The sequence below is a fragment of the Symphalangus syndactylus genome, chromosome 1, assembly GCF_028878055.3.
Source record: "Symphalangus syndactylus isolate Jambi chromosome 1, NHGRI_mSymSyn1-v2.1_pri, whole genome shotgun sequence".
In the NCBI taxonomy this organism is placed as follows: domain Eukaryota; kingdom Metazoa; phylum Chordata; class Mammalia; order Primates; family Hylobatidae; genus Symphalangus; species Symphalangus syndactylus.
The window spans coordinates 92253497-92325005 of NC_072423.2; the positions used below are offsets into that span (position 1 = coordinate 92253497).

Genomic DNA, 71509 nt, shown 5'->3' on the forward strand with positions numbered 1-71509 from the left:
TGCAGCCAAGTTAGGGCTATAATACAAGCCTGTCCTACTTGCCAGCATGTCCCTGGAGCCACACCTGTAGAAGGTGTTTTGGGGTTTCTGTTTCTGCTACCGAAGGAGGCAGTACAGACGTTTCTGCAACTGGAGGAGTTGGTATAGGCCACTTTTTATCCTCCCTCTCCTGTTTTTTATTTTCAACTGGAGCTGTGGGTGAGACAACAGATTCTTTCAGATTTTTAGATTCAGCCTGCTGTCCCACAGAATAATGAGATAATGGCAGAAGTACAGTATGAACTAAACTCCAAGTGGAGAAAACAGAAGAATCAACTTTAAGACCTTTTTGATGAGCCCATTTTAATCCTTCTGCTCTGTCCCAATTTTCCACATCAAGAGTGCCTGCCTGTGGAAAGCATGGGTTATGCATAATAACCTCCTGCAGCAGCTTAGTTAGTGTCTGAGAACTAACCTGAGGACTAGTTTGTTTCAACAAAACTTTAAGCAACTGCACATCATGTTTTTCTTCAATAAACAAATTCTGCCCCATGTTACCCTGATTGCAAAAACTTCCTGTTCCCAGGACTTCTTTAAAGCACTGCTCCCAGTACCTCTTTAGGACACTGATCAGTACCTCTTTAGTGCACTGAGCTTATATCCACTGCCAGCAGACTCATCCCAGCGTCCCCGTTTGTCTTGTCAATTTCAGTTCCTCTGCTCCAGCAGACCTTCATTCACATCCTTGAGGTCCCTGTGTTCAGATACCACTTGTGGAGCACCCGATTCTGTCACTGTTCGGGGCGCCACTATGTAACCTGCTACAATCCTTGGTGGACTGAATAAAGCGGGGCAAACACAAGCATAAAGGACAGGAGACAAAAGAGTATATTTGGTAGAAGGGGTCAGGGGGCACCTTGCCTCTAGTGGACAAGGGCCCTGAGCTTTACACAGCCCTCCGTATTTATTAGGCAAAAGGGATAGTGAGAAGCGGGGTGGAAGAAGGGGTCAGCTGCTCAGTCCAGAGTGGGCTTGCAAGACTGCGTTCCTCGAACAACAGGCTCTAGATGTCACAGTAGATAACCTCGGCACCAGGGAGTGATTGCCTCCAGCAAACCTTCTGTTGGCAGGAGTAGTGGTGAGTTTGCTCACATCCTGCATTCATGATAAACAGTTTGCTGTTTGATCATACAGCCTCTAGCGGAATGCTGAGCTGGTCACATCCCACAGGCCTTCGGCTCCCTGCAGCTTCCAGTGGGCACTTTCCTTTCCTTTTTGGACTGTGAGCCTGGCCTCTAGGAATCATCACTTCAGCCCCTGATTGGTCCTGGGCCAAGGTCCCGGGCTAAGCTGAGTTACACATTCTCCAAGACAGCCACAAACTAAGCACATTCCTTCCTCTCTCCAGTCCATAAGAACCCTGGACCCCAGCCTCACAGGTGGCACGCCATTCAGGCTCCCCTCTCTGCTGGCAAAGAGCTTTCTTCTTTTGCTTATTAAACTTTTGCTCCAGCCGGGTGTGGTGGCTCACTCCTGTAATTCCAGCATTTTGGGAGGCCAAGGTGGGCGGATCACGAGGTCAGAAGTTTGAGACCAGCCTGACCAACATGATGAAACCCCATCCCTACTAGAAACACAAAAAAATTAGCCAAGCACTGTGGCACGCGCCTGTAATCCCAGCTACTCAGGAGGCTGAGGCAGGAGAATGGCTTGAACCTGGGAGACAGAGGTTACAGTGAGCCAAGATCACACCATTGATGGGACAGAGTGAGACTGTCTCAAAAACAGAAAAAAAAAAATGTGCATCCAGTCATGTGATCATGCCCTCCCTCCTTCCCCTCCAACCCACTTACCCTCTTTAAATTTAAGAGCCCTCAAAATCACCTTTGGAAAACAGTATGGACCACAGATTGTTCCTGTGGATTTTATGATCCTTTTCTCTGGCCATGTCCTTAACTTTGGCAAAAATAAACTTTTAAATTGAGTGAGACCTGTCTCAGATACTTTTTGGTTTACAGTCATGAATCAATAATAAACAGAAGGAAAAACCCGAATGACCTAAAAATGTATAAAATAATACTCAGGCCAGGTGCAGTGGCTCATGCCTGTAATCTGGGTACATAGGATGGTGCACCCAGAGAGGCCATAGAACCCTTGCACCCCTTCCTGCATGTCTTACCCCATGCATCTCTTTGTTTGTATCCTTTAAAATAGCCTTTGTAATAAACTGGTAAGTGTAAGTAAGTGTTTCCCTGAGTTCTGTGAGCTGCCCTAGCAAATTAACCAAACCCAATGAGGAGGTCCTGGGAACCCCAGTTTATACACAGCTAATCAGAAACACAAATAAAACAACCTGAAGCTGGCAATTCACATCAGAAGTTGGGGAGAATCTTGTGCAACTGAGCCCTCAACCTGTGGGATCTGACATTATCTCCAGTTAGTGTCAAAATTGAACAGAATGAGAGGACACACAGCTGATGTCTGCTGCAGAACTGATGAATTAGTAGTTGGTGGGGACAAATCTCCATACATCTCTTGATGAGCAGAGGTCACAGAAGACGTTTTGTTGATTATTGTTTAATGAGAGAATAGAAAAAGCACTTTTTTATTCCTACGGTCTCAGAGGAATATAGCTTAAAATGTGTTTACAGAGAAATATATAGTATTAGCTTATATTAGAAAAGGCCGGGCGCGGTGGCTCACGCTTGTAATCTCAGCACTTTGGGAGGCCGAGGCGGGTGGATCACGAGGTCAGGAGATCGAGACCACGGTGAAACCCCATCTCTACTAAAAATACAAAAAATTAGCCAGGCGTGGTGGTGGGCGCCTGTAGTCCCAGCTACTCGGAGAGGCTGAGGCAGGAGAATGGCGTGAACCCGGGAGGTGGAGCTTGCAGTGAGCCGAGATTGCACCACTGCACTCCAGCCTGGGCGACAGAGCGAGACTCCGTCTCAAAAAAAAAAAAAAAGAAAGAAAGAAAAGAAGACATGTCTCAAATCAATGATCTAAGCTTTTACCTCAAGGATCTAGGGGAGCCAGGTTTTCAGCAATTGGCCAGAAAAGAAAAAAAAAAAAGAAGGGGGAGGAAGCATATGAAAACCAAAACAAGCAAAGAAAGAAAATGTAATAAAGATAGAAGAAGTAATAAATAAAGTAAAAAAAGAAAAAATCAATCAATCTAAAGCTGGTTCTTTGAGAAGATCAATAAAATTGATAAACCTCTAGCCCAGGGGGTCAGCAGGGACCCAAGTAATAAATATGTTAGGCCTCGCCTGCCAGGAGGCCACACAATCTGCCACTGCAGCACAAAAGCAGCCATAGACAATACAAAAATAAATGAGAATAGCTGTATTCATGGGTCTTGTAAGACAGGCAGTGGGCCCAATTTGGACTGGTTTGGATCTGTGTCCCATGTTTGGGCCCCAAATTGGGGCTTAGCCCATGAAAGAATTCAAGGGTGAGCCTGTGGTGAGAGAAGGCAACTTTTTTCAACCAGTACTCCTCCTTGCAGAGCAGGACTAACCCATAGGCAGCAGGCTGAGTTGGCAACATATGGGCTGTTGGCAGCTGTACTTATACCCACTTTTAATTATATGCTAATTAAGAGATGGGTTATTCAGAACTTTCTGGAAAAGGGTGGAGAGTTTCCAGAACCATCTAAGGTAACTTCCAGGCCATTACCATGGCCTATTGCAATGCTATTTGTAAACTGTCATGGCACTGGTGGGAGTGTCTTATGCTAATGAGCAGTGAGGGCAAATAGAGATCACTTCCATCACCATCTGCTAGTTTCGGCTGGCTTCTTCACTGCATACTGTTCTGACCACATCCTGCTCCGATCAACATGATCAACAGGGCTGCAACCAGAAAGCAAGTCCTGCCAGCCTCCTACCTCGCTACCATAGTAGGTTAGTGGAGGGGGAACATTTCCTTGTCCCAAATTCTAGCCAGAGTCTTTCCCAACATCTAAATACTGAATGCTGCCGTGGCTTCAAATAAATTTGCAATGAAAAAATATATTTTTAAATGGCTTTTTATTTTGCTGCAGGAAAGGAAAACAAAATCTCAGGACCCAAACTCACTAAGCCAAAGGGAAAATTCAAGCTAGGAACTGGGTCACCCAAACTTGCCTCCCATTTTGTTCCTAAATAGATAGCTACAGAAATAAAAAGCTATATAACTCTCTCACAATTTGCTCACAAGGGAATTCTTTGTGAGCCCCAAGATCTTCACCCTAAAACAGTTCTGCTGAATGACACCCTGATGATGTAAATTGACAGCTTATCATCACAGGTATGGGACAAAGGACAGAACTATAAGTCATCCCTCCATTCACCTGAGACAAATGCATATTTGACTGCTTATATAAAAATGCAGATGCACTGAGCACGAAATGAATGCATAATTAACTATTCCTCTACCCTCTCCTTTCACGTGTAAAATGCAGATTCAGTGAATGCTGATCAAAGACTCAAAGGAATGCAACCACTTGCCTCTTTTATCTACCCTCCCTTGTTTTCCCTTTTCTCTTTCCCCTAATGCCCACACTTTTCCCTTTAAATAATGATGTCCCCAGACGCACTTTGGAAAAACCACAAATCACAGATGTTTCCTATGGTTTTCTGTTCCTTTTTTCATGGATGTGTCCTTAACCTTAGCTAAATAAATCTCTAAATTTTTGACTGAGAGCTGTCTCAAATACTTTTTGGGTTACAGCAGCTATTGCATCTAGATATACAATATAAATTAATGTAAAATACCATATGCTTGTAATTTCATAAATGCTGGAGGGATCATCCCAATCAGGGAAAGCTGCAAGAAGAAAGTGTTGGTGGTGAAGCACAACTTCCTAGATTTTTGCTGTCAGTGGGCTGGTTGGAATTTAAATTCTTTGAGTATTAAAAACAAATCAGTCTTCATAACTGATTATTTCTGCTATTATTGTTACCTATTGGAGCCTCTAGGGAAAAAAAAGAGGCAATAGAGAAAGACAGACAGTCTCCAGATGGAGATATGCTTCTGGAATTTTTCAAAGAAGGTTTTAGGTTGCTAATGTGCTCTTGTGGGATTAGATGTCTGATCCTTAGGAGAAGATCATCCATCCTGATGTGGGTCAGTTTGGACTCCAAGTCTGACAAAGCAGAACAGGCTTCAGAAAGCCTTGCTTGTCACTTGGAATACAGCCGTCACTCCTGCAGCATCTAAGCTTTGGTGCTGCTGAAGAAAGGCCATTGGCTGTTTTGGAATCCTGAATTCACAGACCCCAACTGCCTGGAACTGACTCTAAGCTAAAACCTGACACTATCTACCACAAGCTGTTTCAACCTCAGCACAAGCCGCGATGAACTGGAAGTGTAAGCAGACAGCAAGGGTTTCCAGGGATTATAGGAATTTAATCAACTGAGCAATCAGACTTTTACAGCCTACCATCCTGCAGCCTGTTTCTTCCTAAACCTTGTATGGAATGCAGTCATGTGACTGGTTAAAACCAGCTCCTAACAGATCCCAGCAACTTACAGATGAACCTGAGTGAACTTTCCTCATTACCATGCTAAATAAAGTCTCCACCCCAGAGGAGCTACAGCTTCATTACCATAACATGCAACCTATGTGTTGGCATGATGACTCACTGCATCTATGCAACTGGGACCCCTCCTCTGTATGTGCCGATGCACCCTCTCCCCTCTCCATCACCCATAAAACCCTCCTGTCACTTTCCCTAGGGAAGACTGCTTTGGAGAATCCTCCCACTGTCCTCCTTACTTGTGCCAAGTAATAAAACTCCTATTGATCCACACCTGTGTTCTCATGAAAAGTTGTTTGTTACTAAGCGAATGATCCCCGGTTTTTTTCGAGTAACAGAAGTGGGCATGTATGGTTTCTTCTGATAGCAACCAAATACATGTCATTTGTCCACATCAATCAATCCTGCAATTCTCCAACACTGACTGCGTGTTCTACAATCTGACTCAATTCTGACGCTAACTATCCAGAGTTAGGCTCAGCCTCCACAGGTAGAGGCTCCAGGCTCAGCAACAAATGGAGTTCCTTGGCTACTCACATTTCTACCTGGCTGACTACAAATGGTGGAGACCCCCTAAAGCCCCTTTAAATGTGATAATTCCCTAGAACAACTTCCAAAATTTAGAAAACTGCTTTACTTATGATTGTCAGTTTATTATAAAGGACACAACTCAGCAACAGCTACATGGAAGAAACTAATAAGAAACTAATATGCGGGGCAGTGATTGTGCATGGCTTCCTTTGTTAAAGAAAAAATTATCTAATGATACAAGCTTGATATCCACTGCACTGGGATTTTGCAGCAAGAGAGAGAGATGGGGCTCAAACTTGAACACAACACGGGCAAGTGGGAATTCATAGGCAAGGAGAAGCATACAGGTCAGTGGATGCAAAATTACAAAGAGGAAACCTCAGGGGCAAGAGAGATTCTGGTTAAACCACACTAACAGGATTCTTGCTGAAGACAGGCCGGGGTGATCAGACATCACCTGGAGGACAGTGAGAAGGATGAACCCGGTCAGATATTGAGGGTGGGAAGTTCCTGCTAAACTGAATTGGCAGGGTCCTTTGCTAAAATTAGATTTTACAAGGAAGTACAGATGTGCCTAGGAAGAGGTTTGGGAACCCGACTAAAATGTGGTCACGCAGAGAATCTTTGCCACCATGCCCTGTCCAGCCAGGCCAGTCTCCCACCACATCTGTGTTCACCCGCCACAAAGCTCTCCCAACCCCATCATATAGGGGTTTCTATGGAGGCTTCATAACGTAGACATCACTGATTAAATAATGGTGATCAGTCCCCATCCTGAAGTTATCCAGCTCTCGCTCCTCAACCAAGAGCCACCTCATTAGCATAAACTCAGGTTTGTTTGACACAGACTCCTTCTGAATAACATGACATCCTATCACTCAGGAAATTCCAAGGGTCTTAGGACCTCTGTGTCTGGAACTGGGGTCAAAGACCAAAAATATATATTTTTATCATGCCACATAAGGCATAAATAAACTTTTATTATGCTACAAGGCATAAATTTATTTAAAAATAAAAATTTTTATTATGCCACAAGGCAAAAACCCAGACTCCGGGATTGTTGAATGCAGACTCTTGTGGGGGCCCCCTTAAAGAGTTTTGTGATCCTAAATATTTCAAAATGGAGTCACTTATGACAAGTGACTCAGCCCACAGTGAAACTGCTGAACCCTCAAAATGATAAACATAGGTATAATGGACTGAGGTAGTGAGATAACATCTGCTGTGGCCAGACACCCCCAAGACGTGACGAGAAACTGAAACCAAAAGGTGGCTGAGATAATGACCGTGCACACTCCTGCAGAGGGCCACAAAAACAGCAAAGAAACTGACCATGGCAAGACACCTGCAGAAGCTCTGCCCAAGAAAGCTCTGAGGCCTCCTCATGATATCCACAGAGGTCCCTGGAAGCTCTGCCCAAAAACAGCAACATCATTCAACAGTGTTTTGAGGGAAACCCAGAGGCATGCTAACCTAAACAACAGAAATGGGGGTTTTTTGTTTTGTTTTGCTTTGAGACAGGGTCTCACTCCAGTTGCCCGGGCTAGACTGCAGTGGAGCAATCTCAGCTGACTGCAGCCTGACTTCCTGGGCTCAGGCAATCCTCCCATCTCCACCTCCCAAGTAGCTGAGAGTACAGGCACGTGCCACCATGCCCGGCTAATTTTTTTTTCTGTATTGTTAGTAGAGACGGGGTCTCGCCATATTGGCCAGGCTGGTCTTGAACTCCTGGGCTCAAGTGATCCATCTGTCTAGGCCTCTGGTTGGGTGTGAAAATATGGCCCAGTTCTGGCCAATGGAGAAGGGAACAGGTCATCTGGGGGACTGTGGGAAAGACTTTACTCCCTGAAAAAAAGACAAATGATGAGAATCATCTTTCCCTCCATCTTTTGGGCATAGCCAGGTAAAAATGGGCCACTCAAGGCTGCTACAGCCATGGGAGTTCTTACAGGGCAACAGTGCAGACCCAGGACCAGTGCAATGGAGACAGCCTGCTGAGTCCTTGGTGACCTTGGTGAGCCACTAGACCCAACCTGAGTCACCCTCTTCCTGCCTTTCTGTTACCGAGACAATGGGTGTCCAGGCTGTTGAAGCCCCTTTGAGTTTAGTTCTGCTTCTTGCACCCAAATGCATTTTAATGGGGCCATGAGCTCCTGGGCTCCACATGGTCTAAGGTACTCCTCACCTCCAGGGCATCCCCATGGAATGAAGCACCCCCTCTGGCCTTCCCCCAAGACTTCTGGCCCAATATTTTCTGGGAGTCATTACAAGACAATGTCCTATGGGGTGCACTGGGGATTGACATCTCCCTGCCTCCAAACGCCTCCCCTTCCTGGAGTAGGAAGAGCTGCCCAGGGTTATTTTTAGAAGAGACCTTTATTTTGGCCAGGTGCGGTGGCTCACACCTGTAATCCCAGCACTTTGGGAGACCGATGGGGAGGCAGATCACAAGGTCAAGAGATCAAGACCATCCTGGCCAACGTGGTGAAACCCCGTCTCTACTAAAAATGGAAAAATGAGCCAGGCATGATGGCAGGTGCCTGTAATCCCAGCTACCCGGGAGGCTGAGGCAGGAGAATCGCTTGAACCCGGGAGGCAGAGGTTGCAATGAGCTGAGATCGCACCATTGCACTCCAGTCTGGGCGACAAGAGTGAAACTCTGTCTCAAAAAAACAAAACAAAACAGGAAGAGACCTTTATTTCTCAAGCAAGGGCAGAAATTCAGGGCTCTCCTTTGACTCTGGCTGCTCCCAAGGTGGCTTTAAAGCACCAATGAGTCCATGGCTTGTGTAAGAAATGATTAGTCCTTCCATCTAGAGAAATAGCTCCTTTTTAAACAGTTGTCTCTCTTAAACAGTGTTTAGTATTTAAGTGAGGTTGAAACAGTGTCAAAAGGAAAGTGAAATTGAACTTCTCTCCTTCAGTATAAAAGCTGATCCACAAACAGCAGAGCACCAGACCTCCTCTTGGCTTCGAGATGGCTTCGGTAAGTTTCCCGTGACTTTGCATTACTGACTCTACCGCAGTTGGGCAGCTCCCCCTAAGAAAGGCCTCAGTCCGGGCTCCTGGCCTTGGGCACACAGCTCCAGAGCTCGTCTTTAGAAGGCTGTCATGGAAAAGTGTATTTGTCTTTTAAAAGTGCATCTGCCCTGCTGGACAGGGAGTCCTCTGGGCAGAGTCCACCTCCTCTGCGTACCTGGCACACTGCGAGGAGCCCGGGACTCCCGTGTAGTAGAGAGCTGTGGGGTGCCAGGTGTCAAGTCTACCTCAGCCGGAGGAGAAGCCAGAATGTGGGCAGGTGGGGGACTCTGGGTTGTGGGAAGCAAGCAAATCCCAACATCGTCTGCTTCTGCTGTGACTGGGGCTCAGTCCCTTCTCAACCCCAAACGATGCTTTCTCTCTCGTCGTTCCTCTGTGGCATCATCTGGCCTTATAGGGTGCATTCTAATCTCAGCAGCTTTCTGAATACTGAAATTTCTCCTCCTATCAGCCCAGATGTACCGATTGGCAGAAGCTCTAGGGAGAGTAGGCTGAGCTCAGTTGTGTGCGACTGAAAAGGAACAGCGGGGCCGGGCGCGGTGGCTCACGCCTGTAATCCCAGCACTTTGGGAGGCCGAGGCGGGTGGATCATGAGGTCAGGAGATCGAGATCACGGTGAAACCCCGTCTCTACTAAAAATACAAAAAAATTAGCTGGGCGCAGTGGCGGGCGCATGTAGTCCCAGCTACTTGGGAGGCTGAGGCAGGAGAATGGCGTGAACCCAGGAGGCAGAGCTTGCAGTGAGCCGAGATCACGCCACTGCACTCCAGCCTGGGTAACAGCAAGACTCCGTCTCAAAAAAAAAAAAAACAAAAAAGAGGAACATTGGGGCTCAGGCTATTACTAGAAACAAAACCATTCCAGGAAGGGGTCCTGCAAATTCTGGAGGGCGGCCCACTCCAACAGCACCACCCGATTCTGGGGAAGGACTTTGCTGCTGCCAAAACAAATCAGGGCTTTTAACAGGGAGCCCAGGCCAAAGTTCATATCTCACTGGCCACCAGCTAAGGCTGCCAGTACCTTGACTGTGGTTTTAGACGTTCAGCATTGCAGTTAAAAGCCCCTCCCTCTCCCCATATGGAGACCATCTCTGGGTCCTGCGGTGCCCTGACATAACAGAGGAGGAGCTGGGCGGGAGTCCTGGCCCTGTTCCTTTCCCCTCCCTCTTCCTTGTCTATTTCCTTTGCCCCATTCTATGCCAGGCCCTTCACTGGATCCTGGAGGTGCAGGGAGGGAGGAGCACACAGGATCCTGCCTGCCTGGAGCTCACAGCCCAGAGGGGCACAGGCAGGCACAGGGAATTGCAGCTCAACTTGACCCTTGCAGAGAGCAGGAGAGGCCCCCGGGGACCCAGGTCCTGGGAGTGGAGTGGCAGGTCAGCTGAGCCAGGCTGGTGCCATCAGGGCAGCTTCACAGATGAGGGGGTCTGAGGGAGGGGAAGAGGAAGAGAGGCTGCAGGGAAGTGATGGAGGCAGGGAGAACCAGATGTGCAGAGCAGCAGAGGCCAGAGCCAGGGCAGTAGTGAGGGGCTGGGATGTCACTCAGTGGGCCTGTGGGTGCAGAGCCCAGGGAGGAAGAGGAGGGTGAGGAATGGCCAGTCAGGAAGGGCCTGGGCTCTGCCCACAGGGTGTGTCCTGGGCCCTGAGATCAGAGGAAGGTCATGGCCAGATGTGCCCTTGGGAAGGCCACCATGGGTTCTGAGGGGTTGGATACGGAGCGGCAGGGACAGGAGGCAGGGGCTGGTCAGGGGGCTGTGGAGGTCACAGAGGCAGGCATGGGGCTGCCTGAACCAAGTCAGTGGATGGGATATTGACAAGCACACCAACCAGGAGAAGCTTCTGGAGTCCACATTGATTGGTTTTAGTGACTGAATATTGGCATGAGGAAGAAGGCAAAGGAGAGCAGACCCCAGGTCTATGATGGGACATCCTGGGATAAGGGAGGAGGAGGCTGTCACCCACTGAGGACAGGTACAGAGAGGGCGAAAATGGAAAAATCCTCCAATCATGAGGCTGCTATGCCCTCGGGCAGGACGTGGAGAAGTGGGAAGGAGGTGAGGAAGGGGAAGAAGGTGGCCAAGACAGGAACCAGGGTGAGGGGTGCGCAGGGAAGAACCAGCTCGGCCTCCTTCCAGCTGAGTGTTTCCAGGAAAGCCCTGCCACCTCTCTGATCCTCAGTTTCCCCATCTGTGCAATGGGATGATCATGCCTTCCCCTGGGGCTATGGAGATGGTGCAGTTATTGTAGGACAAGTTCCCACAGGGGCCTGTTCTGTGAGTGCAGAGCCCCCTCAGTGCTGGGAGCTGGGGGGCCCCAAAAGACCCCACTCAGGTCCCAGCAGGATGCTGTGAGCTCCTGTCTCCCAGGGCATCATCTCTAAGAGGTAGGCGTCCTGAGACTGGATGGGGCAGGGTCTGAGGAGGAGGTGGTTCTTGGGGCCATGGAGAGGCACAGGGCAGGAGGAGTGATGAGGAACTGAGGGTCAGCCTGCAGAGGGCGGAGAGCTCAAGACTCGCCTTCTCAGCCTTGCTCCTGGCCTCAGTAAAGGTGCTGGTTCATGCAGGCTCTTGAGTGGGCCTACTGAGGAGCACATGTACAATGCACCCATGCACACACATCTGCATCCTCAGCATACACACACACAGCACACACATGTCACACACGCACCCAGACGGTCCTTCTCTCTCCCATCCCACAAGATCATTCTCCAGGCTTCCAGCCCCCAGTGCCCCCACTGAGGAGAGCCTCTGAAAGTGACAGCAGGGCTGAGGATCTCATGGGGGCTAGAAGCTGATGAACATCAGCAAGGCGTCTCCAGGATGAGCTGCAGCTCCCCCAGCCAGGGTCTCTGCTCTTGCCTAGAAGGCCGTATACTCCATCTCTGGCTTTTCTGTTGCAGCCACACCAAGAGCCCAAACCTGGAGACCTGATTGAGATTTTCCACCTTGGCTATGAGCACTGGGCCCTGTATATAGGAGATGGCTACGTGATCCATCTGGCTCCTCCAAGTAAGAACTTATGAATATATAATTTTCAAGATATTTGTTAAAAGGATAATGAGAGGGCCGGGTGCGGTGGCTCATGCCTATAATCCCAGCACTTTGGGAGGCCGAGGCGGGCAGATCACCCGAGGTCAGGAGTTGAAGACCAGCCTGACCAACATGGAGAAACCCCGTCTCTACTAAAAATACAAAATTATCCAGGCGTGGTAGCACATGGCTGTAATCCCAGCTACTCAGGAGGCTGAGGCAGGAGAATCACTTGATCCCGGGAGGCAGAGGTTGCAGTGAGCCGAGATCGTGCCATTGCACTCTAGCCTGGGCAACAAAGCAAAACTTGACCTCAAAAAATAAAAAAAAAAATAAGATAATGAGAGCCACTGAAAGACAGTTAAGCAAGGGAAACTTGAGTTGGGAGACACATTCTTCTTAGAGGATGCTTGATGAGATTGTACACACATATGTCCCATGAAGTAGACACAGTGCATTCCATAGGTCCTGGCAGAACAGGAGAAGAAACCGTTGCCTCCCGCAGCGAAGCTGGGCTGCTTCAGCATTGGGAGCTCTCTAGCTCAAAGTCAGTTACCTTGGCATGCAGAATCTCATAGGACTTAAACCAGCCAGGTTTCTTAGGTCTTAAAGAAGAAAGTTTCTCAAAAGGAACAGTGTTTCTCCGTGCCAGATCCTTTGCCTCATATGTTTTTACAGAACGAGGTGTCTTGATATTATATACTCAAGATTCCTTACTGGGAGCAATTCTCACAGGTTTATACATTTTTTTAAAGTTCTCATACAAATGCACAGTGAGCAATACCAATTTTTTATTTACCTCATTAATAACAGAAGCAGAAATATGACATACCCAGTTAAAAGCAGAATGAAGGAAACGTATGTATGGATAGCCAATGAAAGGGGAAAAAACAAACGCAGAGGCCAGGCACAGTGGCGCACTCCTATAATCCCAGCACTTTGGGAGGCCAAGGCAGGCGGATCACTTGAGGTCAGGAGGTCAAGACCAGCCTGGCCAACATGGTGAAACCCCGTCTCTATTAAAAATACAAAAATTAGCTGGGGGTGGTGGCAGTCATCTGTAATCCCAGCTACTCAGGAGGCTGAGGCAGGAGAATTGCTTGAACCCGGGAGATGGAGGTTGCAGTGAGCCGAGATCCTGAGACAGTGCCACTGAACTCCAGCCTAGGAGACAGAGGAAGATATTGTCTCAAAAAACAACAACAAAAATGCAGAAATGAGACAACGAGACTGCCAAATTAGGCAGGTGCAGGCAAGTTCATATCCTCTAGGGCAATGCCACTACATAACTCTTGATGTTCTCTTTTCACCAAGCATTTACATTGTCACTGGATAAAAACCATTCCCATCACTATCAGAGCAAAACATTTGCATCTTATCAGTTTTCTCCAAGCCATCATCTCCCAGGCAGGGTTGTAAAAATGTCTGAATTGATGGAAAATAGTAAATCAAGCCCACTTAATCCAGATGACCCTCAGGGACCTTGTAAGACAAAGCATGGCAATGAAGACACATGGTCCTTTTTGTGCCTAACTTGCAGGGTGTAAAGAGGCTTTTTTTTTTTTTTTTTTTTTTAGACAGAGTCTTGCTCTGTCACTGGCATGGAGTACAGTGGCACAATCTCAGCTCACTGCAACCTCCACCTCCCAGGTTCAAGCGATTCCCCTGCCTCAGCCTACCGAATAGCTGGGACTACAGGCACAAGCCACCACACCCAGCTAATTATTTGTATTTTAGTAGAGATCGGGTTTCACCATGTTGGCCAAGATAGTCTCGATCTCCTGACCTTGTGATCCGCCTGCCTCGGCATCCCAAAGTGCTGGGATTATAGGCATGAGCCACCACGCTCAGCCGTAAAGAGGCTTTTTAAGACAATTTTTCTTTCTTTCCTTTTTTTTTTTTTTCTCTGAGACAGGGTCTTACTCTGTCATCCAGGCTGGTGTGCAGTGATGTGATTAAGGCTCGCTGCAGTCTTTTTTTTTTTGTATAAATATTCTGATTTAATAAATGGTATGAATATATATTTTGCATACTTTACAATAAAGAAAAATTTTGAAAGAAAATTGATCTAAAACTTTGTTTCCCTCCAATTTACATGGTAAAGTCAACTGCATACAGTTATTTCCATATATAAGTTTTACATTTGTATTTTCTACAATTAAATAAATCTAAATGTTAAATTTTAGCACATATATTCAATTATGTACACAATTACAATGTCAATTTATAAGTCAAGCTTACTTAAAAATCATAAATTACAAAAAACACATTATGAATAATTTTGTTCTAGAAGTATCATACCAACTCATATGATCTAGGTGAACCCAAAAGTAAAAAACAATGATTATAAATTATGGTAGTGTCTGTAAAACCCTGTTATAAAGGAGGTATTCTTTTAAATATGTACCTTATATATAAAAGCTCCTGACTCCTTTTAAGGACCAAAATTATTTTCAGTTTAACCATTTTCATTAAAATGCTTATTTAAAAAGTATCACCTTATAAAACTGAGTATATAAAATACAATGCAGCCCTTGATAACTAAGAATCTTTATAAATGCCAATTATTTAGTGACCTGTTTATCAAACTATTTCTATGGATGGGGTGATTTTTCTTCTTCCTCTAAATTAAGTGGCCCTAGACTAATATATTTGTATAGTTACTCTGTTTTCTTCCTTACTGTCATTTCACATCTCTATCAGTGAGTTCCTCAGGATTTGCCTTTATTTTACAACTATGAAAGTCTTCAATCCAATTCCCTGCTTCCACACATAGGACACAGAAAGCCTAAACTTTCCTTTTTTCTGGGCTCCAATACGAAGCAGCATTTACGTGTCTGGCTTGGTGGGAGGAAGGTTGTCAATTGGGATATCATGTGTGTTCACCTGCCTATCTTGCCCTATTTCTTTAGTTGCTATAAATGTCCTGCTTCTCAAATATCTGGATTTTTGGCTACCTATTTGGCTTCTGTCTTTGTGTTTATATCTGTCTGGTTTTAACAGGTCTCTCTGATTCCTGACCCACAGCTCCTCTCCTCTAATATTCAAGTGTGCTGCTTGCCTAACTCTTCATTCCTTCTCCCAGAATTTCACTTTACAATTGCACTAGGTTCTATCATCGTTGGCCACAGATTACCACAAAACATAATTTCTTAAATTCTGCAAATTTCTAATCTTGGTTTCCTAGAAGATCTAACACTAAGCTTGTGTTATCCTGATTACAGTGTATATAAAACAATGCTTGTGGAAAACTAACCTAGGAGAAAGCTTATAGGGGAAACCTGATAATGAATTTTATTAAATTAATAAGCCTTATAAAAATTTCAAATGTAGTACTATCTGTATTTAAACTTCAATACTTTTCTTAAGTAAAATTCTTTTTTTTTTTTTTTTTTTTTGAGACAGAGTCTCGCTCTGTCGCCCAGGCTGGAGTGCAGTGGCGCAATCTCGGCTCACTGCTAGCTCCGCCTCCCGGGTTCACACCATTCTCCTGCCTCAGCCTCTCTGAGTAGCTGGGACTACAGGCGCCCGCCACCACATCCGGCTAATTTTTTTGTATTTTTAGTAGAGACGGGGTTTCACCGTGGTCTCGATCTCCTGACCTCGTGATCCGCCCGCCTCGGCCTCCCAAAGTGCTGGGATTACAAGCGTGAGCCACCGCGCCCAGCCAAGTAAAATTCTTAACCATGGTAGAAGTTAACGTTTGTTGATGTTCACTCATCTATACCCTCCATATTCTCAGCAAAGTTGACCTGAATAAATAGGGTTATAACATTATCAGGCTTGTAAAATACTTTATCAAATCAATGCATCAGTTAAAGCAGGGGTCCCCAACCCTGGGCTGTGTGTGGCCTGTTAGGAATCGGGCCACACAATAGGTGAGCTGAGAGGCAGGTGAGTGAGCATTACTGCCTGAGCTCTGCCTCTTGTCAGATCAGTAGTAGCATTAGATTCTCATAGGAGTGCAAACCCCATTGGGAACTGCACATGCAAGGGATCAGGCTCACTGCAGTCTTGACCTCCCCGAGCTCAGGCCAGGTGATCCTCCCACATCAGCCTTCTGAATAGCTGAGACGACAGGCATGCACCACCACGCGCAGCTAATTTTTGTATTCTTTGTAGAGACAGATCTCGCCATGTTGTCCAGGCTGGTCTCGAACTCCTGAGCTCACGTGGTCCACCTGTTTAGGCCTCCCAAAGTGCTGGGATTACAGGCACGAGCCACTGTGCCCAGCCAACAGGATTTTCTTAAGAGGGTTCTAAGTGCAAACGTCAGCCTTGAGATTAGAAACGGGGCAAGAGAGGTAACACCTAATTATTGTGTGCATTAGGTACTATCCATTTTAATAAAAATAAGATAACACCTGGAGTGACTATATAATGGAATTGGGGCTCCACTGGTTGACAGCTCTTCTGTGTACCTCTCTATGTGCCTAGAACTATAGCCAGATTGTAGGACAGAAGACACTTTACAAAGGATTCCCTCAGGGTCAGCGCAGTGCAGTGGAAGGAGCCTTCCCTTTGGGGCTTAAGAGAAGCAGTTTCACATCCTGATTCTAGGACTTTTCATAGCACAGAAAAGTCTCATGATGTCTCTCTCAGCCCAATATTGGTTTTTAAATTGAGATAATATTTTCCTTGAAAGTTAAAAAGGAGATTAAATTAGGAAGTATGTGTAACAGCACAGCCTGGTAACTGAAACAGTGGGTACAAAACGAATTGGATCTTTTTCTGAAACACAAGTGTACAAAGCTGAACAGGTAATAAATAAGCTTTAACATCATTGTTTATAATGATGAAAATGTTTCCAGTACCTAAATGACTGATAACAGGGGATTGGCCACATAAGTGATGTACATGCATAGCATGGAATATGGTAGCAGCCACTGGCAATCATGACATTCACTGACTTGGACAAACATTCACACCTTATTTGGTTAAAAAAAGAGAGCAAAATCTATTAGTCCGGCGTGGTGGCCGGCGCCTGTAGTCCCAGCTACTCAGGAGGCTGAGGCAGGAGAATGGCGTGAACCTGGGAGACGGAGCTTGCAGTGAGCTGAGATCGCGCCACTGCACTCCAGCCTGGGCGACAGAGTGAGACTCCGTCAAAATTTAAAAAAGCAAAATCTGTGAATCCTCCAATCACATTTGTGAAAGGATAAACACCAGTAGTTCCCTAGTGGAGATTTCAAGCCCTTCTCTCCCTACTTTACCTTCCCCTGCCAGTGAGAGTGCCTCTGATTGCAGGTGAGTACCCCGGGGCTGGCTCCTCCAGCATCTTCTCAGTCCTGAGCAGCAGTGCAGTGGTAAAATAGGAGCTCCTAGAAGATGTGTTAGGAGGCTGTCGCTATCAGGTCAACAACAGCTTGGACCATAAGTATGAACCACAGCCCGTGGAGGTGATCATCAGTTCTGCGAAGAAGATGGTTGGTCAGAAGATGAAGTACAGTATTGTGAGCGGGAACTGTGAGCACTTTGTCACCCAGCTGAGATATGGCAAGGCCTACTCTAAACAGGTAAAGACTTCTCTGGATAATCCATCTCCCCCTTCTTGGGGCTGGACTCACTGGGCTGTGCAGCCAGGGGATCACTGTGAATGATGCAAACGCAGCCTCTTAGAGACCCGCTGGCTGAGAGTCAGGACCTCTGAGCTCCAATGCCAGATCTGCTTCTAATCCACAGAGGGTCTTTGGACAGGTCCCTTCCCCTCAAGCCCTCTCCATGTGCAGAGGACGGGATGGATGGAGGACCTCTGAGGATCCTTCCCCTCTAAAACCTATCCTGAAAATGGCTCCTGAAGTTCTGGGGGTCATCAGGAGAATCTGGGCCAACCCAGGACCATGACAGGTCCCGCAACCCCCCAAAGAGTACTCAGGCAAGGGACACTCAGGGTCCGTGGACCTGTGTAAGAGCTCAAGGACATTCATGTGTAAGATCTGGGCACAGCCTCCATCCCTTGCCCCTTCAGAGTCTTTCACATTTGTTGCCCCAAAACACAAAATAAGTGGCAGAACCAGGATTCAAACCCCAGTTGTCCCTTTGTAGAGTCTCTGCCTGTGATGCCTACTCTGCAGCAGCTCAGGGCCCCTGGCCTGCGTGACTGAATGGTTGGGGGCCCTTGATGAGAGGGGGATAGTGGCAGGAGTAGAGGCTTTGTGGAGGGAAATCGAGAGTTTGCCGTGGCATGTGATGTCTGAGGTGCCCCATTAGAGGCCCGGGTGGAGATAAGGCATGGAGTTGGAGTTTAGGCTGAAGTAGAGCTGGAGATGGAAGTTTCCAGGCTGCAGTTGGGAACAGTACACAGTGACCCCGGGGCACGCATATGGCCATGGCCTCCCTAAGTCTCCCCTCAGCTTCTGCCACAGCCCTCCCTGTGCAAAGGTGTAGCTCAGGGAGGACCCAGACTGCAAAATAGTCCCCAGTCTGGCCCCTGGAGCTTGGACCCTAGGAAGCGAGGCACAAACCTTCTTCCTTACCCCAAATCAGAATGAATGTCCTCACCTGGAAGCGCTCTCAAAAGGATCTCATGGGCCCATTCTCAGGACAAGCCCAGACAAGTCGAACACCAAGAAGTGGTCACAGCCCAGAAAATGGAGTCCCTGGGGATACGGCCAATGGCTTCTGTCGGAGAGGATTCTGAGCCAGCCAGCTGGGAGAGAAGAGAGGAGATGCCAGGCCATAGGGGAGGCGGGAGAGAGGGGGGAGGGAGAGGAGTTCCAGGCCCTTGGGAGGGAGAAAGTGCCAGCCTGGCTTGCTGTGAACGCTCAACAAAAGCTGCTTGCTCTGCAGGTGGAAAAGGCCAAGGTTGAAGTCGGTGTGGCCACGGTGTTTGGAATCCTGAGTATTGTTGGATACTCTTTTGTGGCTAGGAGACACCAAAACAAGTGACAGCCTGAAGCAGCCACAAAATCCTGTGTTAGAAGCAGCTGTGGGGGTCCCAGTGGAGATGGGCCGCCCCCATGCCTCCAGCAGCCTGACCCTCGTGCCCTGTCTCAGGCTCTCTCTAGATCCTTTCCTCTGTTTCCCTCTCTCGCTGGCAAAGTATGATCTAATTGAAACAAGACTGAAGAATCAATAAACAGCCATCTACCCCTTCAGAAAGGACTTCTACCATGTTTTTATAGACTTCTGAATCACAAAGGAGGAAAGTAACATTGAGTGAACACTCACTGGGTAGTTCCAGCAATTTCTAGCTGGGTGACTTTAGAGAAGGCTCTTGATTCTCAGAACCTCAGTTCTTCCATGTCAGGTGATGTCAGGAGAATCACCTAAGATAATGCATACACGACACCCAGCGCTAGGTCTGATACGTAACAGATGTTCAATGAATTGTTATCATCATTCTCCACAGACATAACATCGACATAATTGCATGTCATTAATTTTACTCTCAGGGAGGTGAAAAAAACTAAATTACCTTCCGGTATAGTCTCATGTGGTGCTTAAATCCCCTCACAACACCTACGCATCTACCAGCATCTTCCCAGTTACCTTCCTCAGTTGGCCCTTTTTTTAGAAAGTTTTTTATATTTTTGGCTCAAAGGTCTGAGTTCTCACCCACCTGCGACTACTAGATGGAGTAATATTCTTTCCAGGCCCAAATTGCCATGGCTCAAGCTGGTCCTGGGTGGAATGCTGAGGATTAGCTACCTCTAAATCTCCCTCCACTACTTCCAGCATGCCCTGGGTGTGGCTCCAGAAGTGCCCAGGTCCCCATGTTTCTGTGCTTCCTCACTCCAGCCTCTGCCACCAGTAACCCTACTCACTGGCCACTTCCATGGTGGTCACTGCAGCCACCACCACTCTGGCTTCAGGACTGAGGACATCACCCTCCCCTGGGTTGTACTTTTTCATGTGTGAGCAAGCTGGTTGGTCCCTTAGTTCCCCAACACAGCGGAGACCAGGCTGTAATGATTAACGAGACTCCGCTGGAAGCTCAGGGCTATTGGAAGGTTGAAGAACAAAGAGAATAACTTATCATTGCTATAACTAGAGGGGGCTCTGCTCAGATTCCTGGCTGAAATACCAGGCTCCATTTGGGGATTGCAGAAGCATCCATGCCTGCCTTGCTCCAGGGCTACCTGCACATCAGAGGGCCCAGCTGCTCTACCCAGAGTGCAGGCCTAAAAAGCAGAAGGCCCAGCAAGAGAAGAAGGCTTTCTCACTTCTTGTGACCTAAGGCTCACGTCCCCAGACTTCATTACCTGTCCAGGATCAGTTGTTCCAGGGTGCTGGGCAATGGGAGCATCCAGGCCCTTCCAAGGTGTGCTTTACCTCCATGACTAGGTCAGATCCCCATTAGGAGTCTCAGGTGTCCATGTGTCTGCACTTCATGTGATTCTCACAGTTGCAATGAACACTGATCCATGTGGTTATTTTACTAATGTGCCTTTCCCTGACAGTATTTTGGGGACAGTCCAAGTTTGGTACCATTGGGACTCTAGCATCAAGCACAATGCTTAACTTACTATAACCACTCGATAGATGACGGATTACAAGCATGCACCTGTAATCGCAGCTACTTGGGAGGCTGTGTCAGGAGGATTACTTGAGCCCAAGAGTTTGAGATCAGCTTGGGCAACATAGTGAGACCCCATCTCTCAAAAAGGAAAAAAAGATAGTAGTTTACTTAATTAATAAATGTATTAACTAATAGGTAGAAAAACAGGGCCGGGCACAGGGGCACACACCTGTAATCCCAGTACTTTGGGAGACCAAAGGAGGATCTCTTGAGCCCAGGAGTTTAAGACCAGCCTAGGCAACATAGTAAGACCCTGTCTCTACAAAAAAATAAAAATTAAAAATAAAAAAAGATTAGCCAGGTGTGGTGGTGCATGACAGAGCAGGAGCATCGCCATCTTGGACAAATATCAACATTCTATGTTCCTCTTGATTAAAAACTGCCTAAATCCAGCCCCAGAACATCAGGGCATTTCCCTATGCTGGGAAACCAATGCCCAGCATAACCAGAAACATTCCAACCCTAAGATAAAACCCTTTCCAACCGGAAACATGCCAACCCCAAGATAGCCTCCCCTCTGACAAGAGACATTCTAACCCTACAATTAACTTTCCATCACATAGAAACATTCCGAACCTACAATGTTCTTCCCACTTCCTAAACTCTTAAATATCCTTAGTCTGTTAGAACACTCCTGACCAAAAAATCAACCAGAAGCCCCTCTCAGGTTTATTCTCTAAATAAACCTGTCTTTGACTGTTGAGCCCCTTTTTGTGTTTCTTTCCTCTTTCTTTAATTCTTACAGCGTGTGCCTGTAGTCCCTGCTACTCAGGAGGCTGAGGCAGGAGGATCATTTGAGCCCAGGAGTTCAAGTCTGCAGTGAGCTATGATCAAAAAGAGTACAAGTAAAAAATAAAAATATAAAACATGACCACTCTTCTCAAAAAAATAAAAATAAAAAATAAAAAATATGACCACTCAAAAAAATGTTGTGGCCACCACAGTAAAGGTTAATGCACATCAGAATTATGTTGCTGTGAAGTTGAGAAATACACTGAACCAGTTCCAGACCTCTCTGGACTGACTTCCATGAACTAGATTTCACTAAATGTGGAATATATATATATATGTAATATATACACACACACATATAATACATATTTTATATATATTTTATATATATATGTAACAAAAGCATACTTCATTTTTTCATAAGTTCATTAAATGGTTGTACCACCTCTGGACAGTCCTTGGTCTCAGCAAATCTTTTTGCTAAGATTAAAAGTAGCTGAAGCCCAGGCGTGGTGGCTCACACCTGTAATATCAGCACTTTGGGAGGCCCAGGTGGGCGGATCACCTGAGGTCAGGAGTTTGAGACCACCCTGGCCAACATGGCAAAACCCCATCTCTACTAAAAATACAAAAATTAGCCAGACATGGTGGCGGGCGCCTGTAGTCCCAGCTACTCAGGAGGCTGAGATACAAGAATTACTTGCACCCGGTGATGGAGGTTGCAGTGAGCCAAGGTCACGCCACGGCACTCCAGCCTGGACAACAGAGAGAGACGTTGTCTCAAAAAATAAATAAATAAAAATAAATAAATAAAAGTGGCTGAAGAGAGCATGCACATATTCCTTCCACAGGCTCTTTTTCAGCTCAGGAAATTTTTAAGAAAACTGATTGGTGCTGGAGAAACAGGAATCCTGGGCTGTGTGCCGTAGGACTCGATTGTCCTTTGTCGTTTATGTCACTCTCGAAGACAGCATCCCTTTTCCCACCCAGGAGTGACGGGACAGCTGGCAGGGCACAGAGAAGCCCTAGTGCTGCCCTCCTGCCTCATGGACAGCGAAATGTTTTGCTTATGTTCATCCACCAGAAAGTGCTCTGAAGGTGGTTGGGAACTGAGACAAGCAGGGCAGAGGAGGAGCAGGAGCAGGGAAGCTCTCAGTGCCGCCTGCCCTATTGTCCTCTTTCCTGGGTGGCTTAAAGTCTCCTTTTGGGGTAAGAGAAAATAATTTAAGACATTAGTAGGGAGGGTCTTAGTTCCTGCAAAGATCTACTCAAACCATCAGGAGGTCCCATGGTGGGACTTGGCCCTTCCTGCAGAGCCCTGACCCTTGGCACTCAAGACACAGGAGAAGAAGGAAGCCATCATGAAAGTGCAATGTGGAGGGGCAAGGACCAGGGATAGGGCCCTGGGCTCTGGCTCCAGCTCATCAAAGAAAGGGATGTTAAACACAGCTTCTCCTGCCATCTCTGTTTTGGAAAACGTGCCCCAATTGACCACAACAGCTGTTCTGTGTTTACACACTCTGAAGTCAAAATCACTAGCCACATCCTCAGGCTACATGATCTCCATAGTTCCCGGGAGGTGGGCAGTTTTAATACTGTGTGGACGGAAACTAGACTCAGAGTCTAAGCCACTGACCCAAGGTCGCACAGCCACTAAGCGAAGGCTCTGGATTCCCTTCAAGTCAATTTGACCCAAAAGTCAGTTGTTTGGGCCAGGCCACTGGAATGTTCTCTGATGAGACCTGCATGGGCAGTCTCACTCGCTGCCTTGCTTGATATCCCAGGACAGCTCCTGTCTGCCCACTGCAGATTTCATAGGCTCAGGCCTTGGAGCAGCAGCACTCAGTGCAAGCTTGAAGCTGTGGACAGAAAGGTCAGGAGCTGCTCAGCCCCCCATTCTCTCACTTCCTGTGAAGAAATTGGTGTGACCAAAGATGGCGGATGCACCCCGGAAGCATCCTCCAGGGGGAGACCTGTGCTTCCCTGGGGAGGTGGAGGGAGGGAGGGAGTAAGTGCTCAGGGCAGCCACTTGTCAGGGTGACAGCTATGCTGAGAGCACCTGGAAAATCTACCTGGCTTGCAGACAGCCACCTTCTCACTAGGTCCTCACGTGGTGGAGAGAGCGTGAGCTCTGGTCTCTTCCTTTTCTTTTTTTTTTTCTGAGACGGGGTCTCATTCTGTCGCCCAGGCTGGAGTACAATGGCGTGATCTTGGCTCACTGCAACCTCTGCCTCCTGGGTTCAAGCAATTCTTGTGCCTCAGCCTCCCCAGTAGCTGAGATTACAGGCACCTGCCTCCATGCCTGGCCAATTTTTGTATTTTTAGTAGAGATGGAGTTTCACCACATTGGCCAGGCTGGTCTCCAACTACTGACCTCAGTTGATCCTCTCACCTTGGCCTCCCACAGTGCTGAGGTTACAGGCATGAGCCACTGTGCCCAGTCTAGTCTCTTCCTTTTCATATAAGAACACTAATTCCATCCTAGAGGCTGTACTCTCACAACCTAATTACCTCCCAGTGACCCCACTTCCGATACCATCCCACAGGTGAGTTAGAGTTCAACATATGAATTTGGGGTGTGAGAGAAACACAAGCATTCAGTCCATAGCAGAGCCCAATTGTGTCTTTAATGGAATTCATACTAAGCTGCATTTCCAAATACGTTTTCCTATGCTTTTAACTCCATTAAAATAAAGATTCATGAACACAAAACAGTAAAATCAGTAAACCAAACTCCACTCCTGCTGGCTAAATAATATTCCTCCGTAAGAATTGGTTGTTGTTGGGACAACTTCTTGGATTTATTGCCTTTCCCGCTTGCTTCTGGCCAGCACGATCCCCACAAGGCCTGCGGCAGCCAGCAGGCCTGCTGCCACACCTACTGTCGTGACTGCACCAGTGACCTGCAGCAGAAGAGAAAAGAGAGCACACTCAGCATCAGGGTGGGACTACGATACCTACACCAGGAAACTACAGCTCAGGAAAGACTCATCTGGCCCAGTCCTCTTCATTTGAATCACAGAGGGAACAAATATTGGCTGGGAGAGGGGATGCCAAGAGGTCAGGCCACCCAGGAAAGAGGAGTGGAGATGTCTGGTGGGCACAGAATGAATGGAAGAACGAAGCCATAGACGTGATATACAGAGTCAAAGGAGGAAAAGCAGATGCACCCTGTGGGTATTAAAAGCATAACAGGTCGGGCGCAGTGGCTCACACCTGCAATCCTCACACCTTGGGAGGCTGAGATGGGCCGATGGCTTGAGCCCAGGAGTTCAAGACCAGCCTAAGCAACATGGTGAGACCCCATCTCTACAAAAAAATACAAAAAAAAAAAAAAAATAGCTGAGTCCAGTTGGTGCACACCTGTAGTCCCAGCTACTCAGGAGGCTGAGGCAGGAGGATCACTTGAGCCCAGGAGGCAGAGGTTGCAGTGAACCAAGATTGCACCACTGCATTCCAGCTTGGGTGACAGAGTGGGTCCCTGTCTTAAAAAATAATAATAATAATTTAAGCAAAAAGCATAATAAACCCCCAGCAAGGACAGAGGGGCAGTGCCCCAGTGTTCTAGGTCAGGGCTGGCTGACTGGGGCCCTTGAGGCAGATATAAAGTTGGGAAATCACCCCTGGGAACTCTCACTACGCAGGCTTGAGGGCAGGGAGCTCGCCTAGATTGGTCTCAATGTCCCAGGTGCTGATCCCACTGCCAGGCACAGAGTCGGCACTCATAATTCATCTGCGGAACGAATGCTGGCCCGTGAGGAGCATTGAGGGTGTGCTTTAATGAGTAAGATTGTCTCACTTATGTGCTGGCAGGAAATGGTTCTGCGAAAGGAAGAGGATACTCTGAAAAAAACCACAGAGATGTGAGGCCGACCCCCGAGGGTTGGTGTGCTTGGCACAGCTTTTGGGAGCTAGCCGAGACAGCCTGCTGCGATCCTGTGGGTCCGCCCCTGCCTGGGCCACTGTCTCTGAGAGACTGGCACTGGAGCGACTGGGGGAAACAACACGGGGTTGGGGGTGGGGGTGAAGACTGTGAGAATGGCTGCTTTCTAGATATCAGCACTGTGCTGGGAACTCTTCAGGCCCAGTATTTTTTTAATCTGCCTGCCAACTCTAGGAGGTAGTGATTCTAATTGCTACTTTCCAGAGGAGAAGACTGAGGATGGACAGTGTAAAGAACTCACGCAAAGGCCGGGTGCAGTGGCTCACGCCTGTAATCCCAGCACTTTGGGAGGCTGTGGTGGGCAGATCATCTGAGGTCAGGAGTTCGAGACCGGCCTGGCCAACATGGTGAGACCCCGTCTCTACTAAAAAAACAAAAATTAGCCAGGCATGGTGGCGGGTGCCTATAATCCCAGCTACCTGGGAGGCTGAGGCAGGAGAATTGCTTGAACCCTGGAGGCAGAGGTTGCAGTGAGCCAAGATCACGCCACTGCACTCCAGCGTTGGTGACAGAGTGAGACTATGTCTCAAAAAAAAAAAAAAAAAGAAAAAGAAAAGAAAAAAAGAACTCACACAAAGCCACACAGCTGACAAGTGACAAGGCTCAGATCTGCCTGACTTCCCAACAGGGGCACTTAAGCCCTTCACAGACAGAGAAGCAAATATTTAAACCAGCGACCAAACAGCAGATTTCTGTGGAGTATCAGTGAATTTGAAGCATGTGAGTGACTGGGGAAAAGAAAGGGAAAAAAAGAACCATTTTATTCAAATACACTCAGAATCGTTTCCAAGTGTCAAAGATAAACAAAGCCAGACATAACTTAAAACAGCAAAAACAGATTTGATTCAGTCTCTACTGACAGCAGGGAAAGAGCTGAGCTCCATTCCAATTTGTGCAGAGGTGACTGACATTTTAAAGGGAGACGGGTGAGCGAGGGCTCAGTAGACTCAGGGAGGTGAAATATTACAAAGGGTTAGTCCCTGAATATGCGATGAGGCCAGCTGTGTCTGCTAGCTGGCAATTATCAAAGTTAGGATTCTTCCCTCCCACAGAGACTGGGGACAGAGGCTCTATCCTTCCTGATGATTATATTTCAAAGGACTGGCTCTCAGGTCCTTGAGGAAGACACTTCAGAGTGGTAAGAGATATACAGTCAGCCCTCCATATCCATGGATTCCACATCCATGGATCCAATCAATTGTGGATTGAAAACATTTGGAAAAAAAATTTTTTAAAGAACAATAAAAAATAATACACATTTTTAAAATACAGTATAACTACTTACATAGCATTTACATTGCATTGAGTATTGTGAGTAATTATGAGTAGCTCATGCCTGTAATCCTAGCAGTTTGGGAGGCCAAGGCAGGTGGATCACTTGAGCCCAGGAGTTTGAGACCCGTCTGGGCAATATGGTGAAACCCCATTGCTACAAAAAAGAAATACAAAAATTAGCTGGGTGTGGTGACGTGTGCCTGTAGTCCCATCTACTCAGGAAGCTGAGGTGGGAGGACCCCCTGAGCCCAGGAAGGTCGAGGCTGCAATGAGCTGAGATCACATTTCAGTGAAGCACCTCTGCACTTCAGCCTGGGTGACAGAGTGAGATGCCGTCTCTAAAATAAAATAAGTACATGGGAGGATGTGCACAGGTTGTATGCAAATATCACACCATTTTATCCAAGGGACTTGAGCATCCATGGATTTTGGTGTCCTCAGGGGCTCCTGGAATCAATCCCTCCCCCACCCATGGATACCAAGAGATGGCTGTATCTATGTTTCAAAGGGACAGAGGAAGGATTCCTAATTATAAGTCCTTTTTAATAAACAATCTAAGAAAGGGTCAGGGTCTTTGTCAGGTGTTGGTTAGAACAAATGGTAAATTCTCCTGGCAGCAGAGAGCTTTCTTAGGCAGGCATTTATCGGGGGGCTGGGGTCATCCTACGGACACAGCCTTATTTTGCTAGAAGCAGTGCTAGAGCTTGGTCATCTATTAGAGCAGGGGCTGGATGGCGTTGTTGTGTGCCAAGAGTCCTTCAGCTTTCACAAGTCCGCTTTCTTATAGAGCAAGAGCTAGAGACAGAGAGAGGAGGGTCTTTCCAGACAGACAGAGTCAGATGAGAAGGAAGGAGGGAGAGGAAGAAAGAAAAGCAAGTTATGGGAGACCTGCAGGAGATGAAGTTCAACAAGAGAGGCTCCAGGACAAGGGACAAACTAAATAAAAGAAAACTGCCTCCCCTGAGTCTTCCCCGTTGGCTTGAGTTCTGACCCCTCAGAAGCACAGCAGAGGGCCAACCACTTCCTAAAATTGAGGTCTTCCAGATTGATTTTGTGGCTTCTGCACAGCCTATAGAAGAGCTTTTAGATGCATGATAAGGCAGCTCACCCCCAACCCCCTTCCGACACCCCTCGCATCCAGAGATAGGTCTACCCTCCTCAGCTCAACAAAGGGGAGACCCTGTCAACAGGGTCTGAGTACCAGAGCATGTCCCACCATGCCCCAGTGCCCAGCGTGGCCTGGCAGGCTCTCAGTTAATAGTGTGGGCTCTCTCCTGGGGTACTTGTTTCCAGAAGGTGTGGATTTTCCTTGCCCATCTCCCCTTTTTATCACCTCTCCTTCTCCTATCATACAACAGAACAGCTGAATCCTCCCACACCCTGAATCTATGGTGCACAGCCTAAGGTGTAAACACTCCTAGTCACCAGTAAGGGAGGATTCAAGAATGCATTGCTCCTAAACAGAGAGGGCTTCAGAAAGGAATAGGCAACCACGTCGAGGCTCCTGCCTCATCTGTCTGCCGCTTTAGAATGAGAATTCTAAAGTGAGATGGTTGTCATGCAACTGTGCATTAACACACTCATTTGAATTGAAAAATTGTCAGTTTTTTTCTGAACGTCAAAATAAGCCTGATTAGGCGATTGGTTTGACAATAACACCTGGCTTGGCTATTTAAACTACACGGAAGACATTTTTCCCTAACTGAATGCGCTAAATGTGCAACTCCAAGATTGTGAAGAAAAGATGTACACAAATATGTCATATGCAATATACCAAAATCCGTCCTTTCCTTTACAAATTTTTTACATTTATGATTTTTTTAAAGTGTTTGATGTCATCTAAGAATGTATGAGGGGATATGTGGTTTTTTAAGTTATCTTGGACTGGGTGTGGTGGCTCACGCCTGTAATCCCAAGGGAGGCCGAGTCAAGCGGATTGCTTGAGCCCAGGAGTTCGAGACCAGCCTGGACAACATGGCAAAACCTCGTCTCTACAGAAAAATACAAAAATTAGCCAGGCATAGTGGCACATTCCTGTAGTCCCAGCCGCTCAGGAGACTGAGGTGGGAGGATTGCTTGAGCCCAGGAGGTCGACGATGCAGTGAGCCATGATCAAACTCCACGTGATGTACAGCAGTCTGGGTGACAGAGTGAGACTCTGTATCAAAAAAAAAAAAAGTTTATGAGACCCTGTATCCAAAAGTTGGCCAACTATGGCCCATGGGTCAAATCCAACCTGTGAACTATTTTTGTAAAAAATAAATAATACACTTATAGGAAGACAGTCTTGCCTGTTCATTTATATACTTTCTGTGGCTGCTTTTGTGCTGCAAAGCTACAGCAGCAGAGTAATAAGACAGAGACCACCTGGCCCACAAAATCTAAGATATTTACTATCTGGCCCTTTACAGAAAAAAATTGCCCAACATGACCTGGGCTTTTCCCCTTCCTGGCTCACGCTGTTCCCTCTGTCTACACTCCTTATTGCCCCCGTTCCCTGGTAATCTCCAGCTCATTTTCTTTCAGATTAATCAAAATAATTAAATCAGGCTGGGCTCGGGTGTTACCTCTTCTACAAAGCCTTCCTTGATCAGGGCCCTTGGAGAGAACACATGTAGGTTTAACTCCCCTGCTCTTCACCATGGCTGACATGGACTAGAGACTCAATAACTAGGAGTTTAATGAATTTGGACAAGTTACTTAAGCATGGTGAGCCTCAGTTTCCCCATCTGTAAAGTGGGAATCATAAAGCCTGCCTCTAGGGCTGTGGAGGGCTGTTTCAGGCTGTGACTCCCTTCTGTGGCCACCCCCCAACCCACTGCACTGGTCTACATTGCCGACTTGCCTATCTTCCCACCCTTGTCCCCACCCCAAATGTGACACCCTCAAGGACAAGGGTTTCATATCTGCTATTTTGTCTTGCCTATGTCTATTTCCATCCCACCCTGGCCCCAGCAGGGACCCAGCCTCTGGCAGCTGAGGGAGTGGCCTGGCTCCTGGGAAGGAAACGCAGGCTGAGGACGCACCTGGTCACTGCGGGAGACGCCATAGCGCAGATGGTTCACGAAGTGCTCGCAGTTGTCACTGGTCAGCGAATAAGGCAACTCCTGCCCCACCAACTCCTCTGCCCGCTTGACGATTTTGTTGGAAGGCAGTGGTGTGTATCTGCTATCGTGTTTGTTATTGACCCTGTAGTTGTCTCTTCCAGCCACCACAGACAGCAGTTCCTTCTTCACTATGGCTTTGTTGGTCAGGGCAGACAGGACACTGGCCGCACCAGCTCCAGCAATTTCACCTGTGCAAACAGTGAGTTCAGTCCTGGGCAGGGCCTGGGGGGCTCAGAGCTGGAAGCCAAGCAGCCTCACGGCCCCGAGTACCGTCAAGAAGGAGGAGCTGTGGAAGGACTTGTCCATCCTACCTGGCCTCAAACTTGAAAACAGGGAAGACTGGGTGACTTTGGAGAAGGTCCCTAGGCTCTGGTTTCCTCATTTCTAAAGTAAATAACCTGAGCTCTAAAGGACCACGTGAGTTCAGATATACCTGAAAGAGTCAACAGTCAAGGCAGAGTGGTACAGGGCAAAGAGAGGAGGCAGAAGAGCCCCAGGCCATAGTCCCAACTGCCTCTCACTAGCTTGTGGCTTAGAAAAAGTCACTCCAGGCCAGGTGCCTGTAATCTCAGCACTTCGGAAGGCCAAGGCAGGAGGAACACGTGAGGCCAGGAGTTGCAGACCAGCTTGCACAATATGCTAAAACTCCTGTCTCTAAAAATGAAAATTAAAAAATTAGCTGGGCATGGCAGCACATACCTGTAATTCTAGCTACTCCAGGGGCGAGGCTGGAGGATTGCTTTAGCGCAGAAATTACAGGCTGCAGTGAGCTGTGATTGTGCCGCTACGCTCCAGCCTGGGCAGCAGAGTGACACCTTGTCTCCAAAAAGGTAAAGAAAAGAAAATGTCACTCCATTGCCCTGAGCCAGTGCTGTGAGAGCTCCAGCAGGTGAGGGTGGCATTTTGAAGCAGTAGGAAAGGAAACAGCTGAACAAGACAGAAGCCTGTCCCGGGAATCCAGGGTCCCCAGGTCCTGGCCGTGGCTCTCTTGCCGTGTGTCTTCAGAAAAAGCCCTTCTCATCTTGGGACCCTGGTTTCATCATTTTCAAATTAGAGGAACTAGGCCAGGGGATGTCCATGCCCTCCAGCTTTAAATTCTCCAATTGGCCTCTAAAGGGGACCCCAGACTCCCGGGAAGCTGAAATGAAACAGTGGCCAAGTGACAGTACCCAGAACCCTCAGGGAGGGCCTGATGGACCCAGGAGTCTACAATGGACCCTGCTAGAAGCAGCCCAGCTTAGAGAAAGCCTGTTGTAATGTCAGTTTCTGAACAGCCAGTTTATCTAATGGCCAGCTTCTAAACTTACATGTGCATTCACACTTTCCTTTCCTGATTTTTATTTTCTTTTCCAAAGGACATTTAAACAAATGTCTTGGTCCCAGCTCACTCCAGCTACAGAAGCAGGAATGGGGACCAGAGAGACCCTCTGCCAAGGAGAAAAACAGAGGAGTCAGCATCCAGTCTTGCCTGGATGGACTGCAGATCCTAAAAAGAAGGGGAGCTGAGGAAACAAGATTAATACAGGTATAAAAATATGTCACCAATAATTTATTCTTTTTCATGAGAAAAATACACTGTCTCCTCCATCTCCACCCCTTTGTATCCCCTAACCTGATGTCTCCCCTTCTTGGCTTCTAAGATTCTGTTTTCTGCCCCATAGTTTTCCTATCTCTGCCCCTAGTCTTCCAACATCTCACCTCCTATTTCCACCCGTCAGTCTCCCCCATGCCCCTCTCTTTCCCCTCTTCCTCTCACTCTCCTATTCCTGCCCCTCAGTCTCTCAGTTCTGGGATGGGGTTCTTCCTTCTCCCCAATAGATAGCGCCCTTTCCTGTATTGCTGGTGAGGTACTTTGGACAACAATTCACCAGTTTCTTATTAAACTAAATATTCACTTACCGTATGACCCTACAATCCCACTCCTAGGTATATACCCAGAAGAAATAAAAATCTGTGTTCACACATACAAAAAAAAACCCTGCATGGGAATATTTATAGTGGCTCTAATGATTATTGTAAAGAACTGAAAATCACCCAAATGTCATTCAACTGGTGAATGAATAAATAAATGGCAGTAAATCCATACAATGGAATACTATTTAGCAATAAAAAGGAACAAAGTACTAACACATGCTACAACACACATCAACCTCAAATGCATTAAGTTAAAGTAACTGGACACAAAAGGCTACATTCTGTATGGTTTCAGTTATATGACATTATGGAAAAGGCAAAACTATAGGGACAGAGAAAAGACCATAGCTTGCCAGGAGCTGGAGGTGTGAGCATATATATGGGGGTTGACAACAAAGGGGCATGGGAGAATTTTAGGGGGATGAGGTGTAGTGTCCCCCAATTTTCCCCCACTTTGTTTGTCCTGACTGAGTAATACAGAATGCCTTGACACTCTGCGACCCAGCTAGCTGCGTGTTGCCCTCTGCAGGCTTGAACCCAAGCTGGAGCCTTTAACATTCATTCCCAGGCACTGATAAAGTTGTTGAGGTTGTTGCATGAAACACTGAAAGAGCAAATGTGTTGCTAAGCACATAGAAACTAGCCCCAGCTTTGAACCAAATTCTTTAAACCCTCGTGTAAACCACATAACCCAACCACCTTGTTCCAGACATTCCTGGGAAGAACATCTACTGTCTTGCTGTCCAATGAGAGGACACTTCAGCCCTCTGCATATAAGTTCCCCTAATAAATGCTTTGGACTGATCAGCCTGGCATTTAGTGCTTCTTTCTTTGGAATCCGAACTGGCCCCATCTCAGGATTTCTGGGGACAGTCCCCTGAAGAAACTCCCCTGACACCACTTTTGGGGCCACTCCAACCATGGGTTCAGCTAAACAGAGAATATTAGGGAATTATTCTATAACTAGATTATGGTGATTATGGTGATGGTTACATAGTCATGTGCATTTGTCAAAACTCATAGAATTGCATACTAAAAAGGATAAATTTTACTATTTGTAAATTATTCTTAAATAAGTCTAATTTTTTTAAAACTAAACACATGCACCCAGTTAAAGAGAAAATTTCCCAAAATGCTAGCTGTAACCATAAACAAAACTCAAGCTATCCTTATGTCAACATTGTGGACTTATGCTCTGCTTTCTTTAGCATCCCAGTAGACAGAGAAAGTCAGTATTTTTTTAATTTTACTTGGAGAAGTCAACAGTGTACTTGGATAGTATTACTGAGGCTCCCATATACTTTTCACAAGTTTTACATAAAAATTTAAAACCCCTGAAATTTCCCAGAAATGCAATATGTAGATGATTTGTTTCTGTGTTCCTCATCTAAAGAGGACTCAGAAATTTACTCAATATATCTCTTATAACAACTAGCTCATAAGGGGTATAAGATCTTTCAAGATAAGCTTCAACTTTCATAAGAGATGGTTCGTTATCTAGGTCATAATTTAGCTAAAAAAGGAATATTTCTGTGCCCAGAAAGAATAAATAATATCCAAAATTATCCTTGACTTGTAACAGAAAGACAACTTAGAGATTCCTCAGGCTTGCAGGATATTGCAAGTCCTGGAGCCCAAATTATTCTCTATTGGCCTCTCCACTCTCTTTTTTTTGTGTATGCCAGAAGGCTTGTGGAGAGTATTAACAGTAGGCTGTTCAGTAATAGTGACACACTGGGAACACCCCAATATGGTTTGGCGTGTCCCCACCCAAAATCTTATCTTGAATTGTAATCCCCATATGTTAAGGGCGGGACCAGGTAGAGGTAATAGGATCATGTGGGTGGTTTCCCTCATGCTGTTCTAATGATAGTAAGTGAATCTCATGAGATCTGATGGTTTGTTTTGTTTTGTTTTGTTTTGTTTTGTTTGAGACAGAGTCTCACTCTGTCACCCAGGCTGGAGTGCAGTGGTTCAATCTTGGCTTACTGCAACCTCTGCCTCCCAGGTTCAAGTGATTCTCATGACTCAGCCTCCCAAGTAGCTGGGACTACAGGCATGCACCACCACACCGAGCTAATTTTTGAATTTTTTTTTAGTAGAGATGGGGTTTTGCCATGTTGGCCAGGCTGGTCCTGAACTCCTGACCTCAAGTGATCCACCCACCTCAGTCTCCCAAAGTGCTGAGATTATAGGCATGAACCACTCTGCCCAGCCATCTTCACTCTATTAACTAACCAAAAATAGCACTGAGGAACTTCTTCCATGGAAAATAAAACATGAGAAGACCTTTACTGAACTTAAACAGGCTTTACAGAATCCTTTCACACTAGGACTCCCCAACTATTCTAAGCCCTCTACATGTTTGTCTGTGAATGGAACAATCAGGCTTTTCTCACCCAAAAACATAGAGGAAAAAGTAGACCTATAGCCTATTATAGCCTGTAATTGGACCTAGTAACCAGGGCATATCCAAGTTGTTTAAAGGCACATGTCAACATGACCTCACAGTTTCACCACTCAAATACAAATAAGTAAGCTTATGCAGCACTGCTACCTTAAAAGTATGTAAGTCTCTAGTCAATTACAACAGAAAACAATGTACTTCTTCATTTATATAACTATAAACTGAGCTATCATTGCTGTGAGCCAAGCTTCTTGTCATTTTCAAATGACAGTTCAAAGTCTCTGGATTCAAGAACTGTTCTTTTGTATATGCAACAAGCCTTTAAAATTTCTCTAGCTTGATTTGATTTCATTTATATACACATCTATACATAGACATATATGTGTATATATACATATATAAGTATCAGTATTTCTACAACTCTTGAAAAGAGTTGCATATATATCTACATATGTAGATGCTCTGAGTTTCACTTCCCCTGTGACTCAGCCCAAGTCTGTATGTGTACATATACATATCTTCCTATTAGTCATATTGATAATACGTGTTATGCACTGTATTCTCTCAAGAGTCTTAAATGTTTGTCAGCAGCCACTGACCCTTCATGACAATCTCTATAAGAATTATATCTGGGCTGGGCGCAGAGGTTCACACCTGTAATCCCAACACTTTGGGAGGCTGAGGTGGGTGGATCACTAGGTCAAGAGATGGAGACCATCCTGGCCAAAATGGTGAAACCCCGTCTCTACTAAAAATACAAAAAATTAGCTGGGAGTGGTGGCGGGCACCTGTAGTCCCAGCTACTCGGGAGGCTGAGGCAGGAGAATCACTTGACTCCAGGAGGCAGAGGTTGCAGTGAGCTGAGATTGCACCACTGCACTCTAGCCTGGTGACAGAGCAAGACTCTGTCTCAAAAAGAAAAAAAAAAAAGAGTTAAATCTGTATGTGTACATATACACACACAAACTTGGGCTGGGTCACAGGGAAAGTGAAACTCAGAACATCTATATATGTAGATATATATACATCTATACACATGTATATATATACATCTATATATGTAGATAGATATACATCTATGTGTGTATATATAGATGTGTATATATACATCTGCTGTACAACTATTTTAATGGCTGTATAGCATTCCATTATATACAGGTATATCTATTTTACTTGACCAACCCCCTGCTGTCTTGCACTTGAGTAGTTTCCAGTATTTTGGCATTTTCTTTGATGCCATGATGCTTCAGATGGAAAGGGGGGTTGCTTTAGTCCCTGGCCAGGCCTTGCACCAGTGCTTTCCTGTACCTTCCTTCATTTCATCCCTCCATGAGGTAAGATATAGGGATTCTCATCCCCATTCTGTAGAAGGTACAGCTGAACTTAGTGATGTGAAGCCGCATGCTCAAGGCACACAGTCTGTAAGCAGAGGAGCCACGATTCCAAACTGGTTCTGTTGAGTTGGGAGGCCTACGCGCTCCTTCCATTATACTATGTGCTCAGTTGTACGCTATCTGAAGGAAGCAACTGCTTCTTACTCTTGCTTGTACCTCCAGAACAACAAATACATAGGAGATCCCATGGAGGGATGCTCACCAAGTACAATGAGTTGGTTCAGACTGAACCCCACTCTATAATGGAATAAAAGTCAATAGTCTCTCCACCAATCTACTGCAAAAGAAGAATAGCAGTTGCTACATCTAGCAGGAAAAAGCACAATTCATTCAGCATTATGTATTGAGTGCCTACTCTGCTAGACCCTGAAGTGAGGACAAGCACGTAATTGTGCATCTCTTCACATTCTTGATCTCAACGCTTGTGCTTAAAAAGAGAACCCATCCTTACTTGTGGGAGCCAGATGGACCACATAGCCATCTCCCACGTAGATGGCCCAGTGTTCATAGCCAAAGCGAGAAATCTCAATCAGGTCTCCAAGTCTCAGTCTTGGTCCGGCCTGCAACAGAAAACCCAGAAACAGGCAGAGGTGAGCCATCTGCAGGAAACATTCTGGGGCCTGACCTGCAAGGAGCCCCAGCTCAGCCTGCAGATTCCCTGTGCTCATCACCTGCAGGAAACAGGAAGGAGGGAGCACTCCTCACATGTGTAGGAAGCACTTCCATTTCCTGGGGCTGCAGGACTGAAAAGGTGCTCTTCAGGGGACAAGGAGGAGATGAAGAGAGTATCTTTGAGGGAGATTTTCATGAATGTGCAGCACAGGAGTGTGATGGAGTGATGTGCCCAGGCTGAGTGTGAGTGCATTTTATGCACGGAATATGTTTTTGTCAACTAGTGACTGCATGATTCCGAGGGAAGCCTAAAATGCCTCTTTAAGGGCTGCCATGAGCCTGAGCCCAAGTGATTCCTACAAGTTCTAGAGCTCTGACTTGCAACGCCCAACGTGTCAGAGGCAGGCGGACACTTGACCCACATTACACACCACTCCTTTGGGTGAAAACTATCATTACCCCCACTTGACAATGAGCACATGGAGTCTCAGGAAGGTTAGGTAACTTGCCTAATAAGTAGAAGAGCAGGAATGAAGGGTAGGGCTGAATGTTTCCAACATTAATGCCTTTAACCATCCCAGAATGTCCTAGGCAAGCCCAGGGCAGCTGAAGTCTGAGCTCAGGCTAAAATTAAAGCAAGGGATGGCAGGGTGTGGTTGGAGTTGGTGGTAGGGCAGTGCCCCTCTGGAGGGTGCATGGGTGGGAGGAATGTTGCCCTGGCCACACCCAGAATGGGAGACAGCCCTTGCCACATAAGTGCTGTTTCCGGTATGCTGTGGTGCCACCCCTCCTCCCCCTATCTCAGCTGAGCCAGGCCACAAAGGAGTTGAACTGCTGCTGAGGGTGGTGAGAGTGCCAGCCAACTCAAAGTCTGGTGGGGAGCTATAGTTAAAAGTAAAGCCTTTCATTTGAAGTAACTTGGATGGAATTGGAGATCATTATTCTAAGTGAAGTAACTCAGGAATGGAAAACCAAACATCCCATGTTCTCACTCGTAAGTGGGAGCTAAGCTATGAGGATGCAAAGGCATAAGAATCATACAACGGACTCTGGGGACTCAGGGAAAAGGGTGGGAGTGGGTGAGGAATAAAAGACTACACACTGGGGCTGGGTATGGTGGCTCACACCTATAATCCCAGCACTTTGGGAGGCCGAGGTGGGTGGATCGCCTGAGGTCAGAAGTTCGAGACTAGCCTGGCCAACATGGGGAAACCCCATCTCTACTAAAAATACTAAAATTAGCTGGGTATAGTGGCAGGCGCCTGTAATCCCACCCACTTGGGGGGCCGAGGCATGAGAATTGCTTGAACCCGGGAGGCAGGTGTTGCAGTGAGCAGAGATTGTGCCACTGCACTCCAGCCTGGGCGATAGAGTGAGACTCCATCTCAAAAAAAAAAAAAAAAAGACTACACATTGGGTACCGAGTACACTGCTGAGATGATAGGTGCACCAAAATCTCAGAAATCACCACTAAAAACTCATTTATGTAACCAAATACCACATGTTCCCCCCACCCAGAACCTTGAAATTTAAAAAAAAAGTAAAGCCTTTGACTAGAGGGGTCAAGAGTCAACTTGACCAAATAAGGGACAATTTGAGCATCAAAACATAATAATAATAATAACTGTACACAAACTGAAACACATCAAATATGTTAAAACCCACGTGTTCATAAGGATATTTTTTAAAAACACTAGGCATCTTTGGAGGACGGAAAATAATTACCATATTATTCCAAAAGCTGGTAAATAAAGGAAAAGATTCAAGCATTTCCTAACTGAATTGTCCGCAGGGAATGCAATTTAAAACTACAACAAACCCCAAAGCTACAAACCTATACTTGTAAGGTAGCCATAATGTATGCAAAAACAGAAAAATACTTGGAAGAATACCCACCAGGCTATACAGAGGGGAAAGGCTGTACAGATGGGAAGGATGGTCAAAGGGGACATTAGTTTTTATGCTAACAGTTTTGGTTTTTGGCTTTTGGCTCTTTTTGAGACATGATCTCACTTTGTCACCCAGGCTGGTGTGCAGTGGCACTATCACAGCTCACTGCAGGAAGCCTCAACCTCCCCAGCTCAAGTGATCCTCCCACCTCAGCCTCCCGAGAAGCTAGGACTATAAGCACATACCATTATCCCTGGCTAATTTTAATGTTTTTTGTAGAGATGGGATCTCACTATATTGCCCAGGCTAGAGTTTTGGTTTTTCAAACAAAGTGAATGTGTTCACATATTCCTCATGGAATTAAATACATTCTTTCTTTTTTAAGTTGAAGCTTTAGAGTCAGACCCTCCTAAGTTCGAACTCCCTCTCTGACTTTTGGGTAGCCCCCTCTCTAATACTTACCAGAATATCATTCCTCCTATCTGTGAAGTTGGCAGTAATTATGCCTACTTCATAGGATTGCTTATTAACTACCTGGTGTGGATTAAACAAAAGTGTTTAGCATGGTGTCTGGACCACTGAGCACTTGGGAAATGTGGCTGCTATTGGGCCTGAAGGAAGAAGGAAACTAACAAGGAATTGGAGGCAAGAAGGGAAAGTAGAGGGACTGGCCCTGCCTGGAGGCGAGGGAGACAGAGCCCTTTCTGACAGCCCCCATTGCCACCCACACAGCTGGAGCCCTTTCCCTGGACCCTCCCTCGCCAGCTCATCCCACCCACTGAGGATGATGTGACAGAGGAGGTGGCCTGTGCGGTAAACCAAGTGCTGCTCTCCCTGAACCCACCATTCCTGCCTTCAGGAGGCTTAGCAGAGCCACTGGGAGTGTGGCCAGAGGAGGGCTTGGAAAAGCATAAACCCAAACTTTGGCGGCAGTGGAACCAGACCCCATGCAGCAGCTGAGGCTGGGGAGCCTCCAGGGTCATAACCCAGAGCCATGGTTCCTTCCCACAGTGTCTGAGAGAGCCAGACCCCCAGAACTCAGCATGTGCCCATGTGCCCTCCATGCCAGAGCTGTAGACCAAGGAAAACACACATAATCACCACTAACAGGGTGGTTGTTCCTCAAATCAAAGCTTTAAAATGCTTTCTGGGGACTTACCAAAGCCATCCTTCCTTCAAGATGATGTCTTGTGTGTTGCTGACTCTGTGTCCAGCCTTAAATTAGCTCTGAGTTTCACTTTCCCTGTGACCCAGCCCATATACAACTATTTCAGAATGTAGGCCAGGTGCGGTGGCTCACACCTGTAATCCCAGCACTTTGGCCGAGGCGGGAGGATCACAAGGTCAGGAGATCGAGACCATCCTGACTAACACGGTGAAACACCGTCTCTCCTAAAAAATAGAAAAAATTAGCCGGGCGTGGTGGTGGGTGCCTGTAGTCCCAGCTACTCGGGAGGCTGAGGCAGGAGAATGGCATGAACGTGGGAGGCGGACCTTGCAGTGAGTAGAGATCGTGCCACTGCACTCTAGCCTGGGCGACAGGGTGAGACTCAGTCAAAAAAATAAAACAAAAAACAAAAAACGAACAGAACATAGATCAAGGTTCATGTAAAATTTTCCCTGTCTTCAAACGGGCGGAGCACATATCAAGTAGGCAAGGCGGCATGAAAATCAGCCAGACAGAAGAGGAATCAGAGCTCGGGATATAGATTGAGAAGGACTTAGTGGCAGTGTGGTCAGGGGCACAGCTGACAATCACCAAGTTTCAGGTGGAACAAGCAAGATCCAGTGGTTGTGGGGGCAAGGGAGGATATAGAGATGGAGACCATGGGGGAAAATTTCAAAAAGGAAAGAGGAGCCCCAGAGAGACTGAGATTCACACCTCCAAATTGGGAATGATGGTTGCCAGGACAGGCAAACATTTCCACCAACCTCAAATGCCATGGCCCTAGACAAATTGTATTATTGGAGGCACATTCCTCTACCCTGGAAACAGAGTGAGCCTGCTTGGACAGCAGTATAGAAACCACTCTCCCCTTTCTGCTTCTCACCCACAGTTCAGAAACACTCATTCCACACCAAATGGAAACCAAAACCCAGTACTGGGTGTGTAGAGGTTGCTTCTTTGAGGCACCTGCATGCTTATCTCACCCAAGCTCCAAATAAGTATCTCTTCTGTCATCTACATATAGTTGTCCGGTCCTGAGCAAACTGGACAGGAAGAGGTGGGTGGGGCTGGGGGGAGCTGAGCATCCTCACTGTGAGGCTCCTCACTGTGAGGCATGGGGGCAAGGACCAATAACTTACTCTCTTCAGGCTATAAACAAACAAACAAAGCACTTTAGTGTGGGGATGCAGATGGACTGGAGCCAGAACTGGAAAACTCTTTGGGAGCCACAGCACCTCTGCATGACCAGCTACTCCCTCAGCTCACGTGGTCACGTGGTCTTGCTCCATGGAGACGGCCTCTCTCAGCACCTCCACTCCATTCTCCTCTGGGTTGCAGTGGGACAATCTTCAAAGTATTCCTTCTGGAGGGAGACAGTGGGGTTGGCTTGGCTAATTATCTCCTGCCCCATTGTCCAGAGCCCTCTGGGCCGGTCCCACCCGGGCTTGCTGATCATCTTTTTAGGGGCTGACCTCCAGTCCGGCAATCTCAGTTCGTCCTATGCCTGCCCTCCCCTTGCAACCACATCACACCCCTGTTTCCCTGGGCAGGAGGACTTCCACCTGCTGTCCGCTGAAGGGATCTCAGGTGGGTTGGCACAATGACCAACCAGACCATGCAGGGCGGAGCTGGGGAGGAACATCACTGTACTCATGCTGGGGCTTGTGGCTTTTCACTGAATCCAAGCTGTTCAGAGTGTCAGGAAATTATGTCCAGGAGCTATAGGAAAGGAGAGTCTGCAAATCAAGGGCCGGTGGACTGAGAATTCTCTGTCTCCCTACTGTTCATGCTGAGCAGGAAAGGTGACAAAGTTCTACTGACACACAACAGGGTAGGGCAGGCCACACCCAACCTGCTGGTGAGCTCTAGGCCTACAGCCTGGAATACTTACATTTTTGTTCGCATATACGCTCTCTATATTTGTTTAATTGTATAAAAGGCTATAAAAGGAAAGATAAGCCTCCATTCTCCCCACCTCCAGCCTCCAGCAACCCAGTTCCCTTTTCTAGAGGCAATGTTATCTTTCTATGTATATGCCAGGAATATCTTGGGCTACATATAATTTTAATGGGCTTTGGCCGGGCACAGTGGCTGATGCCTGTAATCCCAGCACTTTTGGAGGCCAAGGTGCGTGAATCACTTGAGGTCAGAAGTTCGAGATCAGCCTAGCCAACATGGCAAACCCCGTCTCTACTAAAAATACAAAAAATTAGCCGGGCTTGGTGGCACACACCTGTAGTCCCAGCTGCTCAGGAAGCTGAGGCACGAGAATCACTTGAACCTGGGAGGCAGAGGTTGCAGTGAGCCAAGATCATGCCACTGCCCTCCAGCCTGGGTTACAGAGAGAGACTATGTCTCAGAAATAAATAAATAAATAAATAAATAAATAAATAAATAAATAAATAAAGGATTTTATTAAATCTTATATCCATATAGAAGAATAATTGCAACGTAAGTATAAAACACTAGAAATAATAACAAGTACCAAAAAACCTAGTTGAAGAAATAGAAAATAACCAGTTTCTTAAATAAGCCCTGTGTCCCACAAAAACCTGTCCACAGATGTTCATAGCAGCCGTGGTGGTTAATTTGACGTGTCAATCTGACAGGGCCATGGGGTGCCCAGATGCTGTGTGATTTCTGGGCATGTCTGTGAGGTGCTTCCAGATGAGATCAGCATTTGAATTGGTGGAATGGGTAAAGCAGATGACCCTCCCTTATGTGAGTGGGGAGCATCAATCTGTTGAGGGCTTGAATAGAACAAAGCTAGAGGAATGAGGAATTCATCCCCTTTTTGTCTGCCTCACTGCTTGTGTTGAGACAGCTCACCTCATCTTCTGCCCTCATACTGGGATTTGCACTATCGGCTCCCTGGATTCCCAGGTCTTTTTACCCAGACGGAATGATACTACTGCCTTTCCTGAGTCTCCAGGGTCTCTAGCCTGCAAACAGCAGATGGTGGGACTTCTCAGCCTCCGTGATTGCTGCAGGAGCTAATTTTTTGTAAGAAATCTTGATGGGGCGGGGCATGGTGGCTCACGCCTGTAATCCCAGCACTTTGGGAGGCCGAGGCGGGCGGATCACGAGGTCAGGAGATTGAGACCATCCTGGCTAACTCGGTGAAACTCCATCTCTACTAAAAAATACAAAAAAAAAAAAAAAAAAAAATTAGCCGGGCGTGGTGGCGGGCACCTGTAGTTCCACCTACTCCGGAGGCTGAGGCAGGAGAATGGCGTGAACCCAGGAGGCGGGGCATGAAGTGAGCAAAGATGGCGCCACTGCACTCCAGCCTGGGCAGCACAGCGAGACTCCGTCTCAAAAAAAAAAAAAAAAAAAAAGAAATCTTGATAGATAGATAACCTCCCATTTGAACCCTGACTAATACTCAGCATTATTCATAACTGCCAAAAGGTGACACACCCAAATGTTCATCAACTGATGAATAAATAACAAAATGTTGTATATTTGTATGATGTAATATTATTCAGCCACAAAAAGGAAGTACTGATAGATGCTAAAATATAGAAGAAGCTTGAAAACATGATAAGTGAAAGAAGCTGGTCACAAAAGCCATATAGTATATGATTCCATTTATTTGAACTGTCAAGAATGGGAAAACACACAGAGACATAAAGTAAATTCATGATTGTAATGATTATTTAGGGATGGAAGGGCTAGGGGATTCAGGTTCAGTATTTCTTTTTAGGTGATGAGAAGGTTTTAAAGTTGATTGTGGTAATGGTTTCATAACTGTGAATATGCTAAAGGGCATTGAATTATATACTTTAGTAAGTGAACTATATGGTACTGAGGCAGGATAGATAGTCAAGGAGATGACCACGTCCTTGGGACATGGCAACCACACTGTCAACAGCACAATGAGCCCTGTAACCATGTTCATTGGGACACAGCAACCGCACCAACAACACAATAAACCTCAGCACTCACATTGTAATCAAGCTCATCCAAGCAGAACTACCTTCATTGGGGACTTTCCCCTGTAGAGAGCATGTGCATTTTCACTTTGCTTGTCCTCAGAATGACCCTTTGCTCATTATAATAGTAAAAAACACACCCCTGGGTAGAGATTTAAGACGGTAATGAGACACGAAATGTATGAACAAGCAGGTACAGCAACTGCTCATGTGCACCCAGAGGACCACCCAGAACATGCCTACTAGGAACACACCTCTTCCCACCCCCTATGAATAATCATGTAAGACTCTCATAAAGAGAGTTCCCTTCAGAGCCAGTCTTTGCTGACTCACTCTTGATTAGCCCACTCTGACTTATCTTTCAGGGTGTACCTTTCAGAGTGTATCTTTCAGAGTGTGTTTTATCTTTGCACTACTTTCAGCTGTTTCTTTTTACACTCACCTTTCAGAGTGTTCTTTCTCTTTTGCAATAAATTGCTTTCTGTTGTTCCTCTACAGTTGTGTCTCTTGTTAAAATTATTTTAACCCAGAAGACAAGAACAGAGGTGTCACAATCACCGTCAACAGTCTATAAATTATACCTCAATGAAGCTATTAGCAAAAAAATTAACCCTGTGTTCCTCTTCCTCCTAATGCAGTTGTAGCCACTCTCCTGAATTTTGTCTCTATTGTCCTATTGATTTTTAAATTTTTTTTAAACACATCCCTTAATAATATATAAATGTAATCCTTAACAATATACATTTAGTTTATAATTTTTAAAGTTTGTAAATGTAGAATCAAACATCAAGCATTCCATAACAATTTTTTTGGTTCAATATTAGGTTTCATACCCATGTTGATTGGCCATAGCTATTCATTCATTTGCATGGTATTCCCATGTGGCAAATGGGAATGTGCCACAGTTTACTTATCCTGACTCCTGTCAACAATCACTGGGGGTTGTATATAGTCCATTCTCACACTGCTATGAAGAAATACCCAAGACTGGGTGATTTATAAAGGAAAGAGGTTTAATTGACCCACAGTTCCGCATTGCCAGGGGGGCCTCAGGAAACTTACAATCATGGTGGAAGGCAAAGGAGAAGCAGGCACCTTCTTCACAGGGCAGAAGGATGGAGTGAGTGCAAGCAGAGGAAATGCCAGATTCTTATAAAACCACCAGATTGGCCGGGTGCGGTGGCTCATGCCTGTAATCCCAGCACTTTGGGAGGCCGAGGCAGGTGGATCATGAGGTCAAGAGATCAAGACCATCCTGACCCACACAGTGAAACCCCATCTCTACTAAAAATACAAAAATTAGCTGGGTTTGGTGGTGCACACCTGTAGTTCCAGCTACTCAAGAGGCTGAGTCATGAGAATCGCTTGAACCCGGGAGGCAGAGGTTGCAGTGAGCCAAGATCGCACCACTGCACTCTAGCCTGGTGACAGGGCAAGACTCCATCTCAAAAATAAATAAATAAATAAAAATAAGATCTCACAAGATTCACGTACCATCATTAGAACAGCATGGGGGAACCACCCCCATGATCCCATTACCTCCACCTGGTCCCGCCTTTGACATGTGGGAATTACAATTCAAGATGAGATTTTGAGTGAGGACACCACCAAACCATATTAGGGGTGTTCCCAGTGTGTCACCATTACTGAACAGGTTACTGTTAATACGCCCCATGGTATGTTTTGATAAACAGATGTTCTTATCTAATGTAATGAAATTTATCTCTTTGTACCTTACTTTTTGTCTTTATTTTTTGTGCTTATGAACTACAGTAAGGTCATAAAGATATTCTCCTGCATTTGCTTCTAAAAATTGACATTTGGCCAGGCACGGTGGCTCACACCTGTAATCCCAGCACTTTGGGAGGCCGAGGTGGGTGGATCACCTGAGGTCAGGAGTTCAAGACCAGCCTGGCCAACATGGTGAAACCCATCTCTACTAAAAATACAAAAATTAGCCAGGCGTGGTGTTGCACGCCTGTAATCCCAGCTACTCAGGGGCTGAGACACAAGAATTGCTTGAACCCAGGGGGCAGAGGTTGCAGTGAGCCAAGATCATGCCACACTGCACTCCAGCCTGGGCAACAGAGCAAGACTCTGTCTCAAAAATAAAATAAAAATAAAAATTGACATTTGTCCTTCACATATAAGTCTAAAATTCTCCCCAAACTGACCTTTTCTGTGCAGTGCAAAGTCCATGTGGTTATATGTGAATACCATTTACTAGTTAGGGATCAACAAACTATAGCCCACAAGCAAATGGAGCTCTTCACCTGTTTTTGTTTTGTTTATAATAGACACTGGGTCTCACTATGTTGCCCAGCTCAAATAATCCTCCTGCCTCAGCCTCCCAAAGTGCTGGGATTATAGGTGTGAACCACCATGCCTGGTCTCCTTCACCTGTTTTTGCACAGCCCAGTAGCTAATAATGGTTTCTGCATTTTAAATGGCTGAGAAAAATAAAAAGAAAGCTAATAACTCATGACCCATGAAAATTATATGAAATTTAAATCTCAATGCACATAAAGTTTTATTAGAACATATCCATGATCATTTGTTCACAGTATTGTCAATAGCTGCTCTTACACTACCACAGCAGAGGTGACTAACTACAACAGACGCTGTGAACACCACATAACGCTGTCTAGCCCTTACCAAAAAAGTTTGCCAATCCCTCAATAGTTCATCCTTTCCCCCCATGATCTGCAGTACTGTCTCTGTTGTAAATTAGAGTTTCATTTATTTGTGGGTCTGTTTTGGAAATTTGGCTCAATCCATTGGCCAATTTAACTATCTCTGCACCAAAAATACACTATCTTGATCACAATAATAATTTATAATAAGCCTTAATAATAACACAAGTCTCCTTGCCTGATGTTCCTTCTTTGTTAATGAAATAGCTAACCCTGCCTCTCTACTTTTCCAAATACATTTCAGAATCTGGCTTCCAATTCCGGGAAAGACCTTGTTGGGATTTGGTTTGGAATCACATTGAAACTATAGGTGAATTTTGAAAGAAACTGACATACTTATGCCGTTGAGGCTTCCTATCCATGAATGATATATCTCTCTCCGTTTATGAGGTCTTCTTCAATGTCCTTCAATATTTTCTCCATAAAGGTCTCACTCATTTGTTACCATAATCCTTGGTAAAACTCACCTGTACAACCATCCAGGCACACCATTTCTTTGTGGAAAAAGTGTTAACTACTGATTTATCCTTTAATGAGCAAAAGACTGCTTAGATTTTTAAATTTTTTCTTGGTTCAATTTTGATGACATTTTTCTTGGAATGTATCAATTCCATCAAAATTCTCCAATTTTTTGTAATTATTTATCAATATTTGTTTTTGCTGGTTTAATCTCTGTAGCATCTATAGTTGTGGTCTCTTTTTTACTCCTAAATCATTTGCTGTGACTTCTCTCTTTTATATGCTTGCTTTTCTTCATTTATTTTTGCTCATATCTTTGTATTGTCTTCCCCTTTTTCTGTCTTCTTAAATTGGATAATTAACTCCTTAACTTGCACCTCTCCTTCCTTTCTTTCTTTTTCTCTTCTTCTTTTGCTTTCTTTCTCTTTTTCTTTTCTTTTCTCCAGGGTAGTATTGAACGCCTAGCCTCAAGCGATCCTCCCACCTCAGCCTCGCAAAATGCTGGGATTACAGGCATAAGCCACCATACCCAGTCACCTTTTTCTTTCTTAATGTAAGGATTTATGCTATAAAATTTTTTCTAAGCACCCCTTTAGCTGCATGGTCCAAATATTGGTATCTAGTATTTTTATTATCATTCAGCTCTAAATATTATCTAACTCCCATTAGTTTTCTTTTTTTGACTCATAATGTATCTAGCAGTATTTTCTAAAATTCCTGAAAGTATAGGGTTTTTCTGGTTATCTCTTGCTATTGATTCCTGAATTAATTGCATTACGGTTAAAGAAGATTATTTCTATGTTACTAATCTAAAATTTGTTGGCTTGCTTTAAGACCCAAGATATGCTCAGCTCTCATCAATATTCCATGTGTGCAGTTGAAAAGAATCTGTATTCCACAATTATATTATATATGGTCATTAAGTAAGCTTGTTGATAAATTTTCTATATCTTTATAGACTTTTATGTTTCCTTCCTTCATCAGTTCCTTAGAAAGGTATATTTAGATCTCCCACTATGATGGTGTTTGTCCTCTCCAAAATTCATGTTGAAACTTAATCCCAAATATGGCAGTATTGAAAGATGGGGATTTTGGCAGGGTGTGGCGGTTCATGCCTGTAATCCCAACACTTTGGGAGGCCGAGGCGGGCAGATCACCTGAGGTCAAGAGTTCAAGATTAGCCTGGCCAACTTGGTGAAACCCCATCTCTACTAAAAATAGAAAAATTAGCCAAGCATGGTGGCCCATGCCCATAATCCCAGCTACTCAGGAGGCTGAGGCAAGAGAATTGCTTGAACCCAGGAGGCAGAGGTTGCAGTAAGCCGAGATCCCACCACTACACTCCAGCCTGGGTGATAGAGTGAGACTCTATCTCAAAAAAAAAAAAAAAAAAGGAAGAAGGGAAAGGAAGGAGAGGAGAGAAGAGGAGAGGGGAGGGGAGGAGAGGGGAGGGGAGGAGAGGGGAGGGGAGGGGAGGGGAGGAGAGGGGAGGGGAGGGGAGGAGAGGGGAGGGGAGGAGAGGAGAGGGGAGGGGAGGAGAGGGGAGGGAAGGGGAGGAGAAGGGAGGGGAGGGGAGGGGAGGAGAAGGGAGGGGAGGAGAGGGGAGGGGAGGGAAGGAGAGAAGAAAAGAAAAAAGAGAGAAAAAGAAAGAAAGAGAAAAGAAAAAGAAAGACAGAAAGAGGAAGGAAGGAAGGAAAAGAAAGAAAGGAGGAGGAAGGAAAGGGAGGGAGGGGGAGGAAGAGAGAGAGAAAGAGAGAGAGAGAGAGGAAGGAAGGAAGAAGGAGGGAGGGAGAGAAGAAGGGAGGGGAAGGAAGGAAGGAAGAGAGAGAGAAAGAGAAAGGAAGGAAGGAAGGAAAGAAGAAAGAAAGAAAGAAGAAAGAAAGAAAGAAAGAAAGAAAAGAAAGAAAGAAAGAAAGAAGAAGAAAGAAAGAAAGAAAGAAAGAAAGAAAGAAAGAAAGAAAGAAAGAGGAAGGAAGGGAGGGGGGAAGGGAAGGAAGGAATGAAGAGAAAGAAAGAAAATGAGAAAGAGGAAGAAAGAAAGAGAAAGGGAGGAAGGAAGGAAGGAAGGGAAAAGAAAGAAGAAAAAGAAAGGAAGAAAGAAAGAAAGAAGAAGGAAAGGAAGGAAAGAAAGAAAGGAAGAACGAAGGAAGAAAAGAAAGAAAGAAAGAACAAAAGAAAGAAAGAAACAGAAAGAGAAAAAAAAGAGCCTTTAATTGGTGATTGGATCATAAAGGCTCTGCCCTCATGAATGGATTAACCCATTCATGGATTAATGAGTTAATGAATTAGTGGTTTATCACAGGAATGGGACTGGTGGTTTTATAAAAAGAGGAAGAGAGAACTGAGCTAGGACACTCCGCCTTCTCACTATGTGATGCCCTGTGCTGCCTCCAGACTCTGTAGAGAGTCCCCACCAGCAAGAAGACCCTCACCAGACACACCCCCTTACCCTTGGACTTCTCAGCCTCCAGAACTATAAGAAGTCAAATCATTTCTTATTAATTACCCACTTTCAGGTATTCTGTTATAAACAGCAGATGATGAATTCCTCTTTGCAATCAGTCAAAAGTTTCATTATTTTGAGACTTATTAAATGCAAGCAAGTTATATATTTCTAGTGAATTAAAACTTTTATCAGAATCTTTTTGTCCCCTGAAGCCTATATTTTCTTTTATTCTTTCTTTTTTTTTTTTTTTTTTTTGAGACAGAGTCTCCCTCTGTTGCCCAGGCTGGAGTGCAGTGGCGCGATCTCAGCTCACTGCAAGCTCCGCCTCCCAGGTTCACGCCATTCTCCTGCCTCAGCCTCCCGAGTAGCTGGGACTACAGGCGCCCGCCAACACGCCCGGCTAATTTTTTGTATTTTTAGTAGAGATGGGGTTTCACCATGTTAGCCAGGATGGTCTCATCTCCTGACCTCGTGATCCGCCTGCCTCGGCCTCCCAAAGGGCTGGGATTACAGGCGTGAGCCACCACGCCCGGCCTAAAGCCTATATTTTCTTATATCAATATAGCTACACCAGCTTTTAGTTAGTACACCAGTTCTTAGTTTGTATTTACCTAGCATATCGTTTTTATCCTTCTAATTTTTCAATTATATGATTAAAGTCGATTTAGAAGTCTTATTTCAAATCTCAAGTTCAAATTTCAGATTTTTTTTGTTTTGTTTTTTTTAAGACCAGAGTTTTGCTCTTGTTGCCCAGGCTGGAGTGCAATGGCACGATCTTGGCTCACTGCAACCTCTGCCTCCCGTGTTCAAGCTATTCTCCTGCCTGAGTCTCTCGAGTAGCTGGGATTGCAGGTGTGCGCCATCATGCCCGGCTAAATTTGCATTTTTAGTAGAGACGGGGTTTCTTGATGTTGGTCAGGCTGGTCTCAAACTCCCGACCTCAGGTGATCTGCCTACCTCGACCTCCCAAAGTGCTAGGATTACAGGCGTGAGCCACAGCGCCCAGCAATTTCAGATATTATTAAAGATGTTTGGTAAGTTTTTTAACACACAGAAAGTACCAGAAAATCTAGTATAGTGCAATAACTACCCACTGCCCCAATTAAAAACTTATTACTTTGCCACATTTGCTTTATCTGCATCTTTTTTTTAATTAGGGCATGTGCTTGCATAAGCCTAATGCCATTATCACACTTAATAAAGTAAATAATTCCTTAATATTCTTTAATATCCAGTCCCTATTTAAAATTTTCCAGTTATCCCAGATAGCTCTTACAGTTTTCGCATTTACTTGTTTTGCATGTAACATTTCTATCTAGGGCAGCTTTCACATATCCCCGATTTTTCTCCTGGATAACTTTTTAACACATCAGACTAGTTGTCATGCAAAATGTCTATCATTTCCATTTCAGTCTGTGTGTGTGTGTGTGTGTGTGTATGTGTATATATATATATTTTTTTGAGACAGTCTCGCTATGTTGCCGAAGCTGTTCTCTAACTCCTAGACTCAAGGGATCTTCCTGCCTCAGCCTCCCAACTAGCTGGGATTACAGGCAGACACCACTGTACAGATTTTATTTATATTTTATCTATGTTTTTATATTTTGAATGTATCAGCTGTAAACTGTATTCCCTGGATTTGTTTTTTAATCCAGTGTAATGTTTGCCTTTTACTTTGCAAATTTCGTCCACTTAGGATTACTTATATATTTGGAATTAGTTCCTCCATTCTATTTTTTTATTTCTATACATGTCATCGGCTTTATGTAATTTTTTTCTCATTTATTGTGTGATTTGGTTTTGGGTTTTTTTGTTTTGCTTTGTTGTTGTTTTTCATTGAACCAGGTGTTTTTATTTTGCCTCCTTGTGTTTGTTTTTCTCATTCCTTTTTCCCCCATAATTAGTTTGGAGGTTTACATTCTATGTGTCCTCCTCACCTTATACCATGTGAGAGAGAGAGCTTCCAAAGACCTACTGCTTGTTGACCTGTGTCCCTTAAGTTTGGGGAGCTCGAGAACTGGCATTAAGTGCTACATCTAAAGAGCTGGGACAAAAAAAAAAAAGGAAACTGTACTGAAAGAAAATGATTCTTCTATCAACACTAGGACATGAATGGGCAGGTGTTTACCCTACACCATGTGGACCCAGCAGGAAGGAGCTGGCATGGAGCCCTTTGTAAATCCTGCCCAGGCCTCCAAAAGACAGAATTGTCCCCAGACAACCTGGAGATGAAGGAAACATTCACAAGCAAGTAGGGAAGCATCGCCCTGTGGAAGGAAGGACCGTCGGCCCCAGGGGAGTACATCTGAGGAATACTCAGAAAAAAACCCTTCAGAAAAATGGTCACTTTGGCCGGGTACGGTGGCTCAAGCCTGTAATCCCAGCACTTTGGGAGGCTGAGGCGGGCGGATCACGAGGTCAGGAGATCGAGACCATCCTGGCTAACATGGTGAAACCCCGTCTCTACTAAAAATACAAAAAATTAGCCGGGCGTGTTGGCGGGCGCCTGTAGTTCCAGCTACTCAGGAGGCTGAGGCAGGAGAATGGCGTGAACCCGGGAGGCAGAGCTTGCAGTGAGCCGAGATTGCGCCACTGCACTCCAGCCTGGGGGACAGAGCAAGACTCCGTCTCAAAAAAAAAAAAAAAAAAACAGAAAAATGGTCACTTTGAACACCTGCCAAGCCCAGCAAGCAACAGCTGCAAGACCTCAAATGACCAGCCACACAACATGGCACCTTTTCCCAGCCTGACCTGTAAGGGCTCAGCAGCAGGGACATCAGCCATGAGCCCAGCCACACCCCTAACCCACTAAGCTCTCAGGCAACGTTTGCACCATGTGACCCACCGTCAGCTATAGGCGATAGGTCTAGTGGAGATCACCTGACCCGAAGGTAGCCAATGGGAAAGTTGAGTTACCTGGCAAACTGAGCCAATCAGATTCTCTCCTGGAGGTACCACTGGGAGGGTGGACCCACAGACAGCGGGGAAAGAATCTGAGCCAATGTGGGAGGAGAGAAGCAGACAGGAAGGTGGGTCAGAGACTTGGGGATCATGGCAAGCAGAAGCGGTGAGGAAGCAGGAGTGCCAAGGAGATGGAAGCAACAAGGCAGAGGAAAGACGTGTAGAGCAGAGGAAAATACGGGAAATTTTAGTTATATTGGCAAGCACCCATACTAAATTTCCTTATAGCCGAGGACTTTTTTTTTTCAACTCGGCTGAACATCTACAGACTCCAGCTGCTGAGTCTCAGAGGCCATCCTAGATCTAGTTCCAGGCCAAGGGTCCCGGCTGTCTGCTGGTTTCTGTTCTTGTGTATTACGTCTTTCTGTCTCCCTTCCGCCCCACATGTATCCTGACGACCAGAAACGCCCTCTACTTGAGATAACTGGAGTTGGACTCTGCTTCCTGCAATGCAAAGAACACAGCACGCAAAAAGAAAGTGAAAGAAAATCCCTGACCGGAAGAGAGCCCGGCTGTTCCCTGAACAGACTTCACACCAGGCAGTTCTTGCTGCATTTCCCCGAATAAAATCCTCCCTCGTTGTGCTTTATTTTATTCTGTGGAAATAAGCCTATTATAAATCACAATGAAATCCACAAACCAAACCCCAAACTCTCTAGCAAAACAAGACCCCCTTGATGTATAAAGTCATCGCTGACAGGACAGACTTTTTCAGTTATTGCTTTTGTCGCTTGTTTCTTGAGAACATGACTCCAATAAGGCTCATGGCTGCCAAGCCCATTCCTGCAACGCTTGCAGCGACGATGACATCTCTGACCTGCAACAAAGAAGAGGGTGGGTCAGACTCTGTGTCAGGATTCAGAGTACAGGCTGCACATTCAGCAGGAACATTCAGCTCGGGATACCTCACATGCCCCTTGGCCTCCCTGGCCAAACTAAGGAGTCAACAAACATTGGTAGGGAAGAGGGGAGGAGAGGACTGGATGGGGAAAGAATTTATGGCTGGAGCCAGCTGGCCTGAAATTTACATGGAACCAAAGATGGAAAACCGGATTCACTATGTGGGTATTCAAAGTATATAAATCCTCAGAGCATGGCTGTGGAAAGGACAGGGAGCTGATGCCAGGATGGTCAAGATCTTGGCTGGCCAATGGGGAGCTCTAAAAGCAAAGGTGGAGTCAGGGAGGAATTGTTATTGAGTAGTCAGTAACCTATGACCTCCATAAAAGCAAGGAACTCGGCTGTCTTGTTCATCACTGTATCCCCAGTGCTTGGTCCTGCCAGGCATGGAGGATGGAGGTATTCTTCACATGTTCTTAAATAAATGACTCAACTATAAATAGTAGTGATGTTATACTTAGAATTATTAGGATATCTGACTTGTTTGTAGTAGGAAAAAAAGTGTTTCAAAAGTAAAGTAAATTTCCGGGTAAAAATTGAATATATGTCCAATTTTACTGCCTCCTGAAACTCAACTAAAAGTAAACTAAGGCATTTGTTTAAGGCATAATTCCAAAAGAATACAGAAAACACTAAATCCTAAGGCAGCAGAGGAAAAAGCTGAGGATAAACCCTAATTATACAAAAGAATACTCCAAAAGGATCACATATTAAACCCAGGTACCTCTGGAAGTGGGAAAGAATGGGAGAGAGCTTTAGCTGGTCCCTGAACCTCCTCCCTGACCCCCAAAAGAAGTCTGAAAGTTTATTCTCTGCAGAGAGTACAACAGAAGGCTTAGGGGCCTAGAAACCTAGAAGCACATGTGAGAATGTGGGTATTATACCACAAACAAGGGATTGAGAGACTGTAAACATGCTAAATGTGAGACTCCCGGACCTCCTACTCCTCTCTGTTCCCAGAACGTTACCCTCCACACAAGACTCCAGAAGACTTTTCTGGGGAATCTGGCCCAAATGCAAACAACAAAAGATACCAATACTGGGAACTTCCAAACAGCCCACCCAGATCATCCTGCAGTGCAACTCAAATTCAGCAAGCCACTGCCCCTACGCCCACCCCCACTGACTCAGAGCTCCATCCAGTAGCAAACCCCCACTTTTTTTTGACAAACTGAAACTGTTCAGCACAGTATGAAAGAGGTGAGATGCTCGGCTGGGTGTGGTGGCTCAGGCCTGTAATCCCAGCACTTTGGGAGGCCGAGGCAGGTGGATCACTTGAGGCCAGGAGTTCCAGACAAACCCAGCCAACGTGGCGAAACCCCATCTCTAAAAAAATACAAAAATAAGCCAGGCCTGGTGGCACATGCCTATAGTCCCAGGTACTCAGGAGGCTGAGGCAGGAAAATCACTTGAACCCAGGAAGTGGAATTTGCAGTGAGCAAAGATTGCACCATTGGGCTCCATCCTCAGCAACACAGCAAGAATGAAGTGAGGTACTCTGTTTATATAAATCATAATTAAGTGATGTCAACAACACAATGATTTTACAGTATACATTAGAGGCCAGTATATATAGAGGGTAAGAGAATAGTAACAAGGAAAACATAGGTAGAAAGAATTAGCATCTCTTTCCTAACCTATGAAGTTGAATAATAAATCTTGGTCAAAATAATTTCCTGATAGTAAGACAGTGAGTATATTAAGTGTATAAAACAGAAAAACCAAAATTATAAAATAAGAAAGATGGCTTTATACAAGTACCACTTGACAGAAGTGTTATTTGTAATTTCTCTTGGAAAAAAAGAAATGTTTAAAATGCTTTAAGTATTCTAAAATAAAAAGAAGCAATACATATTTAGCTTAACAAATTTAAGAGCAGAAATTGTATTTAGATGTTGTAATTTAAAAACCTAGGGCACACAACATTTAACAAACAGACCTTGTTTTTAGGATATAATTTGTTAACTATTTTAGTTTACACTAAGTAATATGAGTTGGTTTTCTTTGAATTCAACTGAACATGATGGCTGGCAAGTGCACTTTTTTTTTTTTTGTCTTTGAGATGGAGTTTGCTCTTGTTGCCCAGGCTAGAGTGCAGTGGCGCAATCTTAGCTCACTGCAATCTCCGCTTTCTGGTTTCAAGCCATTCTCCTGCCTCAGCCTCCCGAGTAGCTGGGATTACAGGCGCCTGCCACCACACCTGGCTAATTTTTGTATTTTAGTACAGACGGGGTTTCACCATATTGGCCAGGCTGCTCTCGAACTGCTGACCTCTTGATCCACTAGCATCGGCCTCCCAAAGTGCTGGGATTACAGGCGTGAGCCACCGCACCCAGCCAGGCAAGTGCACTTTTAACCACGAGCATACAACCAACATACCAAACATCTGAAGAAGGCCTCTAAAATTGAAGACAGAGACAAAAAAAAAAAAAAAGCAATCTGGAGAAACAGAAACCATATCTAGAAAAGAAGACATCCTTTTAAAAACTATTGCTTCTCAGTCTTTTGGCTAAGATTAAGTGTAAAAATTGTCATTGGTGAATAAGACAGCATATTGTATCCAATAAATAAGAACGTGGTACATAAAAAATAATGGAATATTGAGAAAATAAAAACGGTTCATAGAAAATAAAAATATAGTAGAAAAAACAAACTCAATAGAAAGGTTGAAAGATAAAGTTAAGTCAAGGAAATCTCCCAAAAGGAATAGCAAAAAAATAAAGAAATAGAAACCAAAGGGGGAAAGAAAAAAAAAAAAAAAACACCAGAACAATCCGGCAAGGTGCAGTGGCTCACGTCTGTAATCCCAGCACTTTGGGAGGCCAAGACAGGCAGATTGCTTGAGCTCAGGAGTTTGAGACCAGCCTGGCAACATGGTGAAACCCCATCTCTACTAAAAATACAAAAAATTAGCCAGGCATGGTGGCAGGCGCCTGTAATCCCAGCTACTCGGGAGACTGAGGCAGGAAAATTGCTTGAACCTGGAAGGCGGAGGTTGCAGTGAGCTGAGATGGTGCCACTGCACTCCAGCCTGGACAACAGAGCAAGACTCAGTCTCAAAAGAAACAAGCAAAAAAAAAAACAAAGAAAAGAAATAGTGCTCTGAGTCCCATCTTAATGGATAAAAGTAGACCTACACAAAAGCACATTACTATGAAATTTTATAACATTGGGTAAAGATATTACAACATTTAGGGCCGGGCGCAGTGGGTCACGCTTGTAATCCCAGCACTTTGGGAGGCCGAGGCGGGCGGATCACGAGGTCAGGAGATCGAGACCTGTTGAAACCTCGTCTCTAATAAAAATACAAAAAAATTAGCCAGGCGTGGTGGCGGGCACCTGTAGTCCCAGCTACTCGGAGAGGCTGAGGCAACAGAATGGCGTGAACCCGGGAGGCGGAGCTTGCAGTGAGCCGAGATCGCGCCACTGCACTCCAGCCTGGGCGACAGAGCAAGACTCCATCTCAAAAAAAAAAAAAAAAAAAAAGATATTACAACATTTAGAGCAGGGAGAAAAACAGGAAATGGAGAAAAGATCAGGAATCAGGATGGCTTCAGATTTCTCAAAAGCAATTCTGGAAGCAAGAAGACAATGGAGCAATGCCTCCAAAACTCTGAAGTGAAACCATTTCCAACCTAGAATTCTATACCCAGACAAAGTATCAAATCCAGTGAGAGGGTAAAATGACAAATAATTCAGACATACAGGATCTCAAAGAATTTACCTCCCATGCATCCTCTTACAGAAAGCTGCTGAAAATGGTTCCCCCAAAACAGGGGAGTAAATGGAGAAAGTAGAAGACATGAGATAGAGAAAACGGGCCTTCTAGTACTAGAGAGACTAGAAGGGAATCTCCCCAGAATGACAGTGAAGGGAGATTCCAGGATAACAACTTAGTACCAGGTGTAAAGAATAACTGGTAGGCAGAATAATAAGCCCCAAAACGTGTCCATGTCCTAATTTTAGTAATCTATAAATATATCAGGCTACATGGCAAGTGAGAATTAAGCTTACAGATGGAATTAAGGCTGCTAATCAATTTACCTTAAAATACGGAAATTATCGGCCAGCCGCGGTGGCTCACGCCTGTAATCCCAACACTTTGGGAGGCCAAGGAGGGTGGATCACGAGGTCAGGAGTTCGAGACCAGCCTGGCCAACATGGTGAAACCCCATATCTACTAAAAATACAAAAATTAGCCAGGTGTGGTGGCAGGTGCCTGTAATCCCAGCTACTCAGGAGGCTGAGGCAGGAGAATCACTTGAACCCAGGAGACAAAGTTTGCAATGAGCCAAGATCACGCCACTGCACTCCAATCTGGGCAACAGAGCAAGACTCTGTCTCAAAAAAACAAAAACGAAAAAAAGAGGAAATTATCCTAGATTATTCAGGTGGGCCCAATGTAATTACAAAGTTCCTTAAAAGGTAGAAGACAGACAGAAGAGTTAGTGTCACAACGATGCAATATAAGACTCAACCAGCCATTGCTCTAGCATTGAAAATAGATGGGGACTATAAGCCAAGGAATGCCAGTATGTTGTGAGAAGTCAGGGACCCCAAACAGAGGGACCAGCTGAAGCCGCAGCAGAAAAACATAAATTGTTAAGATTTCATAGACATTTATCAGTTCTCAAAATTAATATTTTCATAATTTCTTATGCCTGTCTTTACTGCAATCTCTGAACATAAATTGTGAAGACTTCATGGACTTTTATCACTTCCCCAATTAATACTCTTATAATTTCTTATGCCTGTCTTTACTTTAATCTCTTAATCATGTTATCTTCATAAACTGAGAATGTACGTCACCTCAGGCCCACTATTGTACAAATCGATTGTAAAATATGTGTATTTGAACAATATGAAATCAGTGCACTCTGAAAAAGAACAGAATAACAGCAATTTTCAGGGAACAAGGAAAGATAACCATAAGGTCTGACTGCCTGCAGGGTCGGGCAGAATAGAGCCATATCTTTCTTCTTGCAGAAAGCCTATAGATGAATGTGCAAGTGGGAGAAATATAGCTGAATTCTTTTCCCAGCAAGGAACAACCCTGGGGAAGGAATGCACTCCTGGGAGTAGATCTATAGACGGCCGCTCTGGGAGTGTCTGTCTGATGCGGTTGAGAGAAGGACTGAAATACGCCCTGGTCTCCTGCAGTACCCTCAGGCTTACTAGGACTGGGAAATTCCAGCCTGGTAAATTCTAGTCAGACTGGTTGTCTGCTCTTGAACCCTGTTTCCTGTTAAGATGTTTATCAAGACAATGCATGCACAGCAGGACATAGACCCTCATCAGTAATCTAATTTTGCCTTCGCCTTGTGATCTTTATAGCCCTTTGAAGCATGTGATCCTTGTGACCTACTCCCTGTTCGTACACCCTCTCCCCTTTTAAAATCCCTAATAAAAACTTGCTGGTTTTACGGCTGGGGGTTGTCATCATAGTCCTACCAATATGTGATGGCACCCCTTGAGGCCCAGTTGAAAAATTTCTCTCTTTGTATTCTTTCTCTTTATTTCTCAGACCAGCCAATACTTAGGGAAAATAGAAAAGAACCTACGTTGAAATACTGGGGGCTGGTTCCCCCAATACCAGTAACCTCTAGAAGTTGGAAAAGGCAAGAAAATTGATTCTCTCCTACAGACACTAGAAAAGAATGTCAATGCTTTGATTTTAGCCCAGTGAAACTCATTTTAGACTTCTGGCCCACAGAACTGTTGATAATAAATTGTGGAGTCTTAAGCCACTAACTTTGTACCAATTTGTTACAGCAGCAATAGGAAAATAATGCACTTATCAATCCAGATTGGAGCATTGTGACTCCAGAGCCTAGCATGTTGAGGACTGCCATAACCATTATCCTCTCCCATTGTACTGTGTTTCTAACCTAAAGCAACTTCTGGAGGATGTGATCTACCTAAATAAGAGAAAGAGCAAAGAAACAGAAAACTAAGAGATCACAGAATCAGAGAATGCAATCCAAGAGAAGGAAAGGAAATTCAAAGGATGACAGCAAAGAGGAGTCCAGGATGACAGCCATGCAATTGGCCAAGGAGCAACCAGCACAGAAGGAAGAAGGGCCATCTCTGGGACAGATGTGTCCAAGCAAAATAAACAAGAACTGGTAGGTTACTTGATGTGGTTTCTCTTGTGGAGAACTGTACTGAGAGCTAATTGGATCATGTGGGAAGAATTGACAACAGGTACAAAGAAAACTCAGCAATGAAAGGAAGTAATAATTATCATCAAGAAAAAAGAACTCCCTCCACTTCCCTCCCAAAACAGAAAGGAAACTATCACAATTCACCACAACACTCAGCTGTGAGTTTTGTCATCATGAGTTCTGGCTGCTGAGAGATCAGTTCTTGGCACCTTGTGTTAATTACACTGCTGTTTCCTGAGGTTAAACACAGCTATGTGTTTCCTGACATTAAACACATTTATGGCCCAGATTAAGCCTTGGTAGCATCAAGATACATATATATTTTTAACCACTGAAGATCTCCAAACTCTTCTCAACATTGGTCACAAAGAAGTTTTAACAGATGGCCAGGTACAGTAGCTCATGCCTATAATCCCAGCACTTTGAGAGGCCGAGGCAGGCAGATAATGAGGTCAGGAGTTCGAGACCAGCCTGACCAACATGGTGAAACCTCGTTTCTACTAAACATACAAAAATTAGCCAGGCATGGTGGCACGCACCTGTAATCCCAGCTACTCAGGAGGCTGAGGTAGGTGAATTGCTTGAACCTGGGAGGCGGAAGTTGCAGTGAGCTGAGATCGCACCACTGCACTTCAGCCTGGGTGACAGAGTGAGACACCATCTCAAAAAAAAAAAAAAAAAAAAAAAAAAATTGTAGTTTTAACAGACAGAATTCATGATGATCAAAGTTTGGATGGAGCTACCAACCTGAGGTTTGACTGCTGCTAAGTCTTTAAATGCTCCTCTGAAAGGCAGTTAGGCATGGTTTTGTGGCAGCCATGATTCTGTTGGGTTCACTTGCTAGGGAACCTGCATAAAATCACTTGTATCCAGCATTTTCCTTGCTAAGCTCTGTGTCAGGGTAGGAGAAATAGTCGGCAGATAATGGAGGAGGAACAATATGTCCTAGTTCTTTATAGAACCTCATGGTGTGAAAACAAAAGCTGATGCAACTGGTTCATACAAAAGATACTTTGTCAAGGAAAACAACAACCTCATTGTTTGTGGCCATGCTTTGTACATAGTCAAAGAATATGATTAAACACAAGACTGTTGGAAGCTAGTTAGTCCTAATAGAGCAAACCTGATGGGAAAAACTCTCTCTCCAGGAGTCAGTGCTACCTTCAGATGCCATTGATCATTTTCATGTTGCAAGACTGAAAGGTCCAGTCCAGCTGCTGTGTTGTTATTACAGGATTTCTGATCATGAAAATGGACTACCTGGTGTGTGTCACAGGTCTTAAATCAGGATATTGTGAAAGAGAAAAGCTGTCTCTCATTAGAAATATTAAGCAGACTGTTTTTTTTTAAGTGGGCAAACAAATTCTACCAGACTACAGACATTTAGACGTTTATACTACAAAGCTCTTCTGAGTTAAGCCCTGATTTAGGGAAATCTGAATCATTTCTGGAAAAAAGAAAGTGCTAATATGCTGCCTTCACTTTCAACAATGTTACAGGTGGATTAAAGAAGAAGTGAAGAGAGTAGTGTTATTCTGAAAGCAATCAAATTTAGACTGTTAGAGGTTACAATATAAGAATGGTTATGAAATAGTTGTATATTTTCCAACAGTGATCAAGTATACAAAAAAAATAAATCATTTAAAAAGAAATAAAATATTTGTATAGAAATTTGGTTTCATTTACAGTAATTTCAAAATAATACCCCACAATTTATCCAGATTTATGTAATATATGTATTGCCACCAGACACATCTTCTATTTCTATTTACCTTAATATTTTCTCTCACTCAGACTAGACTTCATTGTGAGTACAGCTTCCGGTTGCTTTTTTTTTTTAAGTACTATTCAGTATGAAAGTTTCTTTACAAAACCCTACTAAAATATATCTTTTTTGAAACCTAAATATTTTTAGGTAGGTGGAAAGTAGGAGAATCTTTTTTTTAGAATATTCTTAGGCATGTAAACCACAAATTACATTTTAGTTTAAATTCATTGTTTCCCTTTCTTCTTGGGAAATTTGATTAATCATAATTTTTTTTTTTTTTTTTTTTTTTGAGACAGAGTCTTGCTCAGTCACCCAGGGCTAGAGTGCAGTGGCACAATCTCGGCTCACTGCAAGCTCCACCTCCTGGGTTCACGCCATTCTCCTGCCTCAGCCTCCCAAGTAGCTGGGACTACAGGCCACCATGCCCAGCTAATTTTGTTTTGTATTTTTAGTAGAGACGGGGTTTCACCAAGTTAGCCAAGACAATCTCACTCTCCTGACCCTGTGATCCACCTGCCTCCGCCTCCCAAAGTGTTGGGATTACAGGCATGAGCCACCACGCCCGGCCATAAACATTCTTTTGAAGGAAAATCTAGTCTGCTTCAAAGAGCTCAGCACAAATAAACATAAAGACTGATCAGATTCCTAAACAAACAAAAATATCTTCATGAGTTAAATGAAAAGGAGAGTCACTGCACTGACAGTGCTTACAAAGAAAAATACTGATGGACATTTTCCAATTTGTACTAAATCTATCATCTCCAGCAAGACGGGGCATGCATCGAAGTTCTTTTTTGTTTGTTTGTTTTTGAGATGGAGTTTTGCTTTTGCTGCCCAGCCTGGAGTGCAATGGCACAATCTCGGCTCACTGCAACCTCCACCTCCCGGGTTCAAGCGATTCTCCTGCCTCAGCCTCCTGAGTAGCTGGGACTACAGATGCGCACCACCACGCTCAGCTAATTTTTGTATTTTTAGTAGAAACGGGGTTTCACCATGTTGGCCAGTATGGTCTCTATCTCTTGACCTCGTGATCCGCCCGCCTCGGCCTCTCAAAGTGCTGGGATTACAGGCATGAGCCACTGTGCCCGGCCAGAAGTTCTATGTTAATTTGACTCACAGCATGTGTCAGTGATCACTACTTACCTAAGTCACTAGTTCTCAACTGGAGACAGTTTTTCCCTGTGGGGGGAATTGTCTACAGACATTTTTGGTTCTTACATCTGATGGTGGGACGCTACTGGTATCTAGTGTGTAGAGGCCAGGGATGCTGCTAAACATCCTACAGTGCACAGGACAGGACACGACAATGAAGAATTATCTGGCCCATAATGTCAATAGTGCTGAGGCTGAGAAACCCCTATCCTAGACAAAGAAATGGAAGACAAAATCTTTAGAAGCAGTAGAGATGGCACCTCTGTTTTTGTTGTAGAATATTCTGGCTTCATTTTCTGTGATGGGATCAAGTAGAATTGTTCATGCTGTTTCATTGTTATCATTGTTTTGCCTCTTTCAAGTGAATGGGTAGATGGGTAGGGCCAAAGTCACAGGAAGAAAAGTGTTATGTGTTCAATTTGCATTGTTTCATTTTGCAAGTGTTAAATTATTGTCTACGCAAAGAATAATGGTATAAGACATTTCTTAGTTATTTTACTATCTCAAGATTTGGAATTTTATTTAATTACTCTAAATAGCATTTGTGGCCAGGCGCAGTGGCTCACATCTATAATTCCAGCACTTTGGGAGGCTGAGGCAGGAGGGTTGCTAGAGCCCAGGAGTTTAAGAACAGCCCAGACAACAAAGTGAGACCCTGTCTCTACAAAAAATACAAAAATCAGCCAGGCATGGTGATGTGCACCTGTAGTCCCAGCTACTTGGGTGTGTGTGTGTGTGTGTGTGTGTGTGTGTGTGTGTGTGTGTGTTTGAGAAGCAGTCTCGCTCTGTTGCCCAGGCTGGAGTACAGTGGCGCAATCTTGGCTCACTGCAACCTCCACCTCCAGGGTTCAAGCGATTCTCCTGCCTCAGCCTCCTGAGTAGTTGGGACTGCAGGTGCCCGCCATCACGCCCAGCTAATTTTTGTATTTTTAGTAGAGACGGGGTTTCACCATGTTGGCCAGGCTGGTCTCGAACTCCTGACCTCAAGTGATCCACCCACCTCAGGCTCACAAAGTGCTGGGATTACAGGCATGAGCCACTGCACCTGGCCTAGTCCTAGCTACTTGGGAAGCTGAGGTGGGAGGATCACTTGAGCCTGGGAGGTTGAGGCAGTAGTGAGCTGAGGTTGTGCCACTGCACTCCAGCCTGGGCAACAGAAGAAGACCCTTTCTTTAAAAAAATTAAAATTAAAAATAGCGTCTGTTCCTAATGACCATGTATTTTACTAATTATGTAACAATTTTGTGTTGACACAAAATTCTCTACTTATATAAACTTATGGACCTCTTCGTTTTTTTTTTTGAGATGGAATCTCTCTCTGTTGTGCAATAGCACAATCTCAGTTCTCTGCAACCTCTGCCTCCTGAGTTCAAGTGATTCTCCTACCTCAGCCTCCCGAGTAGCTGGGATTACAGGTGCCCACCATCACGCCGAGATGATTTTTGTATTTTTAGTAGAGACGGGGTTTCACCATGTTGGCCAGGGTGATCTCGAACTCCTGACCTCAGGTGATCCACCCATCTCGGCCTCCCAAAGTGCTGGGATTACAGGCGTGAGCCACCACACCCGGCCAGACCCATTCTTTATTCTATTAATAACTGCTGAAAGAATAACTAAATGAGATGATTAGGATATATTTTGTAAACCTATCAAATATTCTTAAAGTAGAACTCTGAATTTCAAAAAGTATCTTATTGCTTCCCAAGGTTGTCTTGTACTCTGTATTTGGAGTTTATTGCTGCATAGGAGCATGAGTTTTGCCGTGAGTAAGTAAACACCTTGATTGTGATGCAAGATCACCAATGATGAAACTCAATTTTTTATCATGTTTGTCTTTCTTACGCTAATATTGTCACTGCTAATTCAAAAAAAAAACTTCTATTATACCTAAATCTGTCAATAAATGTTCATTTTCAAATTTAAAAAGATACATAAATGGGCCAGGCACAGTAGCTCACGCCTGTAATCTCAGCACTTTGGGAGGCAGAAACAGGCAGATCACTTGGGGTCAGGAGTTCCAGACCAGCCTGGCCAATGTGGGGAAACCACATCTCTAATAAAAATACAAAAATTACCCAGGTGTGGTGGCACATGCCTTTAGTCCCAGCCACTCTGGAGGCTGAGGCAGAAGAATTACTTGAACCCGGGAGGCAGACGTTACAGTGAGCGAACATCACACCACTGTGCTCTAGCCTGGGTGACAAAACAAGACTCTGTCTTAATAAATAAATAAAAAGATACATAAATAGAAAACAAGAGAGAGAAGATAAGAAAATCAGCAGAGCAGTCTAGGGGTCCAACAGCCTAATAATAGGAGTGCCAGAGAATACAAAATGGAAAATTTCCAAGAACTAAAGAAAGTGAGTTTCCAAATTGACAGGAGTCACCAAGTACCTGGCACAATACATGAAAATAGACCCGTGCAGGGTAATAAAATTTCAGAACACTGAGGATGAAGAAAAGATTCTATACAGTTCCGAAAAGAAAAAATAGATCACATACAAACAATAAAAAATCAGAACAGCTTCAGACTTCTCTACCGCAATAGCAAAAGCTAGGTGACAATAAACCAATGCCTTCAAAATTCTGAAAAAAAAAATACTGTTTCCAACCTAGAATTCTATACCCAGCCAAATGATTAATCAAATGTGAGGATAAAATGAAGATATTTTCAGGCATGCAAGATCGTTTTTTGTTTGTTTTTTGTTTCTTAGGGTTTTTTTTGTTGTTGTTGTTGTTGTTGTTTTTTGACCAAGTCTCACTCTGTCGCCCAGGCTGGAGTACAGTGGCATGATCTCGGCTCACTGCAACCTCTGCCTCCTGGGTCCAAGCAATTCTCGTGCCTCAGCCTCACCAGTAGCTGAGATTACAGGCGCATGGCACCATGCCTGCCTAGGGATCTTTTTAAAACGTACCATTTCTCAGTAAACTATTAGGGGAAGTAGTCTACTAAAACAAGGGCATAAACCAAAAAAGAGAAGGATGTGAACTACAGAGGATAAAACCATTAATACAGCAGGGAACTGAAAGAAATTTCTAGGATGCTAGTGAAGAGAGATACCAAGATGACAGCCATGCCTCATCAAGTGTGACTCAAGAGACAAATGTGGCCGGGCACAGTGGCTTATGCCTGTAATCCTAGCACTTTGGGAGGCTGAGGCATTAGGATCATTTGAGCTCAGGAGTTCAAGACCAGCCTTGGCAACATAGTGAGACTTCGTCTCTATTAAAATAAAAAACAATAAAATAAAAAAAATTTTTTTTGAGACTGGGTCTCACTCTGTCGCCTAGGCTGGAGTGCAGTGGTGTGATCTTGGCTCACTGCAACTTCTGCCTCCCGGGTTCAAGTGATTCTCTTGCCTCAGCCTCCGGAGTAGCTGAGATTACAGATGCCCACCACCATGCCCGACTAATTTTTGTATTTTTAGTAGAGATAGGGTTTCACCATGTTGGCCAGGCTGGTCTCGAACTCCTGACCGCAAGTGGTCCGCCTGCCTCAGCCTCCCAAAGTGCTGGGATTACAGGCATAAGCCACTGTGCCCAGCCACATTTGTCTCTTGAGTCACACTTGATGAGGCGTGGCTGTCATCTTGGTATCTCTCTTTACTAGCATCCTAGAAATTCCTTTTAATTCCCTGATGTATTAATGCTGTGTCCGGCCTAAAATAAAATTGTTTTAAGAAAGGAAAAACAAGAGACAAATGTTTTGAAGGCTGTTATCCCCAAGAGATAGATGTGGTAAGTGCCACCATCCCCTGGTCTCCTGCTTTCACTGCATCACCTTTTTAACCTGACAATATTCAGGCACTAACGAAGTTTTTCTCATGGCCCTGCCCACTGATTCCCCAGCAGAAAGCTCTTATCAACTCTTGGGGAAGCTGAAGCCAGAACATGACCAACAGACTACAATCTTCACAAACATTGGCAATACTGCCCTTTCTTTACCTAGTTAGCTATGTACCACCTACTCAATTTCTAAGTTGATCACCTTTAACATTCATATATAAATAGTTGTTGAACATTAATAACCAACTGATTGAAGAAAAAAATAAGAGGATACCCATTCAAAGGTAACAAATATCCCACTGTAGACAGGTATAGGAACTGCCTAACAAACATGAGGATCGGTGTAGTAAGCACAGCTGGTTATCAGCAGTGTGAAGAGAGTACGAGTGATTCCTATAGGTGGTGTTAGTCAATGTCTTCCCATTCAAGTCGCTATGGCCCACAGAGGCCAGTGGACCAGGCACTGGATGGGTCGAGCAAAAAAAAAAAAAAAGAAATGAGGATAATTATGACTATTTTTACTACTACAATGTATTCAGTGTGCTAAGAATAATGCTCTTATTTAATTCACATGATAATCCTCCAAGATGAGTATTATCATTCGTACTTTACCAAAGTGTAGGGAGCTGGACTAACTCTCCCGAGGTCAGACGGCAGGCAAAAGTCAGAGACCAGGTCCAGCCCACGTTGGCCTGACTCCAGGAGCCCAGGCTCTTAACCACCACACTGACCAGGGAAGAAGAAATTAGATCTCAAAAAAAATAATAATAAAAGTGAACAGCCTGATGGATCTTAACCTAATCATTCATTGAAAAAAATACGCATTCTTTTGCATCAACAGCCATGTAAGAACCTTCCCAATGTTCTTTTCACCTATGAAAAAAAAAAAAAAAAGATGGAAGTGGCTGAAAGGGAGGGGGAAGAAGTACAAGAAAATGGGAGGAGAAAAAGAGAGTGAAAGGAGAGGAAAGACAAAAATAAAATCAAGTAGGCCGGGCGCGGTGGCTCAAGCCTGTAATCCCAGCACTTTGGGAGGCCGAGGCGGGCGGATCACGAGGTCAGGAGATCGAGACCATCCTGGCTAACACGGTGAAACTCCGCCTCTACTAAAAATACAAAAAATTAGCTGGGCATGTTGGCGGGCGCCTGTAGTCCCAGCTACTCGGGAGGCTGAGGCAGGAGAATGGCGTGAACCCGGAAGGCAGAGCTTGCAGTGAGCCGAGATCGCGCCACTGCACTCCAGCCTGGGGGACAGAGAAAGACTCCGTCTCAAAAAAAAAAAAAAAAAAAAAAAATCAAGTAAATGAACAAAACTGCATCCCCTAGGGTCTCCCAGATTCACCCTTAGGGTTCAGCCAGGCTGAAGACAGTGCTGTTTATAAGCATGATTGGGCTATGCCACACAGACCTGGTCTTCAAATCCCAACTCTGCTAATTATCTGCACAAGAGAAGACAGGTACCAGGTCTGGAGACTCAACAAAGATTTTTTTGATGAAATGAATCGCTGTAGACAAGTTACTTAAGCTCAGTTTCCCAATCTGTGAGGTAGTGGGTCCTAAAACCTGCCTTTAGGGCTGGGGAGGGCCATCTCAGGGACAGGTGGCCAGGGAGGGCTTGGCAATGGGAATGATTACCATGTCTGTGACTCCTTTCCTTGGCCACCCACCCCCGCCCCCAACTACACTGATCTGCATTGCCAACTTGCCTCTCTCCCTACCCTTGTCCCCACCCCAACTGTGACATCCTCAGGGGCAGTAATTCTGTCTCTGCTATTTTGTCTTGTTCACGCCTCCGTAGCCATGCCCAGCCTCCGTCAGCAGAGGGAATGGTCTGGTTCCTGGGGAAGGTGACACAGGAGGCAAAGGACGCACCTGGTCACTGCGGGCGACTCCATAGCGCAGCTCGTTCACAAAGTGCTCGCAGTTCTCACTGGTCAGCTTGTAGAGCACCTCCTGCCCCACCAGCTCCTCTGCCCGCTGGATGATTTTGCTGCAGGGCAGCGGCGAGTACTTGTCATCGTGTTTGTTGTTGACTTGGTACTTGTCACTCCCGGCCACATCATACAGCAATTCCTTCTTCACGATGGCCTTGTCAGTCAGGGCGGACATGACACTGGCTGCACCAGCTCCTGCGACCTCACCTGCAGATCCACAAAGAGGAAACAGAGGGATTGGTCCTGGGAAGGGCCACGGAGGCTCTGAGCTGGGCCCCAGCCGGGTATCTGCCCTTGGCTCCATCCACAAAGGATAAGCAACATGTGGAAGACTCAGACGCATGGCTGTGGGCCTTGGGGGAAGGTGTGTGTGGTCTCTGGGCCCTGGTTTCCTTATCTAAAATGAAAGGGAGTGAAGTTCCATGATTTACTGTGATTTTTTGTCTTACTCTAGAGAAGCTGGTCTTCTATACCTCATGACACTTAAGTGGCCCCCTTGGTTATGCAAATATGAGCCAAGAGCATACTCGTCTACCTGGGAAGATAAGGTGGGAGCCTTTTATGATGGCATCAGGGCTACACCTACTTGACCACACAAAGCTGCTTACTGCAGAAAACATGGCTGGGTTTTCCAGAGTCCCAGCCCTTCTGGAAACAAAACGACCAAAACACACAGCTGTCCCCCTAGCTGTGATGCTAGGGAGGCTTAGTGGGTACATGGGCACAGCCCAGGCCAAGGCTCAGGGCAAGGAAGGGCCACAAGGCTCCAGAAATGAAATGATCTTGAAGACAAGGAGTCCGGGTTCAACATGAAGACCAGGATGGTGGACAGGGAAAGCTGATGCCGACAAAGACTGGGCATTCCTCCCAACCCAAACAACCTGTACGGCGCAGGGAGAGGCATGCACTCAGTATGACGATAGAAAAAGTGGGTATGGGCTGGGCACAGTGGCTCACACCTGTAATCCCAGCACTTTGGGAGGCCAAGGCAGGCAGATCGCTTAAGCCCAGGAGTTTCAGACAAGCCTGGGCAACATGGCAAAACTCCATCTCTACAAAAAATACAAAAACTAGCCATGTATGGTGGTGTGTGCCTGTGGTCCCAGCTACTGAGGAGGCTGAGGCAGGAGGATCACTTGAGCCCTGGAGGTTGAGGTTGCAGTCAGCTGAGATTGCGCCGCTGCACTCTGACCTTGACAATAGAGTGAGATCTTGCCTTAGCAAAAAAAGAAAAAGAAAAAGTAGGTATGCACTCAAGGGATGGGCCTACGCACCCAGGGAGCATGTCAAAAGAGGTTCACTCTCACTCTCCTCAAAGAGCCACTGTGACCCTGTCAGGCTTAAGGCCCCCAGGGTGCCACAGCAGCACCCTGTTAAACTGGATAGGACCAGTCTTCAACAATGACATCTCTGTGACAGCAACAGCAGGAGAGGCCGATTAGATTTCAGGTCCTGCTCTTCTCAGCTTTCCAAAGACCAATAAACCTTTTCAGCCTGCGTGCAATGCCTGTGTGCAATGCCAAGATATTAGAAATTTAGGGAGTTCAGACTTTATAGGAAAAGGGCACATGATGCTTGGAAGATTCATTGAAGTAAATAAAAGAGAGGGTGCCTTATTGGAGCCCTGAGTTTGTGGGGAGGATGAGCTCCTGGGGCCCACCCCGCCTCAGCTCCCAGGCAAAGTGGGTGACAGCACTGGGACTTGGAGGAGGCAAGCAAATTGCCTAGAGCCCAAAATTTAAGAAGGCACCAAATCTCAGGGCCATGCAAGTGCAGAGTCAACAACCAAGAGTGAGGACTTCCTTAAACTTATATCTAGATGCCACCCAGGACAGGAGTACCCTGTGCTCAAGCTGGCAGTGAGAAGCTCTGGGTTCGACCCCAGCACATCACCGACCAGCTGAGTGGTCTGGACCTGTCACTTCACTTTGCTCCAGAAATCCCCAAATACACACTAAAATTGATGCACAAATACATATCAATACAGTAATTTAAAGTTCCTTCTTTTTTTTTCTTATTTTGAGACAGAGTCTCACTCCATCGCCCAGGCTGAAATGCAGTGGTGTGATCTTGGCTTGCTGCAACCTCCTCCTCCTGGGTTCAAGTGATTCTCATGCCTCAACCTCCCAAGTAGCTGGGACTACAGGTACACACCACCACGCCCAGCTAATTTTTGTATTTTTAGTAGAGATGGGGTTTCACCATGTTGGCCAGGCTGGTCTCGAACTCAAGCCTGGTCTGAGCTCAAGCAATCCACCCACCTCGGCCTCCCAAAGTTCTGGGATTACAGGTGTGAGCCACCACACCCGGTCTAAAGTTCCTTCTTTTAAAAAGTGAGTCTACTGAAGAAAATATGAAGTGAACAATCACAGAAAGAGCATGTGGATATGGCAATCCATCAGTGACTGAATTTTGGGATAGCTTGGACTGGGCAGTGCAGCATTGTGGCTAAGGGCACAGAATCAAGTCAGACTGCCTGGGTTTGGGTCCTGCCTGCACCCCTTACCATTATGCAACCTTGGGTAAGCTTCTTAACTTCTCTGAGTCCCCCATTCCTTGTAGGATAGAAACACAGGCAGCTGTGAGGATTAAAGGTATTGGCCACAAAACATGCTTTCACCAGTGTCTGGCACAGGGCAGGCACTTCAGCAAGTTCATAAGCTTCCTTCCAGCTCTAATTTCTACAGTTTTCTCAGCAGCGGAAGGTCAGTCCTCCTTGCCTCATCTATCCCGCATCACTTCTGTGAAACTCGAGTGAGATGCAGGCAGAAGCATCTTTTCCTTTGAAGCAGCATCACTGACCCGATGGTCTGTGACACACCTGTCCACCTGTCCACCCAGGTGTTTGTCACGCCTTCCCCCACCCTCTGTCTACCACACACACCTGCTCAGTGCAGCCAATCAATACTGAGGCCCCACTAGGTGCCGGGCCTTGTCCAACGTGCTGAAGTCAGTGACATGCTCTGGGCAGCAGGCCTGTCCTCAAGCAATTCCCATGCTACTGAGAAGATGCTGACAATGAACAAATACACAAAATAAGATACTTTCAGGTACCAACAGACACTATGGAAAGACAGAGTGGAGTGACATGACAAGGATGACCAGGAGAGGCTGCCGTAGATCAGGTTGGGGAGGCCACCCCAAGGAAAAGGCGTCTGAGCTGAGGCTTGAATGATGAAGCATCTAGAGCAGAAGGAACAGCAGGAACGAAGTCTGCAGGGAGGACAGAGCTTGGCATGCCAAGAGGCAGCAAGGAGGTCAGCGTTGCTGGAGTCTAGAGACCGAGCAGGGGAGAGGAGAAAGACGAGGCCCAAAGACACAGACCAGGCCAGACCAGGCCGGGCCCTACAGGCCACAGCATAGACTTTAATGTTTTGTTTTGGTTTGGTTTTGGTTTGGTTTTGGTTTGTTTTTTTGAGACGGGGTTTCACTCTGTCACCCAGGCTGGAGTGCAGTGGTGCAGTCTTGGCTCACTGCAGCCTCTGCCTCCTGCTCGTGCATCAGCCTCCAAGTAGATAGGACTACAGTGGCGCATCACCATGCCCGACTTAATTTTTGTATTTTTAATAGAGACGGGGTTTCGCCATGTTGGCCAGGCTGGTCTCAAACTCCTGATCTCAGGTGATTCACCCACCTCGGCCTCCCAAAATACTGGGATTACAGGCATGAGCCACCGCACCTGGCCCTTGATTTACACTTTCAAACAATCACACCACCTGCCCATGAATGAGGAACTAGCCGTGAGTGGCAAGAGGCAGAGAGACCAGCCAGAAGTGGCAGTACCACCAGGCAAGGGAGGGTGGTCGCTCATACCAGGGTGCTGCAGTGGGAATGGTAAGAAGTGGTCAGAGCTGGGGTCTGTTTCAGAGAGAAAGCCAACAGGATTCCCTGATAGATTAGACAGGGAATAGATTAGATTAGACATGGGTTGGAAGGAATAGAGAATGACTCCTAGGCTTTAGGCCTGAGCAGCTGAATGGTGTCTTCCACTGGAGCCTCCCATTTGGGGCAGATCAAGTTCAAGATGCCAGGTAGACACTCAAGTGGAGTTACCAAGTAGTCAAGAGGTTATGCAAGTCTGAAGCTGAAGGGGGATCTAAATTGAGAGTTTGAGCTTAGGAGACATTGACAAATAGAAGGTATTGGAAGCTACGGAAGCCAATGAGGTCACCTGAGCTTGATTTAGGGAAATGGGAGAGGAGGAGGAGGAGTCCACACAAGAGACCAAAAAAGAAGGGCCCAGCAGG

The 71509-nt window shown here is 45.4% G+C and overlaps 3 protein-coding genes across 5 annotated transcripts in view; 1 reads left to right on the forward strand and 2 right to left on the reverse strand.

The window, feature by feature from the left end:
- Positions 1-11060: 11060 nt before the first annotated feature.
- PLAAT4 (phospholipase A and acyltransferase 4) lies at positions 11061-19202 on the forward strand. Its single transcript, XM_055291303.2, is given in 5 exon segments — positions 11061-11165; positions 11439-11455; positions 11935-12080; positions 17349-17617; positions 18891-19202. Coding segments are annotated over 5 exon segments (636 nt in total). The 3' UTR covers positions 18990-19202.
- A 4759-nt stretch (positions 19203-23961) lies between these two features.
- Positions 23962-39177, reverse strand: PLAAT2 (phospholipase A and acyltransferase 2). Its single transcript, XM_055295877.2, has 4 exons — positions 39056-39177; positions 35846-35954; positions 29599-29867; positions 23962-24257 (listed from the first exon to the last, which is right to left on the reverse strand). The coding sequence occupies exons 1-4, from the start codon at positions 39062-39064 to the stop codon at positions 24156-24158; spliced, it is 489 nt and encodes a 162-aa protein (XP_055151852.2). The 5' UTR covers positions 39065-39177; the 3' UTR covers positions 23962-24155.
- A 12924-nt stretch (positions 39178-52101) lies between these two features.
- Positions 52102-71509, reverse strand: part of PLAAT3 (phospholipase A and acyltransferase 3) — a 40150-nt gene continuing 20742 nt past the window's right edge. For all 3 annotated transcript variants that reach the window (XM_055295997.2, XM_063642770.1, XM_063642773.1), the window contains 2 exons: positions 67201-67469; positions 52102-52375 (listed from right to left, as the gene is read on the reverse strand). In XM_055295997.2, coding sequence (XP_055151972.1) covers positions 52274-52375; positions 67201-67469 — 371 coding nt within the window. In that variant the 3' untranslated portion in view covers positions 52102-52273. The remainder of the gene's footprint in view (positions 52376-67200; positions 67470-71509) is intronic.

What these genes read in the sequence shown, in the direction of transcription:
- PLAAT2 (XM_055295877.2), bottom strand. An exon ending in GGTCCATCTGGCTCCCACAA is followed by an intron (nt 29,868 to 35,845) that starts GTAAGGATGGGT and finishes CTGTTTGCACAG; the next exon opens with GTGAAATTGCTGGAGCTGGT. An exon ending in GCGTCTCCCGCAGTGACCAG is followed by an intron (nt 24,258 to 29,598) that starts GTGCGTCCTCAG and finishes CTTCTGCTGCAG; the next exon opens with GTCACTGGTGCAGTCACGAC.